This window comes from Dermacentor silvarum, chromosome 6 (genome assembly GCF_013339745.2).
Source record: "Dermacentor silvarum isolate Dsil-2018 chromosome 6, BIME_Dsil_1.4, whole genome shotgun sequence".
NCBI classification, from domain to species: Eukaryota; Metazoa; Arthropoda; class Arachnida; order Ixodida; family Ixodidae; genus Dermacentor; species Dermacentor silvarum.
In genome coordinates, this window is record NC_051159.1 from 134,573,860 (window position 1) to 134,645,948 (window position 72,089).

The following is a 72,089-nucleotide window of genomic DNA, read 5'->3' on the forward strand; positions in this document are numbered from 1 at the left end:
GATGCGCTGAGGGCATCGTCATCTGACAGTTCTCTAGGGAACCAGATTACCGAGCTTTGCGTCACCGTGACCGAACGGTCCTCTCTCACTTGTGGAACCGGTCGCGTCACAACGTGCGCTTGAACCAATTGAAGCGCCTTCTGGCGGGCTACCGGGGCCTGGCGTTGCGCCTGCAAACGGCGCCAATGGCGGGAAACTGAGCAACGCGGCGTCGCGCTTCTCAGCGCAGTGAAGCACATTGTACGCACTTGAACATTTCTCTGAAGAAACATGCACATTAAACGTGTACTAGCGTACTAGGTTTATATACGATTATTTGTACTTACGTGCACAATTGTGGTCTAATGTGTGTGTTATGCTCTTCTTTGCGCGCCTTGTGTGATGAAGCTCAGTTTTGATTGATGTGTCACGGCGCGTGTATAATGTCATCTGTGTATATTCCTCATTGTACGTCTGTTGATCTTGGATCGCATCGCAGCCTTGTGTGTGTTCGGAACTCAATATACGCGTGCGTGTCTGGACTCCGCGTAGTGTTTGATGCATCCTGTCCCAACCTTTTCTCTCTGTATGAAGGCTAAGTGCTGGGAGAGTTGGTACATGGTCAACTAAGCTGAAGACCAGTGAAATAAATGCATCGATAAGAAACAAGGAGTGTTCACCCTCGGCCTGCGTGCTCCTTGTTGTATCAGTTTCATTCGCTGGTTATCATTTAAGTTGTCTGTGTATGTTGCGGCGTGTCTAGGACTCTATGTGGACTTCATTAACTGTCTTATGTAACTCCACTCTAGATTTTTTCGGACCTTCGAAGATAATTATTTTGCAATATTTGCGTCCTATTTTAATTAATACGTGAAAAGAAATAGATGTCACCATTATTGTTCACAAAATCTCTTTCTTTTACTTTCATATGAATAGAAAAAAAAAGAAGAATCGCTATATATATATCAAAGCGGTCAAGGTTAAGTTGATGCACACTTCAAGCTGAAGTTAGCAGTTCTTAAAAAGCACAAATAAATGAAGAGAAAAGAACACCAATTATAGAAAAGAAAATCTTAATATGGTGAAGTAAAATTTCAATTGCTATCAGTAATATTTTTATTTGGTCGCAAAATGCTTTTGGACATGATACTACGCCTTGCCTGTGAATTTATTCAATTTGTGTTGCATTCATACCAAGCAAGCCATCAACCCATATCCGAGACTAGCGTTTCAGGACTACCTCAGGACAAAGCCGTGTTTGATGTTAACACATGAAACTTTTCAGAATATCCAAGAGAGATTAAGTACATGCAAAAAAAAACTACTTTGCTTTGATTATTTTTTAATGATTCACTTCAGTCTGCTTAGTAACTGTTGTTTCCCACCGAAACGGCAAAAACATGTCACAAACGCGTCTACAATTGGTCTTTTTTGATAGTCAATCATCCACTGTGGCTAAGTCAAAAAGTTTTAATTTTTTATGTTTTTTTACTTTCACTTAGGCGCTACTATTATGCGTGACGCTTTCTCTCGAAACTGCGAGTTTGAGTACACGAATAAAAGCTGGTTACTATAAATCTCTGAAGATGTGACAACCAAAATTACTGGATGCAAAAGGACAAACTGCAGGTAAATACAAGATTTAAATGGGAACACAACACAACATTAGCCAGTGCACAAGTAAACATACGCCACCATACAGGTGAACTTGGGAATTATTCCCAAGGTGAATTCCCACGGTGAATTATTCCCAAGGTGAATTATTCCCAAGGTGAATTCCCAAGGTGAATTATTCCCAAGGTGAATTCCCAAGGTGAACTTGGGAATTATTCTGCCAGTACAGCGCTAAACAGGAGACTTCGGATTAGTTGGATTATTCTAAACAACCTTACTTCTTAAACATCATTACATACGCAGATTCAAATTCACGCATTATCATCATACTTGTGGCGCTGGTGTTTCTTTACCTCATCCCTCGTTTTATGTAATAGTTGTCTCCAAATCTCTAATCACGTTCGCGGATGTATATTTGCCCTTCCCTGAAAAGTCTGCAAAGTCGGCCATAAGTCTGCAAGAATGCTGCAATAAAAGAATGCAACCTTGAAACTGTCGAGTTGTGTTCCAGCGGTGCATTAGCTATGGCCATTCTGACGCAGTTTGAGCAATTAAAATTTACGCTTAGCAGTGAAGTCTCCATCTTTTCGCATCACAAACGACTTTAGGCACCCTGATTCAGCCGAGCCATGGTCGGATACAAATAGAAATACTAGAAAAGAAATAATAAGAGATAAAAGAAAATAGGTGCCTGCGATTATTGGCCGAATATGGATTAGCGACGTTTAACAGCTCAGAGAAAGGGAGAGAGAGAGAGAGAGAGAAGGGACGCTTATTTTAATCACCTCGTTCACATCATTCAATGTCAAGGTCAACAAAAAGTACCACCGGGTTAAAAAATTGTTGTTACTGTTCGAGCAGGGCCACGAAGCTACTTATAACCATTTTTTTGATCAGAAAAAAAAGGAAGCTGAACTCGCAAAAAAAGAGAAAGGAAAGAAAGAAATACAAATAAGCGGCTGCCACTGAAAGAAGCGTCAACTACCGTATAGATAGTGTTCGTGGCAGCAATCTGGTTTGTACGAAAAAAAAATCGCCTTGGGCGTTGAAAAATCTTTTAGAGTATTTCTGCCGCGCGCGTACATTATCAGGAGGTATGTTGCAAGAAAACAGAATTGCACTGAAAGTGGGAGGATAAAAACGAATGAGAAACACAGAGAGAGCAAAAAAAAAAAAGAAAAAAACGAGGACGCTCATATTCTATCATCATTTCTTTCCTTCTGTCTGTCTCTCTCTCTCTCTCTCCTTCCACCGGCTGCTGTACTTGAACATTTGCTGGTGACAATTCCGCAATGCAACGTGATTGCAAAATCAATATTCGCGCAATTTTCCTTAATAGCGCGCATGCAGTGGGAAGTCAAGACGGAAGAGAAAGAATAACGAAACACTGGCAACGCAAAAGAACTGAGTGCGGAAGGGAAAGAGGCTGGTCTCGGACGAAATCGTGGAAAATCGAGGACGAGATTCCAGAACAAAGGCCAGCCTCGCAGTCGACGTCGAGATAATACTTGGTTCTGACTGCAGATGTGACCACCGATGCGCCGAGTATTAATGCAGCGGTAATAGCCATGAGTGTAACCCGAAAAGGTCACGTGTCTTACACCGCTGTGCTAAATGTGCACGAGATTGCATCGGGATCGCACACAAATAGCGGTGGGAATTCCTGTTTAGGAAAGCCGACATAGCTTTCTTCAGTTATTTTCTCTACTCGATGCGTTCTTTTATCGCGACTCGTGCGAGAAACCCGTGATGGCACTGCTCGTCATGACTTTTCTCGGCAGGTTGGCGTTGAGAATAGGGTCATTCGAAGTAAGTCGGTGTGCTTCGAGCACTTCTATACAGGTGGAACGTGCTCTGCTGGGTCGTCATTTCACCAAGTCCGATATTTTCGTGCAGCAGAGGAAAAAAAATGAAGAAGAAACTCGCCCTTGAGGTGGTCCTTTGTGACGTCGTTGTCGATATCTGAGATATCTGAATCAATGAAGCATCAAAAGTTTTGGGTGAGACGGACGATCTCAGCTGACAGCTGACATATATAGTTTGGTCAAACTCGTGCACTGTACGCAGTTCGGCGTTGTCGTAACTGGCTCATCGTAAATGACGAATTAAATTTCAGCTGACCCCCACTCTCCGCTTGCTCTTTTTTTTTTTTTTTTTGGGGGGGGGGGGGTCCGTATGTTGGAGCGACAGGTTTACTATATAGTCGCTAGACATTCGGAGCCCTAACTCTCTTTCTTCGGCGTTTTGCTGCTTTACGTGCCTGGAGGTTTCTAAATTTTGCTACGGGATCATCTTCTGCAAAGGAGAATTCGGAGGCTTCTACAAAGATAAACTTTGGAGCAGTTAAGACGTGACTAAGCCTTCATAATTACAGCTGGTTAGTCAACTCTCATTAACCTATAAGCTTGTATGGATGTTGTGAGTGTAGGTACTTTGTTCGCGCCTATGTTTGACAGCGAAAGCTCCAAAGAGCACTGAGAGTAGAAACAATGGAAGCACCGGCTGAAAGTTGATGGGTCGTTCGTGATGATGTGGGGAAAAGACGAAATACACTTTTTTTTTGCTAAGGGTGTCTTAGCAGAAGCGGAGAGGACCCGGAAAATGGAAACACCGCCCAGTCATGACGTTCTCCCCAAACGGCCAAAAATCAATCTTTTCCTTTGATCCCAAAGGTCCTTTATATGCCCCTGGCTACTTGCCTTTCACATGTTCCTCACAAAAGGCAGTATTACGGCGTCAGTGGGAACGTTATGTCCACACTTATTGTAATTTTATGTTTGTAATTTACAATCTATCCTTGTTGCCCCTTTCCCCCCTTGTCTTGGGTGAAGATAGGAGGTCGTTCTGTTACATCCCTGTAGGCGCTGGCAAATATTTGCCGGCGCCAACGAATTGTGATAGATGGTCGAACGCCACATTAAAGGGAGACTTCTTCGCTTATGGAAAATGCATGGCTAGTAAGCGCGAAGATCAAATACGAACACCGAGCATTCTTTGTGACCACTACAATAAGGACGTTTCCCGAGGAAGCCGTGCATTACAAAAGACCACGACATTTGTGTACATTTCTAAACGTCATGACGGTTTCCTGTAAACATTAGTTCTGTCACATGCAACAGTCATGGTCTAAAGTTATATGGCTGCCGTTTCCAAATCTACAGAGGCATGTCGAGAACGTGTCACTGCGGCGTATAAGGGCTTTGTTTCATCTACGCGTTGTTCTTCCATTGTAAGATGCTTGATATTTTATTAAAAAATGTAATCATCCTGTCGCTGGGGTACATACTGTGCAGTTGAAACCTCACAGGGCAATTGGGTACAGAAGGCGCCTGACATCATTCTTTATTGACATGCAACGTTTCATGTATATGCTAACATTACTATTTACCAGCTCCTTCTTCTACTCATTTTTGGGGTTTTACGTGCCAAAACCAGTTCTGATTATGACGCACGCCGTAGTGGAGGGCTCCGGATTAATTTTGACCACCTGGGTTTTCTTAAACTGCACTACAACGCAAGAACACGGGCGTTTTTTTCATTTTGCCTCCATTGAAATGCAGCCGCCGCGGCCGGGACTCGATCCCGCGACCTCGTGCTCAGCAGCGCAACGCCTTATAGCTAACTGAGCCACCACGGCGGGTCTATTTACTAGCTCCAAATTTATTTGGCATCAGAATGGTGCTAACTATAAACAATCCACTGAAACAATCTCCTTAAATTGTAGCGCTCTTTTATAAATTTGAAATGGAAGTATCTGAGAGCAATGCGAGGGTGTTACTGTGAGCACTTTTCTTCCTGTCCATAGTTTACTTTCCCGGCTACAATAATTCTCTGTATTTGTTCAGTCAATGCATGAAACATCTTAGCAGGTACCTACAAAGCGTAGAACTATGGGCTTATTTTTTCACAGCACTTCGAGGCTGCTGTATTTGATAGAAATATCGAAGTAAAATGCCAAACACTCGTTTTTTTATTTGATTAGCGTCCACAATTGCCTCAAAATTTACGATTTCTTAGTTTTTCATAGCACTGTTTGCTCTTAACAACGGTGGAGTATGATTAAGCAACTGCTCCAACAGACAAAGAGTGCGCGTCTCGCTTCCCTTGCCGAATCCCGCACTTTCAACTGATGTCCTTTCAAAGAAATACTTTCGACATTTCTTGCTAGTTACGACTATTAACTTCACAATATCTTTCTGATTTGAATTCAAAGTGTAAAAGAAATGAGCTGATGCTCCTGTCGAAATCTCAGTAAGCATGGCCCGCGTGTTAGCTAACCATATGAATGCCCCGCTGAAAGGCTCCCGCAGGGTAATTTTTTAAGTTAAGTATTCTCAAAAGGAAGCAATAAAAATTATTTATTACTTGACCTATGAGGTGGTGCCCTCTATTCGTTACAGTAATGCATTAATAAGATCACTCATTGTACAACTGAGATTGAGCACCAGTGTCGTGACCGGACAGCAAAGAAATTTAACCTACGCTAATATGTATATCTCTACACGAGGTGAGTGACATCAGTGCAGTGAAAAAAAAAAGAAAACTCTGTGCATCTCAATTAAAGAAATTGTGCTCGAAAAATTAACGGAAGAATCAAGTATTTCTTGACCGTTATTATTGTGAGAATCAGCCTACCTTTACGCTACTCGTTGTTAAAACGAAAATGTTGCAAGATAACTAGCTGCAAGAGAAGCTAATGAATCACCCGCCTATGGCCTAAATAGTTGTGCCAACGAGAAAAAACAAGTACCAAAAAATATCTACTTGCTTCGCTGCCAATGACGTCGAAAGGCGATAGTCTTCTGCCACCCCTGAAACATAACACCCTCTCTTCTCCTCTCTCCCACCCCTCACGCTCTTCCCCTCCCCTATTACTCCTCCCATGATGGATGCAATGGAGGTTTTGCTGAATTCAATTCAAATTTTCCGCGTTCGCCCTGCTCTCGCGCCATCTTTTGGGACTTTTCATTACTGTTGGCTTAAAGCCAGCTAGAGAATCCGCGGCTTCAGTCGGCTTGTTTTTAACGCGTAGTGTCTCTTCGATACCATTTGTAACGCGTTAATTTTTTCATTTGCAGCGTTTCATTGTTCATTTCCTTCTGTCTCTCTCTTTCTGTCTATCTGTGTCTCTCTTTCTTTCTCTCTCTCTTTAAATGTCTCTCTCTCTCGCTCTCATTTTCTTTCTCTCTCGCCCATATCAAGTTCTTGTACAATCGTTGGTACAACGCAATCATATGGTTCCCATAAATGCATGCTCTACAAGCGTGGGTGTATAGCATGGTTATGACGCTCGCCTTCGGACCGTGGGTACCCGGGTTTGAATCGCGGCTCGCGAAGAAAGTTTATTTATTATTCTCGCTCTGTCTGTCTATGTTTTTTTCTCTCTCTGCACCTCCTCTCCTCATGCTTGGTTTTGGCAGGGCGGTTGAATCGAGTGCAATAAGTTACAAGTTTCGGAGTCGGTTACTGAATCCACAAATCCTTAAATACCGGAGTAAAGCGTTCAAAGCTGTATGTACCGAATCCGGTCCAAACTAATGTCTTATGATTGTTCCCTCCGTCAAGGCGCGACCATGCAGCTTGTCAAACACGGTCGAGAGTGCTTTTCTTACAACACTGCAACAGGGAAAGTCACAGAGGAGGTACTTGAGGGTCTCATCGCAGCCGTAGTTGACGAAAGCAGTGCTGTCGGCCATTCCAATGCAGCCGAAAAAAGGCATCCGTGAATACCATGCCGTGCAGCAGGTGGTACAGAAGTATTAGGTCAGTTTGTGGTATCCCTGGTGGAAGATGGAGTTGCAGACGTGAATCTAAGCTGTGGAGACGTGCGTTGGAAAATTAATTTGTTTTCGGTCTCCCCTCTTCCCGTTCATTGCATCGCGACTCCGGCAGGTTTGATGCCTTCAAGTGGCATAGGACGGTTCATTGTTCAGCTGCGTGCTTTTAAAGGCGAAGGTATTCACTATACTTATGATACTTCGCTCGCTCTTTCATTTTACACTTCCCATACTGTTTTGCACGTTAAAGTCATGCGCGTAAATTTCTATGGGCCTCTTTTTTCGTGAACCCAAGCACTGCCGCGATCTAGCCGACGCACGAAAATGTAAAGCTGACAGCCCAACCGGAGAAAAACAAGAGTGTTGCATGAATACAAAGCAGGCGTCGGTTCCATGAGGTAATGCTCGCTACGCCTTGTCCTCTAAATGTCGCGCAACGCGACCAATACTAGGAACCATTCAAGTAAATTCTCCCGTGCTTTTGCTCGAAGTGAGAGCCTGTGAAGAAAAGACCTCAGAAAAACGCAAGTAGGGTAATGATGGAGGGTACTACAGGGGCCATAGACCTCGCGCGTCTAATCAAAAGCGTTGCGCTCGATTAGTTATTACTATCTTCTTCAGTATTCTTTCAGCGATGCCTCTCTGCGGATCGCGAATAAATTCAAGCCGTGTTCGTTATTGCAGACAATAGGATGAACCCCTCTTTCGCGGTTCAAATGATACAGGGCGTCAGCGGCACAGGCGCTTCCTTTTCTGTGAGGCCGGCCTGAATTAGCACGAGAAACTCTCTAATTACAAAGGGTGCGCCACATCCATGACAGTGAAGAAGCCGCAGTCGTAATAAATTCAACAGGAGCGCACGCCGCATCAGAGACTAATTAAGACAGCCTGCGTATCGCGCGTTTTTCCGTCCGTTATATTCGCGAGTGCCGGCCCGTGAATGACAGTGGTCACCCGTTTACTTGCGCATGTTTACATGCGGGTGCGTCTTTGTTAGCGTTTGTGAGCATCCTCGGATCATATTCGAACAGTACTATTCCACGACAAACTGAATACGAATGTTGTAGAAGCACATGTATACTGCAGCTGTATAAATTCAGGCATTGAAATATAGTTATACACTGCCTGTGGAATGCCACATCATGTCTAGGGGCCGCACCAGTTTCAAACAAATACTTTTTAGCAGCCACTGATAAAATAAATAAAGAAGAGTAACCAGTGCTTGCGACTGCTTTGATGTCGTGGATTATTTCCAGGTTTAAACCAATGTACTGCATCAACGTAATCGAGATTAGCCGCAAACTGAAAAACGACACAGGGGGAGACGAAAGAAAGGAGAAATGCAGGCAGTTTAACCATTGGAAAATCTATTTTGCAACCCTGCACTTCTAAAGGGGAAGAGACAGGTAGAAAGATAAGAATAAAATACAGAGAGAAATTACACACACACACACACACACACACGACCAGAGCCGGTCATGATCGCAACACACCATCACAGAACAGGATCATGTGTTGCACAATGAACGCCAATGAAGGCTGAAGTTGTTCTTGCGGGTTTGTTTTTGCCCTTAAGAATTTTAGCACTGCCTCATCGCCCTCCGCTGCGATAGTTTAAGCGATCAACATTCCAAAATGCCTTGTTCTGACAATGTTCTGTGAAATAAGCGAGCTAGCGTGGTCACGAGCCATGGTCTCGGTACATTTAGCAAGGACAGTCAGACAGAACATGTTGAAGAGTCTTCTTGCAACCAGTCATCACACGTGGCGTTGTCAGTCATTTATGAGAACGACGAAAGACTTCGTAAGAACCATTTATAACAATAGCCGGCAAAGCAGGGTACTGGGTAAGCAGAGTCTGGGTGGGACGCGAAGGCGGAGCGAAAAGGACAGGTGGTGCAGTCGGCTGTTTTGAGTAACTTAGATGTTCTACGCGAAGAACGTGATGCCTTGTGAAAGCACGCGAACTTTTGTAGCGGCATCTGATCTTGAAAAACCATATAAATTCCTATGTGTTGTCTTCAAGAGCTGACAGAGCAGCGTTATCGGAGAACGTGTTACCTACGGCGCCGCAGACTCAGAAGGCACTGAAATGAAACGTGGTCCCATTTTAGGTCAAGGTTAAATGAGCACTCTGATCTCGAACACCAGCTGTTCATGTGGTCCGTGCGCCTAGGGCTGATAGCAAAGAGTTCAGCGCCGCCCTGTAGTCGTTGATTATCGATTATCTACGAGTTTGTTCTTGGCTCACGAGACGTAGTACAGCGCAAAGATCTGCAAGTTCCGCAGCTGTCGATGTCGCTATGTGACACTTCTTGAAACTGACGGAGGATGGGTTTCGCTGAGAAAACGATGGCTCCGGCCGAATCCTAGAGAGTCGCTGAGCCATCACTACATAAACGAACATAGGCGGTGTACTTCCCGCATAAAAGGTGCAGATATAGATGTTTAGGAGCAGGATACGAAAGCTCAGATTTGTTTATTATTCCTGGTATGGTGTGGTGCACAACAGGTCGAACACAGTACCAAATACGAATCGATGGTTCAGTCACGGGAGTGAAACCTGGGGGAAGGTTGGTGCCATAATCAGTGATCGTAGCAGTAGGTGATGTCTGCGGCCTTTCTAAAGGTAGCGAGACGACATGGTGGGAATGGGCTTGGGCAAAGAGAAAGAACCAGAAGAAAGGGGCAAGGTAGGGGGCTTAAGTAGAAGGGAAAATCCGGCTTGCTGCCTTACACTGGGGAGAGGTGGCAGGAGGATTTGAAGAGATAAGAAAGTAGAGAGAGAGAGAGAGAAAGAGAGAGAGACGGGGAGCACAAGGACGGGAGACAAGCAATCACAGCTGGTGACTGTCGCCGCAGACAATCACAGCACCGTAGCAGCTGTAGCACTACGAACACCAATGCAGGCTACAGCCGCTTGTACAGGTCGGTCGTCCTTAAGAATTGTAACTTTGCCTTTGTCTCCTTCAACTGTGGTGGCTTATATGGCCGGCATTCCAAAATGATTTACTCTGATAACGGTCTTTAATCAAAGTGCGAGCGCGATTGCGAGCGATCGCATCTGCAACGTGAAGCTGGTAAGTCACACAGTAGTGTTGAAGAGTCTCCTCACGACCAGTGATCACTCGAGGAGTTGTCGGCTCATCCGACGCGAAAGACAAGACTTTGTAAAATGCACTCATACACATAGCCGACGAAGAAGGGTAACTCGCCTAATGTGCCCTCTCAGCACTTCCATGGCAATGTGTGCTTCTATTGAATGGTCCTGAGTGATGCCAATAGTGGCCGCTGTTGATGCTAATCATGGCACACTAAGACAAACTATGAGAGCGCGAGCTTGAATAGCTTGTATATATTGCCGGAAGATTTGTCCTGAATGCGCTGCTTAGTACGGGAAAGCTGCATCTCAGAAAGCGAAGAACGAGTACAATTTCAGTGTTGCCACGTGCTGATACCCTCCAAGGTTTCCGCCCAGAAACTTGAATGGCTGAGAAATTGCTGTAGGTCGCGTGAGCACTCCATGAGAGGTAGCTATCATGTTGAATGATGTACTTTGGATTGGGAATGATCTGTCCGCTGATAGCTTATGTTTCGAACCTCAATGTTGGCTGCTGGCTGCGCTTCAGCGCAAACCGAGCGTATAACCATCAAGTTACGCCAGCACTTGCGATATAGGTGGGCACAATCACGTAGATAATCAGATTTTCTGCATGGCGTGTTATCCCTATTACTCTGAATGCTAAACACACATACCAAGAAAGAAACGGGAAGAAATTGTTGGCACACATCTGTTACATCTAGTATTTCACTTTCAATGCATGAAAACTACACGCGTCTGTCCCCTACCGACCATGTAACCACGTGCGCCTGACACCTTAAAAAGACCAAGCTGTTTCCCTACAGAAGGCCAGGAAACAGAAAAAAAATTAAAGCTACGGAACAACAACGCGCAGTAGATTTCAAGTTCTGCGTTACAATACGATACCTTTCGAAGTATCGACGCATGTTGTAATCATGCTCCTGAACGGCGATAATTGCAGGAACAAAATATCTGTTGCACTAACTGTGACCATCTGATTAAGACACGTCGTGCGCGCCAGCAGCTGACAGAGCAGAAATAGGTTATTATGCTTCCTGTAATTCTCAATATCGACAACTCGCACGAGAGTTACCGCTTGTCTGTAGTGCTTTGACTTTATATTTTCTATTTTTATCGATGCAATACCAATGACACCCGCAATTTTTGTTTTAAGTAGTGAGAAACCTTATGAATATACGACAGTGTCACTTCCTGCAAAACGCAGAGATAGCCCGTACAGTGTGCATCAGTCGTACGAACTAATAAAAAAAAAAAACTACATAGTGACCACTCTCCTCCCTTAAATATTTTATCTCCTCCTAAGTAGGTCTCTTCTCGAAACCATGCATCAGAACCAGCCACGTTAGCTCAGTGGCTGGGGCGTTGCGTTACTGAGCACGAGGTCGCGGGATCGAATCCCGGCCACGGCGGCCACATTCCGATGGCGGCGGAATGCAAGAACGTTTGTGGGCCGTGCATTGGGTGCACGTTAAAGAACCTCAGGTGGTCAAAACTAATCCGGCGACTACGGTGTGCCTCGTAATTGGGACTGCGGTTTTGGCACGCGATACCCTTGATTAAAAAAAGTGTTAAGAAAATATCTCCAGCATACCTCATATTTTCGTGGTGGTCCAAATGAATTGCCACGCGTACGCGCCTGTACGAGAGCGCATCGGTTAACGAGTTTCAAATGTCCCTTACGTTGAATTGTTCGTTGCATGACGCATTCCACCCCTTATGTAAACACCCCGGATCAAGGGGCCTTTCAGGAAATAAACTGACCTGACCTGACTATGTCAGTGCTTCAGTTTGTCTGGTTTTTCGTTTTGATTTGCAAACGAGTGGACGAAGAAGGACACGATCTGTACGTAACCAGAGTGGGTGTGTCTGAAGCGGTACGCTTATCAGCGGTCAAATGATCTCACACTATTTATTCTGTCCTTGCATGCCTAGAACCATGCCCTCGCCTCCATAATTTCTAATATATTCTTTTATAGTGGCATGTTTACCACTCTAAGAGTTTGAGAATTTGGACTAGATTTTACCGGATGGCAGGAGCCTGGATGAGAACAATCTCTTTTGAAGCAAATAACAAAGAATGAAATAAATAAAACTCTTTTTTCTGCTGTCATGCCGTCAATTGGGCACCGCAAATGTGGGAGGGGAGAAGCGAAGTCCTGTTGGTTCAAACCGGAAAACCCACATCGAAGCACTCGCTATGCATAAATCTGCCGGAGAGGCTATTCATCGCCCGTAATGAGGGACTCAAGAGCATCTTCAGTACCAGCAACGCGTGGAACCGTTCGGTTGCTGCGTAACGGTGATACTGGCTTTCGGCAACTTCGAGGACGTTATAACAAGAAAGGTTTATCTTAAATAAAAAAATTGAGCAATACGCGTTTTTATTTGCAAGGGCATGATGTAAGTACCCAGGCCACCCCGGCACGCCCTTTCAGACCCACTGAAACATGCCGGCTGAAATGGAAACTTGAGATGGCTAGCTGCACGCATGACATGCTTTGGTGCGCCCTATGAAAGACACGAGATGAGGAGACACTCATCCGCTGACGACACGTGCACGAAATACCAAAAATAAGCTCACGTGCTAAACGCTCTTATACGTGCCGCGTTGTGGATGCTAAATGGACAGAATTCGCTTTGATCACGTCCTATGGCAAATTTTCTTTTAAAGCGAAGCCTTCTTTCTCTCTTCCGTCGACTTTTCCACTGCTGTTGTTTCTGCTGTCACTGTCTTGCATTCCGCATCGGGAGGTGGTTGAGAGCATGTGTATACACGGCATGAGCGATGCAGAGAGGAAAGACGATTCGAGAAACTCGTTTGCACCTTTCCATCGCGTCAACACAATGCCCTCTGGAGCTCCCTGGGCACCGAAACATATCTATTCACAGTTGATGGTTTGTTTATCGCGTTTATTTTGTTTCCAAGTTGAAATTAATTTATCGTTTATTGCTCGCTTTGTAAAATTTATTGATTATGCTTACATATTTTAGTTTAGACCCCCTACTACCCTTTGGCTATTGGTCTAACCAGTGGAACAATATAATTGGCGAGTTGGTTCATAACTGAGAAGGAAAACAGAAGCGCGTAAGAAACAAGGATGAGACGAGTACAAAGGACTGGCGCCAGTTTTGTGTACTCGTCTCGTTCTTGCGTCTTTCCGATTCTGTTTTCCTTCCAGGGGCGGTATTCTGTAAGAGTCTACATAGTGGACTGTTCATTTCGGCTGTCGCTGATTGGCTGCTGCTTGACGTGCAGGAAGGAGACTGGCTGGCACTTCCTGCACGTCAAGCAGCAGCCAATCAGCGACAGCCGAAATGGACAGTCCACTAGGTAGTCTCTTACAGAATACCGCCCCAGGTCTAACCAGTTTTGCCTTTTTATGTATTGTATTCAAGAACGTGTAATAATAAAAAGGAAGAAATTAAGAAAGGAAGAAATGAATGAAAGAAAGAAAGAAACCCTCTTGCCAGCAACAATTAACCATGACCCCCCTCCCTGCAAGAACATTGTAGGAACGGCTGCACTTTTGTACAAACATGCAACAGCCCGGAGGGCAGGTTGATATTGCCGCGACCTTGACACGACTGAAAGCCACTCGGTGCGATTCCACGCTAGGCATGTTGGGTTGCTCCCCGAACAACACAATGACGATGGTGCCAGGACAGCTCCATAAAAGATCTATAGCGTCGACCGAAGTTTTTTTGTGATTTTGTCTGTGAAAAACTGGTGGAGGTGCTGGGTACGCGTCTATGTACTCTGACCCCCAGGAACTGGAAGCGGACAACCTATGCGAAGCCGTCATAAAGTAAAAGGGAAAAAAGCAATCATAATAAAATCTTTAAAATGTTTACTTTAGCACGCGTGAGAGGAAAAGACGAAACCGATACAGGAGGACAAAAAAGAGGAAACATCTAAGCTGAACGGGAATCATTGCATAAAATTCTTCCTAGTATATTGAGCGCACCTTCGTACTTCTTTTGCTAACCTAGGATATGAGGCCGTTTATGGAGCGTGTGATTTGATGCGAAAGAAAATTTGAAAGACGCTTGTTGGAGCGCTGCAACGCGTTTCTTGTTGTTCTCGCCTTCGTTAAAAATTCAGCTTGAAGGGTACAAACAGCGAGGTTTCGCAGAGATTGTTTACCATGTACACCTTTAGCATACAAGAAAAAAAAAGAAGGCAGTGAGCGCGGATTTCAATTCAGCACGTGATCAAATGAGGAGGTCGTGAAAACAGCCTAAGGGGAAACGATTGAGAAAGTCCCGAAAGTTATTGCCCCAGCTCTGAGCGAGGACCACTGACAGCAGTAGTCTTGAAAGAAGAGTTAGTGGGACGAAAGGTCAGCGTAGGAAGATGAAATGCTGAGTGTACTGAAATGAGGAGAAGAAGGGAAGGGGAAACGTCATGAAACGAAATGCACGAAAGACACGTGGAATGCAGATCAGTGCTTGCACGAACCACATTTGCATGTTATTCACTGAGCAGCCACGTGTGCTGTGTGCGGCGGAGGCGATGGTCTCCAGCAATGGCTTCTATCGAGACCGCCTCACCACCTCCTTATGCTCAAGAAATAGAGCAGGAACGCCGCACCAGTACCTTTTACGAAGGTTTGCAAATATCATACGCGATGGTACGCTACTAAAATCGAGAGAAAAAAAAAAGACATAAGAAAGCGTTGCTTTTTCTTCGTTCTAACTAGAACTGACTCTCGCACCGAAGTTTATCTTTTTATTTGCATTATTATGTTTCTGCGCTTCAAAAAGAGCGTGGACGAAGTGTACACGTTATTTTTACTCCTAGACTGATAGAAACTATAGCCAGATACAGCAAACTACCGAATGAGATCTCGTTTAGGAGAAAGTGCGAGGCCTGTTCATTCCGTGAATTTCTATAGTGCTATGGTTGGTCAGACGGCTTTTCATACAGGGCAAAGCCCAGGTTAAGAAAAAAAGAAAATCGGGAGCAGTGTGATGCACAAAGCAGCCAAACAAACGCATGAAAAAGATCTAGCATAGACGGTAATCTGAACCTTAAGCTGTATTTGCTTCGGAATTGCCGCCAAACTAGTCGAAGAACCCCAGCCAAGAATCACCGGATGTCTGTAGACCACTTCCGTCTTTCGTCACAGCGGGAGGCCGTGTCAGGAAAAGTGTACATTCTGTCACAAGCAAGGAAGCGAAGAGAAAGTGCGCAATACTATGAGTCTATGAAAAACAAGAAAAGGAAACTTTGGCGCTCCATTCAAAGGTGCGCATGTGTTCAAAATGGCAACAGCTTTTGCCTTCATTATGCTGCGCAAAAGCGAACGCAAACGCGCAGAGGTGGAGGAAAAACTCAAATTTTTTCTCTTTTAACATTACCTTTTTACGTATTCGCATTGATATTCGAAGGCACAAAAAATCAGAGTTCGAGCTTGAATTTTATTTCATACTAAATTGAGATTCTGTGTCGCTCTGTGCGCGTATTTTCTAGGAAAAAGCGACTGCCGCATTTCGTTCAGGCAGTGGAGAAGCGGACGTGAAAAACAAACACAAACTGCACAAAGTCTTTTCAAGGTAGGCACGTGTTGGAAACTTCGGGCAAAACTCTGCCCTTTCATCATCCAATGCGCACGGGTTCATTTGGTTACCTTTATATCAAGTGGGTTCTAAAAGAAAGTGCACTTTTTATACAGCCAGCTCTTGATATTCTTTTTTATTGTACCGAGGAAGGTTTCTTTCTCACTCTGACACATTAAGTTTTTCCAAAGCTATGCCATAAAGACCTCGTTTTACATCGAAGTTTGAACCAAGACATCAGAGTTTTCGTTTTGCGTGATACAGGACAACTTCCCGTGATACGCGACACGTTAGGCCCTCTGCGCATGCGCCGCCTCTCCTCGGCAACGTGGTAGACATGCCGAGAGGTCAACGTTTCAGCATACCGCCATCGTTAACCGTACTGGAGCGTAGAATCAAATTAATGATGCAGTGATGAATTAAGATTCTATAGCATTCCGCATCGCCAACGCACCACGACAGCTAATGCTGTGGAGCCCCGAGCTGCTAGGCAAAACTTAAAATACTTTCCCTGCTTGACGCCATCTCTGTAGGTCTAGCAGCGTCAAAACAAATAGATGATCTCAATTATATCGATAAAACACTGCTAACACAGCGAGCTATGGGAATAAGTTGTGGCTAATTTTACCCTTTATCTGTTCCTGGCACGACAGAGAGCAAGTTGAAAGGGCGAATTCGGGGAGAAGCGGGCGGTATGGGCAGATATGGGCGGTGCCATGCTACGCAATGACAGTAACCTAAGCGGTAGTGCCTGACTGTATCGCTGTTTAGGATACCTTATCTTATTTTACGCAAGACCAAGGCTTTCTATCGTCGCTTCAAGGCAACGAAATTTCGGGTAGCACCGCATTACGAAAACATTGTGAAGGTTCTCATAATTTTATCAGGCAAATAAAATATGTTTCATGACAGAAGATTAACGAGTCTCTTTTGGTATCTTTGTCGACTTTATGGTCAAACTATCATCTTGTGAAAAAAATTATCCGATTCCTGTGTCGGTACAGTTGGAACATGTGACTATGGAGGGTTTAAATATGAATAAATTTCCGAGACCACTAATGCTGCGGAAAGGCTTCTCGAAGCATCACCAAGGGTATTTCCGTACTCGTGTCTAATAGAGCTAATAGAATAAGTATATTTGTTGCGCTGACCGGTATAGCATATTCTCGCTCATATTTTACGGATGCAAATCTACTATCAGCAATTTTGGTTGCCGAGTAGACTTCAATATAAATAATCTAATGAAAAAAAGCTCCAATTCGCTTTTCGATAAACACCAGCTGAAGTGATACCTTATTTCGTATTTGGATACAAAGAACGCTATAACACCCCTGCTGTTGAAACGCAGCCGTAATCGTCACGAAGGATATTTGTCTATTGTACTCTAGAACCATACACTCATGAAGTTACTTTTTTTTTGAGCTGTGAGCAGTGGACCTCGTCTCTCTATGCAATCCGGCAATTTGCCTCTTGATTCAGTATAAGGGAGCCACCGCTTACAGAAGTAGGCACTAATCATATCATTGCATAGCGAATTGTTCAAGGGATAAGCACCATTTGCATTCATTTGATTTGCAAGCAAACATTTCCAGCGAGGCCAGTGACATGGCAGTAACTTCTCAAGCATAGCGTGGAAGATGCGGTTTGCAAAAGAGACATCTGACAGTCACTCCGGACGCGAAAAAGCCGTAACACATTACTTCTATTGCAGTTCATATTTTCTTTCCAAATAGGTCATCACCTTTCTAGAAGGTTTGAGGAAAAACATGGTTGTGGAGGTGCGTCTTTTCGTCATCTAGAGGGGGCGCAGAGGGATGAAAACATGAATCACTGGAGCTTATGCCGAAAGATGCTCACAGTACCCAGTGGTCGGACAAGTCGAACGCATGTGACATGATCCTGCCGATGCCTTTCAATTTATACGCAGCATTCCGTGACCTCCAGTTGGGTCATCTATTATCCTTTGCTTCTCCTCCCAAGAACATCAAAGTACCAGCAGCGTCAGCGTTATTTTTTTTCTTCTTATTATTACTATTATTAATCATGTGAGCATATATACAAACATCAGAAACAGAAAGAAAAGCGGGCTAGCAATTGCTTCCTAAAAGAGGCACCACGCCCAAGGCACAGGCAGGACTTCTGTTAGCACTGCAGTACACCTACACCGCTTTGGATGTCACTGCGTCGACCTCCGCTAAAACACAACAGCCAACGTCTCGCCGATCTGTACCATCTCAATCAATACACGCGCAATGAAAGGAAACTATCAAAACGTGTGGTGAGGGACCATGTAAAATTACCCGCTCTAGATAGGGTACAGAGCTCCACATGCTCGAACTAAGAAATTATTTTCTTACTGCCCTAGCAGATGCGCAAAGCGTTCGTGCAAAGCTGAACAAAATAAACATAACGAAGATTTAAAAAAGGGGCCTAAATTAGGGTCAGAAGTCTCGTAAACAGGGATCTGCGTAGTGATAGGAGAAATTTAGAAAAATCAAAAGCCGGAAGCGACAGAAGTGCCGCTTTTTCAGCCCCCATACGCGTCCTGCTCTATGTTACAAATATGGCAAGCATATTTATGTGTGCATTGATAAGCATTAACTCTGAGCATGCTTAACGGAATCCTTAAATTAAGTGTGCACGCTTATTAGTTTCGTCCTGCTCCTGAAGTTTGCTGCTATCGTTAGAGGTGTACGAAATTAGTGCAGTATATTGATACTATTGTGCCTCTCACGTACCTGGCCATTCGGATAAACCTGCTCTTAATTACAAGTAGCCGTACGACTTTATCCGGAATACCACCTAATTAGATTAAGAATGTGTTCAAGTAATGTGTCCTTGTAAAGCAGGATTAAATCTATGGCCAGTCTAACTTCTGATAATCAAAGCGACAAAACACTTTTTTTTTACGCGTAAGCAAATATTAGAACGTTTCGCAGCCTTCGCTTTCTTTTGAATACACATAATACATGGTGATAATTTTAAAGTTCTATGGAATTTTTGAAAACCGCCTGTGGCAGATACCATAATTCTTCTCATCGAGCGGTATTATTCGAAGAGGCGGACATTACTAGCACGAGAAATTGAAACACATATAAACTAATTAACTAAGGTTACAAAATAACTTCTTAATCAATTAATTACTTAATCGTACATATTGCAATTTACTAATTGTAGCCGGTGAGCTTGCAAGACGTATCTACTTGAAATTATTTTCCAGGATGACACCAGTTTTGAGGTATTATTTCGCGAATGTGTGGGACTAAATAATGGGCATTCCAGTCACTTTTGTGCTTCAATGCATAAAAGAGCGTTTTGTTAAAAAGTAAGTGGAACAATAGTGCACTTTTATGTCAAGTTATATGGCGCTTATCTCCAAGCTGGCGTCATCCTGGAAATTCATTCCAAGTGAATCCACCTTGTAAACTCCCCGGATAAAATTCGCAAATTGCAATGTGCGGAAAAAATAATTCAAAAGATAATTCGTTAATTTTTGTTAATAAGTCACGTATGTGTTTCGCTTTATCGTGCAAGTAATGTCCAACGCTCCAAATAATCCAGCTCAAGGACTGGAACTAAGTTATCTGCGACAGGCTATTTTTTTAAATTCATGAAACATAACAGTGATCCTCCTGTATATCAGCAGGGAAAAGCGCTTGCCTACTACAGAATTTTATTTCACAACGAACGACAAGGCACCAGCAAGCGCTGTTAAATACCTGAGCAGCTCATCAACTGCAGATAGAGAGATACGCAAAAGAAGGTGGTGAGGTTAACCAGACGTACGTCTGGTTTGCTACCCTGCGCTGGGGAAAGGGCACGTGGGACCATAAAGAGGGAGAAGGAAGGGAAGAGGGAGAGCACTAGTCGAGCGCACATTTGAAGGATCACATCAAGTATAAAAACGGTCGCAGAGACTTTAAGACCGCAAGTAATTTAGCAACGCCCTTGTTTTCTGCATCAGCGACTGCAATATCTGATTATACATTATATAACTAGAGAGGAAGGTCGCGAGAAGAAAATGCAGGAAGGTTAACCATGGTCACGCTCGGTCAGTTACCCTACACACGGGGAAAGGGAAATGGGAAAGAAAGACAAGATGAGATGAGCTGCCTCCAATAAACGCAATGGCGCTTAAATAGCCCTTTGTATGCAAGATGTTTGCGACCAAGATTCCAGGATTTGTTTCTTCCAAAAGTGGCCTGTGATCTAAATGGCAGTGACTAATGGCTGAGACCAACACGTAGAGCATACGTTTAACGTGCATGGAGGTACAGTGACACAGAAGGTTCTCAGCTGTTTCCTCACATCAGCAAAAATTGCATGCTGCCCTCTCGGCGCTTCCGATAAGGAATTAATAAACGTCTGTAGATCCGACGCCCAGCCCCGTGCGACAAAAAAAAAAAAGAAAAAATTCATTCGCGATGGTCGAGCCCGGGTGGAAGGCGAAGTCAGAAGTCGGGGTCCAGTGAACAGCAATGGAAGCTATATGATGGGTTTCAACATGAAGCATATAAATATAATGATCTGGTATAATGAATGTTCTGTCAAAAGTGGGAGTTACGGAGCTTGTGGGTGTATTCACTAGAAGAAGAAATAAACTTTACTGCAAGAGCCGGCAGTTTGGTTTTGGTGGCCTCAGGTGGCGGCTGGAAGTCCTTGGACTCGGGCGGCATCTTCGGCTTGCCGGACGGCCCAGAGCTGGTCTCCCAGCTCCGAACTTTTCAGGGCCACCTCCAAGCGGCAGCGACGCCGACGTAGAAGGTCCCCGGCGGCCCCCGCAGCCGGGGCGACGGCTGGAATGAGCGAGCTCGAGGCTTCCTGTAATCTGGTAACGCCTGCCGTTATGGGCGCGCCGCGAACGGCGGCGGTTTCGGTACCGTTGTTGCCGGCACATTCCCAGAGCATGTGTCGCAGCGTTGCTCTGTGTCCGCACGCTTTACACGCATCAGTCGGGTATAAGCTCGGGTTACAGTGGCGTAAGATGGCCGGGCTAGGGTAAATGTGTGTTTGCAGTAAGCGTAACTTTACGGCCTCTTTCCTGTTTAATTTAACCTGCGGTGGCGGGAATTTGCGTCTTTCGAGTCTGTAGTGTTGGGTGAGGTCTCTGAACGTCTTCAGGTGATCGCCCCACAGCCATTGTGATTGTTGTTGCTGCTGCATGTCTGTCGTAGTATTTGCCGGATCGAGATCCGGCAAATCCGACGCCCCGAACTCGGGGGTGGAGGCGGCGGCCACGTAATCTGCCATGGCTCGGCCAGTGATACCTCGAGCCGCGGTGTGGGCCGCCTCGTTGCCCGCGAGCGGGACGTCGGTGTGTGCCGGGGTCCAGAGAAGGAAGACCGATGAATTCACTAGAGCAATTTTTTTAGAATGTTCTAAATACAGAGTGTTTCATTTTAGCTGCACCAAATTTTTAAAAACTGTCTGTGGCAGATAGCATAATTAAAATTCTTCTTCTGAAAGACTAGATGAGGTGGCCATTACTTCCACGAGAAATCAAAACGCCTAATTGAATAAATAATACAATTACGTTAATGAACTATTTAATCAATTATTTTACGGCGCATCTCTCAATCTACGAATTATAGCCGCTGAGTTCGCAAGGCGTATCCACTTGGAACGAATTCTCAGGGCTGAACCAGTTTCGAGATATTACTTTTCAAAGTGTCCGACGAAATGCATGGGCGTTCTAGTTAACTTGGTGCTTCAATGAATAAAACAGCGTTTTCCTCAAAAAGTTAACTGGAACGCCCTTGCATTTCCTATGGTTAGTTTTCTACGTGTTTCCGAAATCAAATGTGTCTGTTTATGCAGCCTCTCTTCCCTTTTATCACTTCCTTCACAATTTGGCTGTAGCCTTCTAGTGAAATTTTGACAAACTCAGGCGACACAGAAGAGGAATGCGCAGCAGTGCAAGTGAAGATATAAGAATGAAAAACGGGAGACAAAGAGAACACATGAGCATTATGCAACGAGTCATAAGAAACCTGACTGAGCATTGAAAACAACCACTGCACATCCAGAAAGCTAAAGGCAAGGACATTAAGGCTCATTCATGGCACTATTCTTCGTGATGTTATTGCTACAACACTAATGGGGCATCTTGCAGTTCATTTAATACACGGGAAAATCGATAGGAAAGATGAACATAAATGAAAGCTATTGACGTTGCCCCACGAGAGCTGGCATTCATCTGCTAGAATAATATGTTGTCATGTGCTTACGAGAAAGTCGTATATATACGTAAACAAATGTGCAGATAACATACAACCCGATTACGCCATTAACTATCGCACTACGTCCGTGCCGTTGTACGCACCGGCACGAGATTAAGCTTGTGTACGTCACGCGGCACACAAGAGGAAAGAAAAATGCGTTGCCGCTGGCGACTCCCAGATGCGTTTACTCATCTATCGCCAGAACCGTTCGCGTTACTCAACATAACGTTAGCCATCTCGCCTGTTCGGACAACAGACGGCCGCGAGTTTTGCACTCCATTCTTTGTTTTCGTTCTTTGCTCATCGGAGTTTTGCACGTCAGCCATCAGTGCAGTTCAGCCTGAAAGCGAAGCGATATAAATAGGAAGAGAAGGCAGTGGAATTTTTGCTCCGTTCTTAAGACAGCTGACAGTGGTGACTGATGCGCCTTTCTTATCGGGTCATTGCAGCCGTTTCCAGTGACATGATTAATAAAGGCCGGTGAAGAGCCAACCGACTACGCCTCCGACAAACCCTATCAATTACTATCGCAGAAAGCGAGAAGTAAATCCCAAACCTTGAAAAAAATTTGGTAAACATCAAAAGTTTGAAGAATAAAGAAATTTAAGTCGCCTTGTGATTAAGAAAATTATTGACGTTGTCGCTTTTCATAGTTTAGGGCGGCGTTTCCAGTCTGCAAAATTGTTAGCACTTAGCCGGGACGGTCAGCTTCCAGAAAAATCTGGAAGACACAGGCGTAAATAAAGACGCGTTGGTGCCTTTACAGAAATACAGAAACATAATTAACCCTGTATACCGATAGATCGTTTTGTATTCTGTGATGTTTCTCAATTGTTTATGTAAGCTTGATAAACAGAATATGAAAATACGATATGGCTGTAGCTTTCGTCTATTGAATAAAGCCCCCCCCCCCCCCCCCAAAAAAAAAAAAAAAAAATAAGACGCTGACGACGAGCAGACATATTATTAGTAGATGTTTTATCATCTGCACTCGCTAAATTGCAACAACGATGGACGTGATTTTGTTCAATCAAGCCGGCTGCAAGGACGACAATGTCTTTCGCATTCAAGACAAAGAAAAAAAAGAAGTTATTTTCGGTGACTTTTTAATAGAGCAAGAAAGGAAAAAAAAGACGTTATAAGCACCGCATGTGTCCCAAGTTTGGGCAGCAGTTGTAATAAAAAGGCTAGCATGCATGTTTTCCGGCAAAAGTTGATGCCAACTTCCATTTGCTAATTTTATGTCTGAGACTACATGCACGCATAGGCTGGACAATGTGGGATAGGTGCAGAGCACAGCGCCCGTGTTAAACGCATGACGCAGATTTATGAGGTAGATGTCAGAGCAGAAAACATGCGCAGACTTCGGCAAGGAGTCCTGCCTGCATTTTATATTGTCGTCAGGTTTTGCTAATTTCATTGTTTTCTCTATATTTTGTTTGACGTCGGGAAAGACAAATGATCCTCACAGGGCCCTGCTAGGTGACGCAGAAACCACCGACTCTGTGCCTTCTGCGCCAACGGACTTTCTGCAGTTGCATTCTGCGATTTCGAGCAATCAAGCCAGCCTACACGGTCACGCTGTCCCACAATAACTAGGGCGTGTGCTGATTGTGCCCTCCAACTAGCTTTTAGCGTACTGACTCGGCGCTACCAGAAAAAAAAAAATAGCATTGTGACGCTCAAACCTGTTTCATTGTTTTATGCATATACTGGTAATGAACTTGGCTTCATTACTTCAAGTGATATGTTTCGTGTTGAACTAGTCAGTGTGGAGGTTCCATTACATGCCAGCGCAAAAAAAAAAGCCTTATGAACCTTCCAGTCTCAGTTGTTATCATGAAATTATACAGGAAATAATCGCTTGCCCTTGGGCAACGAATATTCTCCATAGATATTTTTTAATTTCTGTATTTTTTCTGCAGGGGCGTACGCTGTTGTAACTAGTGTTGTTGTTGTTTTGTTTCTTTTTTTTTCTTTCTAGTGAGGCCTGCAAAAGAAACTTGTTACTAATGCGCCAGAATCAAGGCAACAGTGATAATGACGGTAATGGGTGCGTAGGGGTAGGAGAAAAAAAGAGAAAGAGGAAACGTAAAAAAGGTCAACCAGACGCGCGTCCGGTTTGCTACCCTACACAGGGGCAAGGGGGTTCAGGTATGGGACAAATAAAGGAGAGAGAAGGAAGGAAGCGAAGTCTGCCCCACGCTTTTCCGTTCTCGATATGCTTTCAATTGCTTTATTTACATGGGTGGCGCCTTCGTTAGTTAGCTTTATTTACATAAGTGGCACTGTCAGGGCTGTTCATTTTTACCCGTTTTAATGGGGACGTACGTACGTACGTGTGTGTGTGTGTGTGTGTGTGTGTGTGTGTGTGTGTGTGTGTGTGTGTGTGTGTGTGTGTGTGTGTGTGTGTGTGTGTGTGTGTGTGTGTGTGTGTGTGTGTGTGTGTGTGTGTGTGTGTGTGTGTGTGTGTGTGTGTGTGTGTGTGTGTGTGTGTGTGTGTGTGTGTGTGTGTGTGTGTGTGTGTGTGTGTGTGTGTGTGTGTGTGTGTGTGTGTGTGTGTGTGTGTGTGTGTGTGTGTGTGTGTGTGTGTGTGTGTGTGTGTGTGTGTGTGTGTGTGTGTGTGTGTGTGTGTGTGTGTGTGTGTGTGGTGTGTGTGTGTGTGTGTGTGTGTGTGTGTGTGTGTGTGTGTGTGTGTGTGTGTGTGTGTGTGTGTGTGTGTGTGTGTGTGTGTGTGTGTGTGTGTGTGTGTGTGTGTGTGTGTGTGTGTGTGTGTGTGTGTGTGTGTGTGTGTGTGTGTGTACGCGCCACTTAGCGTGCACTGGGTTTTAGGCGCCTGAACCCAAACATTCAGTGTGTTTGTTTCGGCCGCTATGGGTTAATGTCCTGCACGTGGGATGGCAGAACGACCCGTCTCCACCAGACCAGTGAAAAAAAAAAATACGGAGAAAGTTACGGCAGAGTTCCTAGGCGCACGAGACGGCAAATCGGGTGTTACTTGCTTTGGACCGTTATCTTTTCTTTTCACGCCAGTTCATCTTTTCTTCTTTTCTTCTTTTTTTTCCGTATTTCGGCAGCATTTCCCGCTCCATGTTTGATCCTTGAAGTCTGCGTCTCTATTGCCCCGAGACGAAGATTGATAATGCTGTTTCCTTCATTGCACTTCCGGTGTGAAAGCGGATGAGTACCGGGAAGGAAAAGCAAACAGTGTCTCTGATGCCAAGGTGAGACACGGAGCTTGAGGGAGGGCCGGGGCGAAGTAGGGATCTTTTACTGGTGTTCTTGCTCTCTTTTGCTTTCAGACAAACTTAGTGTCAGTGTTTTTAGCGTTTCGGGGTAACTTGCTATAGCAATCAATGTTATACCTTCCTTTATTTAAGCTTCCAAGGATAAAAGGTGCTGGCGCAAATTACCCTTCATTGCGATGATTCTGGTGAACCCAAGCTCAAGCTGCATCACACGAATGACAAAATAAGCAGGTGATTGTGAATAGAGAGAAGAATATATATATATATATATATATATATATATATATATATATAGTGAGACGACGCCCGGGACGAAGGCAGAGCTCTTGCATTGTCACACAGCGCGAGACAGTCCACGAACACCAACCCGACAAAATGATGATGATTATGAGGATGGGTATACACACATGAAGACTATGATGAACTGCACAGTTAGCGCTCACAATATATATATATATATATATATATATATATATATATATAGTTGATGGACACAAAATTGAAGTTAGACTTCACGCAGTCGAGTTTGTATTATATCCTACTGTTAATTCACCATATGATCAGTTACAGCTGAGCAAAAAACTTCATGAAAAGTATCAGTGGTCCAGCCCATGAAAAGCGTCTGCAAATTACGAGGAACGCTTAATAATGGCTGTAAAACATGGAAAGAAAGTACTTTTGTTCGAGTACACATCGAATATATACATATCTCGCGGCACGAAATATATATTCGGAAGTACCTCCATCTCCTTATTTGCAATAACTTGTGCTGGTTTGTTAACACGCCCCAAATCACTAGCCACGCAATATCCTAGCCATATTACTAGAAACGTTTCATTTGCAGTTCATCATGAGAACCAGAGCTTATAGTATGTAAGACTGTTATTTCGCCCACTCATGAGTTTGTTATTACGTCTGAAATTAATTTACTATTGTTAATATGATAGCTGATAAGATTCAAAATAAAGGCGCGAGGTTTACTTGCCATCGCTATTGTGAGATATAAGTTTACGATTGTGTAGCAAAAGTGAGCTTAAGGTACACTTCAGAAATAAATTCAGTTTCATGGTTGCGCTTAATATTAAAAATGCTGACAGCGCTAATAATTTAAACAGTGGCGCATGTGCATATGCATATGGTACGACTGGCGGCCGACATAGCGTTTCATTAGTTCCTCTTCAGCCGAAAAGCAGTGTACTTAAAGAATTATTTCGCGAATGATAACGTGTGGAATAATCTGCATCTGCATGCTGTCGCAACAGACCACATAGATAAATTTCAGATCTTGATCGCTAGTTGATCGCTCTTTTGTACGCATTTTAAAGCAAAGCATTGTTTTCCTAGCCCACCGCGATTTCTGGTCCGTCGGTCAGTGGCTCACTTGGGGACCACGTAAAAGTGACGAGGTGTATGGTGGTGTACCTGTTGACTGGCGGCTATAAGGAAGCAGCCACGTGACACTGTATGCTAGAGCAGTGTGCACCGGATTCGGGCAGTGACAAGGAGTACTGTACTAAAGCTAACCAAAAGCTAACCCCCCCCCCCCCAAAAAAAAAAAAAAAAAAAACGGAAAAGAAACATGTTTATTTAATTTCTGCCGTTATATCGCCGCGTTGTCACTTTCACACGGCCATCAAGTCAGCCATCGATCAGTGTTAGTTCTTTGAAACTCCATTAGAGAGCGCTGCTCTCACTTAAACTATTGGCTCCAGGGGCACACGCATCACTTCGCAGCTTTGCTCGAGTTTTGCCGCCAAACCTTGAAACGTGGGGAACTTACGTGGGAAACGTTCATTACTTTATGTGGTAAATTTCGATTAAGTAACTTATCAATGATGACGGGTAAACATTCTCCAGTTTGCGCAAGGCAACTGCTCGGAAAATACCGTTGATCCCATCCTCGTATCTTGTAGCCTCTTTTTCTTGATGGCTTGGTTCCCGTTAACCTGGACACGCCCTGCATATTATCATCGCTCCATATCAACACAACATAGTGACCGACACAGTAGTGTGGCTGAACGTCGCTGTACTCTGCGTAATCGAACGATATATCAGGACATAAAATCTGTAGACATAATGGCACCTCACTCGTATTTATAAAGCATAGAGACCTCTTGCATTGAATGGCTTCTTTGGATTTCCTTGTATTCCGAATACTCGGCAAACCCCATTCTTGGGCCACGGGATATGTGCCGCTTGGTATTTGCCACTCGGTAAGTAATCATTCATGGCCAATGCATCGTAACGAATATGTGCCACTGTGACTGAAGGCGCGTAGAAACCTTAAATCTATTTGCATATGTGTCTCACTTTTGTCTGCGCACACCTTAACATTACTTTTTCGACAGACATCAAACATCGCCTTCATCGACGTCTCAAAGTGTGAATCTGAACATTGCTATGCACTTCTGCATAGCTTGGGAACGGTGTAGTGGATAAACTAAAAAAAAAAAAAAACAATGTATCAAATTACACGTTGAATGAGATAGAACTAAAGATAATTGCACGCATCGCACTCAATTGTACGGCATTTCGTTTAGCGATTCAGAGAGAACTTCTGTTCTACAGGTTCTGACATGTGCGTTGGACGTGAATATTTTTGGCTTTATACCGCTGCTTTCTCGGTGACATTTGTTACCCACCCTGCAGTCTATCAAGAGACTTCCGTGGTCTGTATTGGTACCGCGGCGTAATGGGTGACCACCCTATATAGTAACTGTACTGTGATTTTCAGTTAACAACAGTTGGCAGAGGAATGTCGTACACGTGCCAGATTCAGCAATGTTATGTAGTGCCACTACAAAAGCTTTATTATATGCAGTGAAATCAATTCTCCCCGGCCGCTTTGAGTAGCCAGTACCGGAACGATTGGTGGGCCGCCAACTTTTCTTCATTTCGCAACGAGGCAGTCTGCGGCTATTCCGAAAAAAAAACAACAGGATTTGTTTTGTTCGGCATATTAATGCGTCCTTAGTGCGTACACGTCACTTTGACTTGTTGAGTCTTCGTGGTTTTGTGACGTCGCGTGACAAACAGGCGAAATGAGCGCAGCCCGAAAAATTTTGACCTGTAGCGTAGGGCTCATGGCGATAAAGGCGCAGAATTGTAGTTCCAACTTTTTTTTAAATCTTTTGTTCGGCCTAATCATGCATAATCAGTGCGTACACGTCGTATCAGGTTGGGAGTTCTCGTGGTTTTCATGACGTCGCGTGACAGACAGGCGAAGTGGAGATTGTCTGAAATATTTTTGACCAATAGTGGTAGAAAGCGGCTCAGTGCAGTTTAAAGACGTGCTTTTATGTTGAAGAGGTAAATATAGCCCGTTTATTTGCCAAATAAACAGAGTATGTGATTTTACATAAAAAATAAAGAAACGCGATAAATCAATCAATTTTACGCGATGAAGCAGCCTTACAGATTTCGAGAATGTTTCTGCAATTTTTTTTCGCTTGACGAAAAAAGCGCCTCACCTTTTTTTAGGTGACTTTGTACAAAGTCTTTACAAAGAAATCACGCTGAAATGAATCACGCCACACTTCGTCAAGTCACAGCATGCTTAATGGTTGCTGATAACGAGAAATAATTAATTCCTGTACCACACCGAAACATCGCTTGAATGGTACACATTAGTCCTTCTAACCGCGAGCACGAGCCCCGATTATTAGCCCCCATTAAGCTCCAGATCAATGAAAACCGTGAATACGCTACACAATCCAGGTGGGCGTCATCCATATGCAAAGAAGTTGTCCCCCGTTTGATCTTCGTGGAGCATTACATTTAGGCTTAATTGCCACGTGGATATACAGTGAGGACCGCCGAAAGCAAGCCCTAAAAGAACAAGGGAAGTTTAGTAAGTTGGGCTCGTTGGTTATTCATGACTGGATACAGAGCGAAGTAAACAGGACAGACAGAATTAGACACACGTGTGTCGGTCTAACTTTGTCCGTTCTGTCTACTTCGCGCTGTACCCACAGTCGGGAAGTGCAGCATGTGGCATCGGCCCATTGGATAAACATGCGCTTACACAGGCCGCGGGATATAATGTACAAATTTGGGCACGCGCCTCGGAAACTAAACTTTCAACAGAATCTTGTGTCCGAAGAGTTGAAATAGCTCTGGTTTTAGTTATCATCTGTATACAGAGTGTCTCAGCGAACACTTTAAAAAATAATTGCCGGTGGCAGATAGCACAATTCTAGTCCATCAGCTTGTCAATAAATTTACAAATTTTAGCGGGTGAGACTGCAAGGCATATCCACTTGAAAAGAATTGTGTAGATGACACCAAATAACGAGATATGCACCGTGAAACTTGCAGTAAAGATGCACCGTCGTTCCACTTACTTTCTTAACAAAACATTGTTTTATGCATTGAAGCACACAAGTAACTGCAACGCCAATGCCATTCTCCGCAAAGTTCGGGAATTAGTATCTCGAAACTGGTGTCATCCTGATGATTCGTTCCAAGTGTATCTGCCTTCCGAACTCCCCTGCTAGAATTTGTAAACTGCCATATGTGCCGTAAGGTAGTTAGTTAAAAGCTTAATTAGTGAATTTTCGTTAATTAGCGGATTACACTTTTCAATTATTTTGCAAGTAATGTCCGCTTCTTCGAGTGGACCAGCTCATGGACTAGAATTTTGCTATCTGCAACAGGCGGTTTCTAAAAAAAAAGTTTTTAAAGTGTTCGATGAAACACCCAGTATCATTCCTCCTGCACTATTTCTGTATTTTTTCCAACATCATTATTGCACCCCAAGCTCCCCTGTTAGGTAAACACAGAATGAACCTCGCGTGCTGTGCCACTTTCATAATCGCTTCTATGTCGATCGCGTTGACGGGTGCCTTAGCGCTTTATGTCAGGGTAAACGGAAGACAATCAAGCACGGGGATCTCTTAACGACCATTAGAGTAATGGGAGTAATTAGAGTACATGGGTTTACAGTGCGTTCCGGCGTGGCTGAATAAACGCTACGGTGGCTCTCAGCCTGACAGGAAATGAATACAGAAAGAACGCGAACGCGGGCGTGTGGCGTTGTGCTTGCATTTGTCGCTGCGATTACAAACGAATCGCTGCGCAAACTATTACCTCCACATGTGTGCATCCTTCCTAAATTTGTGTCTATAATTTCTTTCAACAGCCTTCCCCCTCCTCCTCCTCCTCCGCTATTTCTTTCTTGCAAGTTATTATTGATCACGTACCTGTGAGAACTGTGGGCTCAACAAGATCGTCTAATCCTCCGCCGTGGTTGAGATCGCCCTCGATTCCGACCTTTATTGAGGCGAAAGCATCGAATGGCCCATTCAGAGAAAAAGCCGGCGTCTGTCGTCTGGACAAGCGAAAAACAGCACCTATATTCCCATTGGTTGCGACGCCACGTCGCGCCTCGACGGAGCAGAGCGGGCGAAAGGGTACACTCGCTGCCGAGAGGGAGAGATTGTGGTTGGGAAGAGGAAGAGGCGCTATTTTCTGCAGCCCTTTAGGGAGCACGACTCAGCGCCTTTATAGCGCACCAGGTGTTGGGTGAGGGGAGAGGGCATCGCCACGACGCCACGTCGCCCTCGCTCTCAGAAGCCTGTGTTATCCGCGTGTTCCTTGTCCGCGCAAGCTCTCGCCTGCGTTCTAACTCCGCCTCGCTGCGGCCAAATCAAACGCACTAAGCCAGCCAAGAGTCTCAACGCTCTCGATTGGACCGCCAGGAGTTCATAACTCGAAGGACCGCTCAGCTGTAATGCTTTCGCACTCACAATTCATAGGAAGTGCTTATAGGTGCGCTCGGTTTTTTTGTTCGGTGACTAATTTGAGGATTCGTTCGCACCTTCTTCCGCTGGTAGGTCGTACACGCACAATTCCGTCCCGTTTCGTGCGCCGTGTAAACCGGAAAACCGACGTAGAAAAAAATGCAAATAAAGGCAGGGATGAGGCTTGAATGCCAGACAAGTGCACGCACAGTCATTCCACATTGGTTGTTTTTGCAAGCCATAAAATAATGGGTTTCTGGGGATTTGCATTCACCGCGTGGCTGCGCTATTTTTTCGCTCGGCGACGTGACATTCCGCTCCCAAATTTACCCCACCCACTTTTCATCCCGTTCCTTCACTACCACGAGCTCCAACTGCAAATGGACCGGGTGCTGATTTTGATCAGCAGTTGAAACAGTGCGCTCTTTGATTCCGAAAGCGGGGAAACAGGACGGGCAATGGCAACTACAGGAAGAGGTCGACCTTATATGTGAGTGCAGACTGCGAACAACACTATCGCACAACCGCACAGAAGAGGACCTTTCATCACTGAATTTAACTTTATAGAAACTGACTTAGAAAAAGTAAGGGCAATTCGTTGGTGTCTCACAACTTTTTTTTTTTCGCCGCTTAGGAGATGGATAGATAGATAGATAGATAGATAGATAGATAGATAGATAGATAGATAGATAGATAGATAGATAGATAGATAGATAGATAGATAGATAGATAGATAGATAGATAGATAGATAGATAGATAGAAGTCATAAGAGAAATGCAGGGAGGCAAACCAGGCTGACCCTGGTAGGCTACCCCGCACTCGCCGCTTAGGCTTTATTTTTGGAGAATTAGCTATATTGTCCTTACCCTGAGTTTGTTTGAAGTGATTCGTCGTGTTCAACACACGCATAACACTACTTTCTCTTGCTTTAGATTGTCGTATATTTCTGTTTTGTCCACTTTTTATTTACCTAATGGCTGATATAGCTTCTCTGCGTAGTGGGCACCTAAATGTACGGAAGTGGCAAAGGTGCAGGTTTGATTCGTCGAAGTGAATTTTACTCTAAGGTGAACCGCACTGCTACACAACAACATTTTGAATTCGAATGGATAGCCACAAGTTATCCATTTTACCTCTATCTGACTATACACCTCCGCGAAGTTTCCTTTTTTTTGTTTTATAAAGTCTGTCAATCTTACTCTTTATTCACAGTAACGCTTTTTTTGGCATTCTGTTAGCATAGGTGTGCAGTATATATCAAAAACGTACGGACCGCTGAATCTGAGAAAACGTTGAATTTCCGAGCAGTTTGTAACCGTAGCCCGTATCACCGTACGACACTGCTGTTGTTTGCATGTGCCCCTTGTGCAGGCTGGAAATCCGAATACAAAGCTGCGTGTCGGTGCTGCAGGAACTATTCAGCATTTTCTGAGATCCCGCGGTCCATGAATATTTGACACCGACTGTACTAGTAGCTAGAATTTGTGACATATATTTCAATCTACAGCAGTTTCTCTAGAGGCAATCACAGAGGACTGCTTTCAATAAAGAGGAAGAAATTGTGCAAAATTATTTTAGGGAGAAATTAGTGTTCAGCCACGGAATGAGCCTTAGCTGTGTGTCGTTCTAGTGAAGTTGTGTTAGGGGGCGGAAAGCTGAAATTTTGCTGTCGCGGATAAGCAAAAACGTCTACATACTTGCTTGAAAACGTCTAACTCTTGAAAATTTCCAACCCGTCTAATTCTCAAATTCTGTGAAGGAAAATTGTAGAATCCGAGCAGAAAACAGTGCTCTCTTTCCTTCTCTTCATTCTGTCGTTTAGCGCTGCTTTCTGCTCGTAATCATGAACCAACCAGCCCAAATGCGCACCCTTCTGCAGACGTAGAATCGTCACTGTCCAGGATGGCGGATCACTGCAGAAATGCTACCGTTGTGTGCGTGGTAGTTAACTTCTCCGACGATTCGGAAATATGCTCAGAGCCGATCAGAAACCCAGCGTCTTACCGAAGCAAAGCTTCATAGAGCTTTCCATCATCCTTCATCGCGCTAGTATATACCCCGATTTCCACCGTCATAATTGAACATGAAGGAACCTAAGTAGCCGCCTGTGTGTGTGTGCAGATATTGTTGCCTGTAGGTTTAGGCCTACCCTATTCCATCCTGTTTCGTTCCTCCATTCTTCCCGGCAGTTGCAGCGCGGACTACTGGACAGATGCCTCGAGGATCACACAGCTCTTCACTACTGCTCTGTTTCCGTGTACTCGTATCTCTATTGCTTGTTCTCTCTCAAGCACTAACTGAGCTCGTGCTTCTGAAGTGTACTGTGCACAGCTCGTAAATCTGAATGACCTGCGTCCACTTTTTTTAGGCTGCGTGGGATATCATCGCTTTTCAATAAGGCCTTTCTGAGGGTTAAGTCGAACTGTCCTTCCTAATTCGCGTGGTTGACTGAGTGTTGAGAATCCGAGACAGCGCAATGGGAAGAGTAGCTGTTTACAACTTAAAAAGAAAAAAATAAAAAAAAATTAAGCTACTCAACAGGGCTATAATTTAGTGGTTGCGCCGAGGACCAGATCATTAAGCGTAATTCCATAATGAGAGGACTGAGTGCCCTCCAAGGTGCAGGGACACGCGCGTGCACTGAAGTATCCTTTCCATTCCCGCTCCCAGCGATATTAACGTATGGCTGTAGATGGCTTGAACTTCACGAGATGCAGTTCGCTTTCTTTTATTTTCGCTACTAAAGAAAATATTACCAGTGCTGAAAGGTTTTTTGAATAGTGGGTCACTACCTTACTTGAGGCAAACGAAGCAATTATCATCCTATATATGGTACATCTATTTCTACGTTTTACCGTAAGAAGCCTACCTTGTACACGCTTTCACTATACAACCCTCTTGAGCGTCGGAAGAATACATAGCCAGTATGACCCTGTCAGAATGGGAAGAAAACGATCAGTTTGGCAGCACCGTAATAGCAATGCATTCTCCCACTCAAAGGTGCTATAACCTCTAGGAGGTGGCTCCCTTCGAGCATTTTAACGGTCACATCCCGTTCGTTTTAGCGTATACATTCTCACCTAAATTTATCTACTGGCTGTCCTCATCTTCACTAATCCTGATCTTTTCGTCTTGCCATTTCCCCCTATACATAGTAATAGGATAGAGCACACTAGTTCAGGCCTACCGCTGTACGTGTGCTTCAATAAAATTTCTCGCTCTCTCTAGGCTAACTTTTCACAAGAAACATTCCTTCGCTGATGTACTAGGTTTTTTTTTTCGCTGGCTGTTGTTCGTGATGATTCAGCACTGATTCAGCACTTGCTGACCACGCCGTAAGTTTGCACCGCCTTAGCCGTGCAAACTTATAGCTGAGCTCGAACATGTAACCGGTAAAACGTGATGCGATAAAAAAAGGAAAATATAGATTACAGAAAAGAAAACCACAGAGAAATTGTCTATTCGTGTAAAGTATACACAAGGCAACATTTATTTTATAATTATTGATATTACTTTTCAAAGCAAAAATTTGGGACTTAGGCGCATGTTGCGTTGCTGGCTGATACCGATAGCACCACCGCACGGCGGCTTTTGTCACCCAAGAACGGCTGCCAAAGTACACTTAAATGCTTCTCGGTAATATTCCCGATGGCTGCTGCACCCAAAAACATTATAAACAAACGGTATAAGTTCCTGCCTCCATAAAATTGGACAAACTTTCTACTGGTCGTATTGCTCCTTCTGCAAGCGCCTTGTGCAACCTAAGCGTTTTCAGTTCTTATTTCTTTTTTTTTTCACCGGCTTCTCAATTACGGATAACTAATGTTAATAAATGCCCCATATCATACGAAGGAAAGTACACTAAAGAAATAAGGAGCAATCGATCCTAATTAGCTGGTCGGGAGCTCGAAGGACTCTATACTCATAACTCAGCACTCCTGCTCTCGGCGATCATGTGCGCATTTTTCACTGTCAGACGCCACGAAAAGTAATAGGCGCGCCACTACCTTGGCATACAAAGTTCATCACTAGCTTTTCTTCTCTTTACAACAATTCATTATTTTCATCACTAAACGGAGGAAGACAGTAAGATGGCTGATGGCGAAGAAAAAAAAATGTTGGATGTAGAAAGAAGAGTGGGTGAACTGGAGTAATCTGCCGCTTGCCAATCTGTTTCACTGCACAGACCAAACATGAACGCAGACTATCTTCTTTCTTCTCAGAGATCATCACCAGAGGTGTTTCACAATGACGGATAATTGTGCTAGGTGAACGAAAGAAGTGCGCGCGATAGAGATAAGAAAATATAGAAAAGTTGGCCGGGAAACGAATTACCCCACTCTTTTCTCAGCCGCGTGCAATGTGTTAACGTTCTCAAGTGGCGATTCCGCAATGCAACATGATTGCAAAATCAATATTAACGTAATTTTCAGTGAATCGCTCACTGTTACGGGAATTGGCGGAATACCGGGTAAAGATCGGGAATAATAAAAACTGCAGCGAAACACGAGATTGCTAAGGGAAATAGGAAAGGTTTTGGATAAGGTGCCAGCTCCGCATATAACTGCTGGCAAGGATGAAGCAGATAATTGACAAAAGCACGTTTCACAGTCGGCCCATGGAACTTGCCGGAGCGTTCTCCGGGCGGCCCACCTGCGCTACACTTTGTCGCAGGCGGGAAATTCCCGTCTCCTATTGTGTTTTAGCCCGAGACAGTTTACGGCGTTTGCTTCAATTCAAATCCACGCTAGTGTACGGTAGAGACGCTCCCTTAATCGTGTACACACCTTGCTTGCCTGCCTTATATGTTAGTCCAATATATATATATATATATATATATATATATGCAACCGCCATCAAGTCTGTGAGTGTTGGTGCTGGCTATGACTCTCAGGTTTGGTTCTACAGCAGATAAACATAAATACCTGAGAAAGTGCATGGGAAGACGGCGCCGTGGTAGCTCTATTGGTAAGAACCTAGCACGCGTAATGCGAAGACGTGGGTTCGTGCCCTACCTGCGGCCAGTTGTTTTTTCAGCCACTTTCATTTCCATAACATTATCATTTCTTTAGTTCAATTATTAAGTACAAGTTATTTCCCCTATGCTGTGTTTGGTGTCTTTGTTGGCGTCTTATGATAAAACGAATGAAAATCGGGCCCTCAGTTTCCTTTCTTCATTGGCGAACATATATATATATATATATTCACCACTGCCATTGCTGTCATCCTTGTTGCGCCGCGTTAAGGAGTTTCCATGTCATTTCAGCAGCTGTAGTAAGTTTAGAGGTGGAGGAATCGCTAAGGTTTTCTTTTGCACACCGACTCATTAGAGCGTGCACGATGATGCGATTTCCATTTTTTTATGGGGTATACACTGCTTATATTCTTGACAAACCAAGCATTCAATAATGTTTTCTAGCTTTATATACCTCAGCACAAGTATTTAGCAAGACTGGAGAGACGTACTATATAAAATTTTACGTCCCATGACCCTAATAGCTTGCCAAGGTACGACTCGAAAATGTTAGTAGACTTGTTTTATAAACCTGGGGAAAAATAGAACGCTGTGAACCGATTTTCTCCCAGCTCACATAGATAAAGGCAGCCTGGAAGAAGCGGCATAGTAACAATGATACTGGTGGCAAGCAATGGGAAAGACAGGTTGGTGTTTTTCAACTGTCCTCTCGAAATATGGTCGGCCGCCAATGTAGGCCACATATAGTAGTTCGCCTTTGCCAATACTGAGACGCCTCTGAGCTTGACCCCTCCTAGCAAGTGGCTTCCTTCAAAGAAATATCTTGGCGTTCAACAACGGCAAGAACATTGGTGTCTCGCAACATCGCTGATGGACCCGCCGTGTCCGCTCAGGGACTACGGCATTGAGCTGTTGAGCTCGAGGTTGAGGGTTCGTTCTCGGCCGCGCCGGCCGCATGCAGATGGGGAACGAATACAAAAACTATTGTGTACCGTGTGTTGGGTGCACGGTAAAGAACCCTAGATGGTGAGAATAATCAGAAGTCCCCCACTGGAAATGAATAATTTATTTGATTAGATAATTAATTTATTTATTGAATCATTCAATACCCACAGCACCTTTACAGACATTACAGCGGTGGGTAATACATTATTATTATTATTATTATTATTATTATTATTATTATTATTATTATTATTATTATTATTATTATTATTATTATTATTATTATTATTATTATTATTTGACTCGAACTCGTACATATACTTGACAGGGAAGGGAAAACGAGGAGCAGGCTGGCAACTGCCACCGGAAGGGGCACAACGCCTGCCTACTCTTCAGAAAGGAGCCAGAAACATAGAAATTGAAGATAGGAAGAAGGGGAAGAAAGGGGAAAGAAAGAGCACGCACACACATAAAATCAAGCAGATTCGTGCACCACGACAGGGAACCAAAGAATAAAGTAAAAAGAAATCAAAATGATCAAATCAGTAAGAACACGAAGAAGCAGAAGTAGAAGAGAAACGCAGAGCTCCATAACTTCATTTAAAAATTTAACATCGCTGATGCGTATAGGGTGTGACAAGCGCTGAACACGGAAGAAGGCACGTCACAGTTTTTGTATCGCTATGGCCTAGTTATTTTCACAGTGTTTCTCTTTTTAGGGCACGTCGGAGCAGAGGAATAGCCGGCACTTCTACAAGGCACCAACATATCCTTACCTACATTTACCATAAAACAAGAGAGCCATGTAAGAGAAAGCGTCCAACTTGGGCACTCGGTACAGATGTGGCTGCATTTACAATGAGCCGCCATATTAGACCCTTTGGAGAAAAACTTCGCCCTCCCAGTTGCGCGTAAATGGCATCAAAGTTCACCGGCGGTGAAAACCCACACCAAAGTTCACAGAACTCTCTTGCACATGCCATACCACTTTCTTAACGATGGCAGAATGCAATCGTCAAGGCTACGCGGCTAGCTAAAGGATTACGCAATTGTGAGCGAAGCACCTCGGGTACACACTTATTAATACCGCTATGTACAGTGTAAATACTGGCCACATTTCGGACGTATACTGATGGATAGCGCCAGCATATGTGGGCTGAGCCCGCAACAAGCGGTCCTCGGTCGAAAAAAGAATGAGTACTTGCGAATGTACGCAAAAGAAGACTCGTGGATAGACCACCCGTATCAATATACCCTTCTAACAAGTTCCTGTGGGTCTTATAGTTTTTTTTTTCTGATCTTTTCCCCAATGAATACTTAAGGATTCGTGGGCGGGGCGTCAGAAAAAGGTCAAATAAGTAATCAGACACATCCATTGGGGCAAAGAAAAGAACTTCGTCTAAAAAAAGAAAAAAAAAAAGAATGACAAGGGCAATTGATTCAACACGCCACGGCCGTTGCTTCGCTGTGGCGCCTCCTTCTTTCGCTGCTGCACCTCTTCGCAATATCGAATCACTCGCAGTGTGAACCTGGCAGCTGGGTTGTCTTGATGTCTCTTGGATGAAGCATGTGGAAGCTTTCATCACCTGTCTAGACAACGTTGACGCCGTGTCTATTTCTGAAGGAAACAAACGAGAAAACCAGCACTGCAGAAAAAAGAAAAAGAAAAGAAAGACCAATGTTCTACAGCACGTGCGTTATAAACAACAGAGTCTAGCGGAAAGCTCGAGTGAGAAGAGATGTTATGTGATTCATAGGCGACACGAACCTTTCGTATTCAGGCCAAACCATTTTCATATGAATTACTGCAAATGGAAAGGGGGGAAATGAGCTGTACCCGTCGCAAAACGAGCTCGGGATGGCAGCATGCAAACAGCCGCCTCGCCCAGTTGAATCAATTTCAGGTTACCACAAGCAGCAGAAAATAAAGCGCTTGCGTCAGTCTGGAAAGTATTGACAATGTCATAACGAACCGCACATAAAACTCACTAATCAAGCTGAACATCGCAGTAAGCTGCTCACTCATCCTCAAGGCAACACAGCTCACAAGCGAGCGTGAACAAAGAAGGATAAAATGAACCCAAGCGCTGCACAAACGAACATTTGTTCGTTGTCCTCCGCTTGTACACCGTAGTCTACCTACATGTCAAAGATAACGAGATAGTCCAATCTTGTACGTTATTTAGCCGTCAATATCACTGGCAGCTCGGAAAATTTGTAGCACACCGTATAGCGCAACGCTCTAAAACTACTAAACGAAAAATTGCAGGTTCGTTTTTAGAACCCCACGACGACCTTTTTTTTTTATACAGGGTGGTGTGCAAGAACATTAGTGCGCAAGGATTCATCAATGATCCCTAGGCAGCAAAAATTAAACCGAACAACTAACAACGTCTCTCGTGGTACCTAACTTTGTTTTGTTTGCGTCGTCAAACCTTGTCAATCGATGGAATAGATCAAATCTGGCACATAGAGTGCTATGGCACGGAGCGGCCGTGGCTATGGTGTCGCTGAGAGAATCGATGAGGGGAGCAGGAGGGTCGTGCGCTGTGTTAGTTGTTGTGTCATTTTGAAACGATATTGAGCGTAAGCGCTCTGGGAGGCGCCCAATGTAAACGGTGCAATCTACAAGTCCTGTGCCTTTCTGGGTACAAGGCGTACTCAATTGACCTTATTTTCTGTGCGAAATTGCTTTCGTGAACGAGTAGTCCATGCACTGCTCGACGAACTACGCATGCTATAGGCTCGGCGCTTATAATTATTTCCTTGAAACTTCTTTGGGGTATAGTCCGCATTTAGTTTCTTCCCACGAAAATTGCCCTCGAAAAGCGGGCTCACTCATACTCTATCACATCGTTAGCCACGTGGCGTACCACCGACGCCTTCTTTGTTCGCGCTTTGTCTCGTCGTAGCTACGAATTGCTGATATGTCCCTTCTCGCACGGGGTCAGCTTAGTCAAGTACCGGTGTTAACTCAGAAAGAAGCCCCACATTACTTGACAAATAAACCAAAAATGAATACTATGGGATACGTCTGCAGTAATGGTTAGGGCGTACAAGGCTAGTGAGCGCGGAAGCCAGAAAAGAAAGCTTAGAAGACAGCGACGAAAGCCAGTAAGTTTGCTGCGTAGAAGTTCGTTCACAAAATTATCGAATGCTTGACGGCGCGTGTGCTTTTGAAAAGAGTTTTGTCCCCTTTTCCCGTACCTCTCCTTGCTCCTCTTTTGGGGCGTCTTGCTCCATGATTACTTTGTTCCTTTTGTTCTTTACTATACCATTTGCTTTGACCTTCAGCCTCGATTACAGTTTTCTCGATGTGCTTTCGTACGGGCTCCCCCTCTCATCTCGAAGTAGCGCCAACATCTTTGCGCCAAACCAGTATAATGAGGGCCAACTATACGAAGTTCTAAGGTCAAAGAAAGCTTTAGTCTGACTTATGGAAATAGGCCGACAGCCAATGTGATGAGACCCGTCCGCGATGTCGCTGCCTATGCGAACCAATTCCTTTAGTCGACACCACCGTTTAATGGTATGCGCTTCGTGTCGTGCGTTGCCACCCGACTACTCCCTCTACCACAATTTCGCACAGCCCTACTTTCCCTGTTTCAGCTCATTTGAAGTACAGGATAACGAGACGCTTGCTAGAAAAGCACGACCTCAACCCTCCACCGCTGCCTTGTTCTTGCCCCAAATATTAGCGCATTAAATTGAGCAGCCAGTACCGGGCCCGTTGTCATAAGCTTAATGAGAGGGGAAGGGAAATAGCCCAACTTGCTTTTCCTTACGATGCTCAAGAAAATAATGACGACGCGTTGTTGCTCCTTCAGTCTTAAGGCACTGTAGCGCGTGGTATACAAGTGCAGAAGAATTGGGAACGCACGTGCGTAGCAAAAATGTCCTGATAATTTCTTTTTAGTGCGACAGCAACTATATGGCCGATCAAGACGCACTTCTGTCGTCACCAGTCATCGTGAGGTTCCGTATAAAGTCCAAGGGCGATAACATCGTCCCGGAGCGCTGTATGCTGTAAGTGTGAGTAAAAGCGTGCGAGGGTGAGCCGACGATGGTGGCTCAATCGCGCGCGCGTAAGGGAGGAAAGCGGGGCGAAGTCTTCCGTCGCGCGCAAGGCACCAGGGAGGGAAGGGGGGGGGGGGGGGGAGTTCTACTCCGGCGGGAGCTGCGTATGACGCGGCCGCGTGGGTCTTATTAACTTGAAAGCGATCTGCGATGGGGACAGAGTGTGCGGAGTGCTGATATTTCGTGTGTGCTGTGTTTTCTCCACTCAGTTCGCGTTGAAGCGAGAGGCAGCACGAAGGTCAATTCGCTCGCTGGTGCTGCGCGCTTCCTCACTCCAGCTTTTTGACAGTCAGTTTTTGCGGTTATCGAGTGAGAGGCGTTCATGTTTGCTTGTGCACGCGTGACACGGAGCTTGTTAATTTAGTTAGTAATTAAGGGAATGTTTACAAGTTTATACGACCGATAAAACTACTATCCTTACTTTGTATAGCTTTTTACAGCGAAAGCTGTATATGGCTAGGCAAAACGAAAAACCGTTCGTACCTCGCTTCGCTAAACGTCTCCACTGGCTGTGCCGTCAGTTACGTCGTTCTCTACGTCGCACCCAAGCGCGCGCGCCATTGGCAGCGCCGTTAGTGACGTCGTTCTCTGCGTCGTACTTGCTCTGCCCGCAACGCCTGCTCCTCGATTCGCCGTTGTCGCATGCGTTCGATATTTCGAGTTAGCTCGGCGTCGTGGTTAGCAGCATACGCCCGCCATTGGCACTTACGTTCCACTAGAAAAACAAACATGTAACCAATATTTGAGAAATGCTTCAATACAGCGTCGTGATTAACCCACTGCTAAACACCGGGCCGCACGTTTCAGTTTCGCTGGTTAACCATCTCTACGGAGAGCTTGGGCGCTGCTTTTTTTTTTTTGCTATCGCAATTGATGATTCGCCTTTCGGGCGAAAGTGGGCCATTTCTTTATTGAAATAAAAATAAGATAAATAGCTATAGTCGTCATATAATGATGTCTATAACAAAATAGACAGCGGTACCGATGCGAGCATGCACTGTGGTCACAAAAGCGTGGCCTCTTTTTCTGACAGCCAAAAGGAAAGCTATTTGCTAAACGGCAAATTTTTACCGCATAGCGTTGTGTCCAACGATGATTGGCTCGTAAAAAATGAGAAGCCAACTTCCCTTGCGTGCTCAAAGGTACGCTGAGCTTAGCCAAAAATGAGCAGGCAGAGGTAAGCGGTAAATGATTAAACCAAAAAACAAAAAAAAACAGACAGAGTAAGAAATTATGCGGATCACACACACCATGGAAATCGAGGTAAGCGAAGCTTGCTGTGTTCTTTGCGCTCATTGATGATATTCTGCGGTGATGTTCACGGCACACGACAGTCGCTGGGTGATGTTAAATGTTACCGTTCGCGCACAACTTGTGTTTGTCTACGTAGTACACTAAACACCCAGCGAGATGTGTTTGCTCGAAGCGCTTTTGTGCGCTCTTCTCCGTACACTACGAGAAGATTGGCACTATCATTGGCTCACATGGCGCATCGCATCATGGCAGAAGTGTTGATTTCCTGGTCGTCCATTTGCGTGTTATCGTCTTGACGCTGTGATGCTGCAATATGGCTTTTTGTCCTCACGCCCTGCGTCACTTGTCCGCATGGACAAACTTGCACCATATTTATTTTTTTAAAACAGAAGAAACGTGCCGTACCGCATCTTGGATTTACACATATACGTACAGTTGCCCGCCACTCTTACCATGTCTAGTAGCAGGGTTTCCTTTACACCAAGCGAAGCAGGCTTTCTGACGGCGCCTTTCACTTCTACAGCGATTCTCCCATGTATGCAAGCTTCCACGAGCGAAGGCTGTTAATCACCTGCATCGTCACGTCGTTGGCTTTACCCATTCTCTGTCTCCTCTTTCTACCTGCTCTCTACCATTACATATGCTCTCTGGACTGTTGCAGGTGAGTGCAAATCAAAGTGCTGCAGCTTCTGCAATGTTTTTGTGGAGGGTTCACGCGTAGTTAGAGCCGTCCCGAGGGCAATGTGTCGATGGCCAGGAAGTTCCAGAGGGCGTTGTGGCAACCGCCAAGGAGCACCGGCCGCTTCTGGTAGATAGCCACAACGCAAACGATGATGACCTACAAATTCAACCCGTCATGCACGGGCAAGATACTATTGCCCCAGATTTAATACATGTGATCAACCTAATATAATCTTTCCTTTTTGTCAATTTCCAGAGACAACTGCAAGCTGCTAAAGTTTTCGTTATTTTCAAAGGCAGCGACACAAATAGTGTATCGAGCTACAGGCCAAATTCCGTACTGCCCATTTTTTTCTAAGGGCATTAAAAAGCTGATAAACTTAAGAATTAATAGCTTTTTAAGCCGCCATAGCATCATAACACCATTTCAACTTGGTTTTAGCAAACACGTTCCACGGAGTCCACGTTACTTCAAGAATAAATTATATAAGACTGTTTCGAACATCGACTTCACGCACTTTTAATATTTATCGACGAATCAAAAGCCTTTGATAGGATTAATCATACCGCAACTTTAAAGAAGCTAGAGCACTACGGATTCCATGGAGCGTTTCTTAAACTTATGCAACGTTACTTGAGTCTTCCACAGCCAGCAGGTGCAAATAAATGACTACAAATCAAACTTTCGATCCCTCAACGGCGGAGTACCACGGGTAAGCATCCTAGGGCCACTAATTTTTAATGTATATATTATTGACGTACTAAAAATAGGTGAAAATACCCAATTTACAGCTTATGCTGAAGATACGATCTTTTTAGGATAGGTTTTATTGGAAATTCAAATCAGCGAAAATAACGTGCTCGCGAAACTGAATCCCTGGAGTTTGAATAAATCGCACACTATGAACACCTCTAAAACAAAAATGATTTTATTTCAAGTTAAAGAAGGAGTGAAAGTTGATTTGGCGCTTTTTCTTGCAACATAAAACGTTGAGACGGTTCTTGCTGTAAAAGCTCTGACTATACCTTTTAATAAAAGCATGTCGTGGGATTCATAATCTCCATCTGTTTATTCCAGCCTTTCTCGCACAATTGGTATGCTATCGCGCACACGTTTTCTTTTGCCTGAGAATGTAAAACTGTTATATAATTTGCTTTTCCTCTCAAAATTGTGCTATTGCTTCCCTGTCTGGGGATCCACTACAAGTTCGAACATTGTGATTTTTTTCTAGATTACAAAATGTCGCTGTCTGTTTGTTTCTCCATGATCCCGACAACGCACGCACAAGGCGTATCTGAAAAAACATAGACGTAATACCTGTTGTCGACCTGTACGATTCTTTACTAATGACAGGTTATACAAACAAGTACAAACAACCACTGCTTGAATAAACATTCCAATTTGGCTAGTTTTTCGTTTCACCACGGACTCGTATTTACAATAGCCGACAAATGATCGCATTTAGATTGCCTACTCTTGTACACCATCAGCATTGTTTTTGGTAGTGCTGTTATTGCTTCTTCTTTCTCTTCAAGTTTTGATGTTGTGAAGTATTTCTAATTAGTGTTAGTTTACAAACCGTTAGTATTGTATTTTACATGTATAGTTGTGTCATTGCATATTTGTCGTACACGAACATTTCATTTTGTCTCTGTGAAAGTACGATTATCTGGTACAGACCCCGTCAAGCTTTTTGTGGCTTTTAGTCTGTGCCACCAGTGTTTTAGGCTACACGTGTACCAGAATGCCGAAAAATGAATGAATGAATGAATGAATGAATGAATGAATGAATGAATGAATGAATTCTGTTGTCATCTCCGCAGCCCTTTCTTTTCCATTGTGCGTTATCCCTGTAAAAAAAAAAGAACAATGAAAAAAGAAACACCTGTGCAGACAACACGCACTATGGAAATCGCTGCCCTGGGAATCATTTTGTAGGTAGCTGGCTATCCAGTATCGTTTGATGTTCTACAAACCGTTACCAGATGGGCCACCACGTTTTCTAAGGCGGAAAATTCTGTGTGCATGTGATGCAAGCGTTTGCGGGACGACAAAAGCAAAGATATGCCGACGGCGACGATGCTAACATGATGGTCGAGAAAAGCTACAACCACCTCCCTTAAGACCTTGGCAGATCCCAATAGTGGCACCATGCAACACAGCATCTCACGGCACTAGCTGCCCCGAGGAAAAGACTGGAGAAAGTGCGCCGATCGCGAAAGGGGCGCAGTGTCACCTCTTTCGTCTGAAAAGGGTGACACAGCGCCGCCTGAAAGCTTCTGAAAGCGCTAGCTTCCACCATACAAGGAAAGGGGGAGCTGGCGCATTTATATGAGCAATCTGTTGCTATGCGACGTGAAGCGCACGCGTAACAAAAAGCCAGGGTTCACAATTACTTGTGCGTTTTAGCATCTGTGGCCAAACATAAACTGGCACGCGCGCACGGGCTCTACCTTTGTTAAACCAAACTATCGATGTGCAGCATTACGCACGCGACATTCGTTTTTGGCATGACAGAAGTATGTCGGCGTCTGTGGCTTAATGGGCAGATCCTAGGGCTATTGCCGTGGACGATTTTGGTTAAAATCTCAGCATTGTACACGTGATGTCTTATTGTAGAGGCCAGAAACGAAGCGCTACGGAATCCTAACTATATACCACAAGGAACGCTTCGAAATAGACGCGCACGCACACACTACCAAGCGTGATTGCTAGATAGAGAAATGAAGGGTGAAAAAAAAAATACGAAACCCATGCAGGAGAGATGAGAAATCGTGGAGGCTATGAAAATGAAAGATTGGCGCTCTATCCAAGGGAACCAGCGTGAATAAAAGAAATAAGCACTGTATGTGATGTTCGTTATTGAACTGCAGGAGGCGCCTAGTTTCCCGCCGACAGAAAGCTTTATGAACTGCCGAGGCTGTCTCGTTCGGCAAACACGGCATCGTCGGCGCCACTTCGAGGGTGTCTCCCATGTGTCCTCGCTGTCCGCGTAGTCAGGGGGGGATAAGAGGAGGCTGGCTCCGTCGTGCCGTCATCGCCAACGTTCTCTCTTCCAAAGTGTGGTTCCCCAAGAGGTGGAAATAAGGAACTGAAATCATGTGGCTACGGGGAGACCTGAAGGAGAGCGCCCTCAGAAGAAACGAATCGAATGTCCCAACTCATCGCGCAAGCACGATCGACCGGCCTGGAAGACGACAGTCTTATTCATGAAGCCGACGGAAGGGTGTTTGACTGCAGAGCGCACATCGCTGATACAGGACGCTGAAAGGCCTACGGGCATCGCCAACCCGCTCTCCTGCGAACTACATTTGTTTTCTGTGCTGGCCAACTACGTAAGAAAAATGACCAATCCCTGCTCTCCTTGTCCTGATACCCTTGCCTCTCCGCAAACGTTAATGTGCTGCTTCTGAAATAACACAACCGCCAATAAATCTGTGCTGTCGCTTTTTTTTTTTTACCGCGGCCAGAGACCTCGCATTTCCTGTCTCTCTTTTTTTTCTGTCAAAGTCTCGTTGGATGGAACATGTTTCTGCTTGTATTTTGCGCGTGTGTGCTTACGTAAGAAAATTTGTCGACGCACGCGCCTTTTCGCTCATCGCTATAGCGGATGGTGATTGTTCCCTGCGTGCCACTTTTCGTGGATCACTATAAATTTCCAAATAAATTGCATTGCATCACAGTTCGTTGCAGTTGTTCCCGTATAAGTTTATCGTGCACCCTGATGATATTTGTTTTCTTTTTCGTTTTCTTTATATGCCTTTTGCACCACTCTCGATTTCCTCTTGCCTTGTGAGTCTTGCACGGTCTGATGATATGGTGCTATATTATTTCACGTGCACAATGATTTCTTGCGCTACAAAATTAATTCTTGAGTTGCACAAAATGAAACCTCTTCAGTTTCATTTTTATGACAGGGACATAATTTATTATTATAATAGCGGCATAATCCCGGCTGGTTCCTGTAAATGAGATGGTCAACTTCTTTCAGTGCAAGCGATTCAATACGTGCATTGGAAGTGTGTACTTGCGCACGTTTCAAAAATAAAAAAAGAACTTAAGAAAAAAAGCGACATTTGAGCCTACATTTCAAACTATCTTGAGGCGGTGTGTCTTCATCTGTATTCAAGTTACCGCAAATTAGTTATATAAATATATATTTTTCTCAGTAAAACACGTTGTGGGGCCAGTTGGTGCATAGCTTTCTAAAGATGAAGCGCCAACAGTGACAGCACACTAAGAAGGAACAAAGACAGGATAAGGCACTTCCTGTCTTTGTTCCTTCTTAGTGTGCTGTCACTGTTAGCGCTTCATCTTTAGAAATATATTTTTCTCCGTCACCTATTCGCCCCGGGCTGCTAGAAATTCTTGTTGAAACGTTCCCACTAATAGAAGTAGCAAGCTGGTCGAATGTTATTTTGTAAGCTATCGTCGTCCAGCGTTTTCATCTTGTGCTATTGTTATGGTGGCATATCGGTTGTCGCACTCTTCACGAACAGGGAATCCAACCATCTTTTACGTGAGATGTGTTTACTCTCTGTCGCGGAAATCCAGCGTGCCCTGAGTTCACAAGACGTTTACGAAAAATATTGTTTCCAGGAGGCCGTGTTAGCGTTTTTGGGCCTGCATAGATGCGCATTTATTGCGCCATCCTCTGTTGAGAAAGAAAAGAAGAGACAGCGAGAAAAGCAATAGATTTTGCAGGAGTTCAGTTTGAATTATCTCTGAATGGAGCAACCTTGCAATCAGCCGCAGGTTCATTTGACTTCCCACCAGAATTCTTTCGATTTGTCCACGTGAGCGCAAACGTTTGCCAATCGTGACTTTAGGGTGGGATTCAACAGAAGATCTTACGCTTCCGAGGTCCACGAGAAATAAAATTGGAGTTTCTTGCAACACGGCATTGCTGCCACTGGCGGATGCCTCATATGGTTGCGCAGGCTGCCGATTGTCACAAAGGGTGGCTGATATTACACAACATTGGTAAAGTAGTGCTCCGTAGCACTGGAAGCTCAAATATTCTGATCTTGTAACGGTAGCTGCAGAATATTTCTTTGTGATTTGTAATTGCAGCTGAATTTGGCAACAATTCTCAGAAAGGCACAGACATTTCTTTTGGGTGGAAAGGTAAGTACTATGAAGTATTGCAGTGTAGTCGGCATTCAGAAGTGAAAAGACGTAAGCACTCGAGAAATATAGAAACTGGTATTTGAAATATCTTTGATACCATTATTCATATTTGGTATTTTCTGGTAAGCTGACTTGTCATTCGAATGTGTTTTATTGGACCTCTTTCGTGAGCTATCCTTTCTACATTTGACTTTTTAGTTTTTGTTACCTGTTTTGTTCAATGCTGGTACACTTCATATTTAGTATGCATCCGTTCTATGGAAAAATGAGTAGCCGGCGCCGCTTTTTAAGGTGCCAACGTCTCGCCATGCGGTTGCAACAAACATCTAAATATCAAATAATACAAATTGGACATTGGTCTCTCCGTACATTTAGAAACAGGCACTTTTTAACGATACATATCGACTCTGTGTTTCGCCAAGCCCTCGAATATTGAATTGACAGTAGCCGTGTTTTTTTTTTTTTTTTTTCAAGTAGGCAGCTTCTATTGCGTTTTCGTGCCGGAAGTATTTCTGAGAGGTAAGCCGTAGAGCATACATGCTTCAGCACTGCGTCTTAATTCTCCAAATGCGCCATGTATGGAAACACGATATTGCGGAATCTGTAGACTAAATTCCATGAAAAACTCAAATTCTTACTCCGTTCTGTTGCTATGTGTTTCAAGTAATGTTGAAGATGCAAGAACTGCATTAGAACGAAATTTCAAGGAACATGTTTTTTAGCGCATGTAAGGTATGTACGTCTGTTTACTACAGCTGGCTTCGGCTGTAGACACGTGGGCGAACGCGAATGCATAATAAAACATAGCTTTCGATTTTAATTAGGTTTCAGCACCATTCATGGAATCGCACTGCGGCTGCTGGGAACACTATGGAATTCAATTTCTCTCTTGTCAGCTACGTTCTCGAACAGAGGCGTACGAAAAAAAAAAAACTTGAAGTGGGACACTACATCACGCTGTGCTTGTAGATAGCACATCGAAGAGAGACAAACTGCTAAATTGGGGACAAAATGTGTGGTCCAATAGATGCGCGAATATAATTTTTCTTTCCGATTATCAGACGCGCCTTTATCATCGCCGGATATTTGTTTTTCTAGGGGGCATGTCATTTCTGAAAGACCACATTTCCTTCATACAGAGTGGTACAAAGTTTGAGTAGGATATTTTAGGCAGTTTTATGCTTGCTCCATTCAAAGGAAGATAGAAAGTCGTAAGAACAGGAAAATGCAATCATTCTTTTTTCAACGCGGTTCACCCGCATGAAACAAGATCACCTTGTGTGGCCGACATGAAGCTAAATATTTTTATCGCCAGAGGCTCCGAGAAGGTAAATATTTTCGTAGTAAAACGAATGCTCTTGGCAGGGTGAAAATATGACGGCGGGTTGAACAGCCTAGTCTTCCTGCGAAATAGGTTCGGATATGCCCCACGTGTCTCCTGAAAAAAAAAATATAGCGGTACTTGTGCTCATTGAAATTTTTGTGACCACTTGATTAAGAACCGCCAACTCCTTCATATTTCGATGGCAGACTTTGGAAATGCTGCCATGAAGACTGTGGTTATTCTACCGTTTTAAGGACTGTTGGAGGGCGAGTGTACCCCGCAAGGGCCCACACATCACTGAGCTGGTACACACGCACTACTGGTCCAACTTTCAGGCACTTCGGTTGCTTAAGCTGTTTCGGAATAAACTGTCGTTCGCACATGTAAAAATGGCCTACCTTGACATGTGAAGCAACAACAAGAGTTGCAACAACAACAACAACAACAACAACAACAACAACAACAACAACAACAACAACAACAACAACAACAACAACAACAACAACAACAACAACAACAACAACAACAACAACAACAACAACAACAACAACAACAACAACAACAACAACAACAACAACAACAACGACAACAACAACAACGACAACGACAACGACAACGACGACAACAACAATGCAAGAAGCTGCGAAAAAAATATTAAGTAGCACTCAAGAGCTTCAGCATAAATTCACAGCTCCGCATTCGAGTAAATAAGAATGCACAGAAATGAGTGCAAGAGGGCGCACAGGAAATGTGGGGCCAGATTCACAAAGCTTTGCTTTCGTAAGTTCGCTTTGCCATTGGCGGGCCACCATAGCTAATGATATGTCTGACATCCCGATTGGCTGAAATCCTTTCTTGCGAAAAATTCCAGAGCAAGAAGTTTTTGGTAATTCGGACCCTGGCTCAGCTCTGCAATTACTTAAGTGTTCTTTGAAAAATGCTGATCCAAAACCCATACTGGAATAAATGCGATGTCACTCGTTCGTACAACATATTCTGCGACGCGTCTTGCAGCATAGCGATAACTTTCCTCTCCGGAAAATGAGCTAGAGGCAGACCTCCCCCCCCCCCCCCCCCCCTCCCCATGCGATTCCCGTGATCAATGCGACCCACGTGATTGACCGTCTCCAAAGGCTCTATAGCGTCAACCTAATCCAATCTGCGTTTTCTTCCAATCGGCTGGCGTCAGATTTATGCAACCGCAACGCAAGCATCGGGTGGTGACTTACAGCATTGTTTGAACAGCAAAATCAAACGCTCTCCTAGTTTATGGGAGGTTACTTTTGCTTGCTTTCAACACTGATAGCGTTGGATACCCGACAGGTCTTAAATATGAACCACTTCTTTAGCGGGGGCGGGGGGGGGGGGGGGGGGGGGGAGAGGCCCTAGTCGCGGATCGCGGATGCGCGGATCGGAGGACTGGCGCTTGCCGGACGCAGACTCGTAAATTTTAAAAGCACTTCGTGGAAGACGAATTTGATGCGGCGTGTAGCGTCTGCGACCACCTGTGGTACGGACCGCACGTCGTCAGGCTGTCGCAGCCCGCGCACATGGCGGTCATCGAGCGAGCGTTTCCCCGGGAGGAAGCGACTGCGTTCGAGCCTTGTTCCGCGTGCAGGAGAGAAGTGGCTCGCATTGAGTTAGATAACCATGAGGATGGTTTCTGCCAATGTTTTCTTATCTACTTGACTGACAAGAGGGAAGGGGGACGCAGATGTGAAGAGGGGCTGAGCTAGCTTCTCTAATCGGTTGATCAGGGTGGTGCCAGCATCTGCCACTGATCCACTTTCGCTGGCCCCTAGATTGCGCTGGTTGGTCAAATATCGAAATGGCGTGGAACTGGAAGGTTAAAATTGCCGCTAAGACAGATCCTTGGGGAAGAAGAACTGGCGGAGCAGTGTCTTACACGAGCCAAAAGGGCTCGACAACATTGTACGCAAGGCAAAAATTTTTAATGTACCCAAACAAATCCATTCTGCCGAGCAACTTTGATTAGACAGTGCCTTAGCGGTCGGCGGGCTGTAATCTTCCTATTCTTTTCGCAACGGGACAGTTTCCAGCTATTCCTTCAAAAAATAAACACACAGGAAAGATTTGTTTGGCATATTAACGCACCTTTCTGCGCATGCATTACTTGGACGGGGTGAGCTTTCGCGATTTTGTGATGTCGCTCGACAGGCGCGCGAAGTGGGCGTAGCCCGAAAACTTTTGGCCAATACCAGAGGGTCTATCGCGAAAAATGCATAGAATCGGAAATAATTAGGTGTATTTTCTTTTGTTCGGTCTAATCATTCATAACCAGTGCGCATACGTCATATTAGTTGGGGAGTTTTAGCGGTTATCGTGACAGGCAGGCGTAGTGGGACCCCCTCTTCTAAGTTCAACTCTAAGTTCAACTCGACTCAACTGGAGCAGTATGTTCAGGCTCAACGCTTTCCCAGGTTGGACGATTCTGCATGCTCCAGACTGCAGCGCTCTTCTAAACAGGTACCAGAGTTTGTTTCAGGACGAACTGGGGACAATTACAGAAGAAAAAGTGGAACTGTCCCTGAAAGAAGGTAGCGTGCCAAAATTTACGAAGGCAAGAAGTGTGCGCTTTGCCCTGCAACCGGCAGTAGAGGCTGAGCTTAGGAAGTTGGAAGACATGGGAGTCATATTCACCAGTCGTGAAAAGTGACTACGACACGCCGGTTGTGCCAGTAGTAAAGAAGGACGGTGGCATAAGACTATGCGGCGATTATAAAACCACCCTAAATCCTTGTCTGTAAACTGACCGGTATCCACTTCCGAGAGTCGACGAGTTGTTCACAGCGCTCGCAGGGGGCCAAGAATTTTCTAAGATTGACCTCAATCGAGCCTGTCAGCAGGTAGTAATGTCGGAGTCGTCAAGAAAGTACTTGACACTAAATACTCACAGAGGACTTTTTTCCGTAAACAGGCTGCCGTTCGGGGTTTCTTCGGCACCTTCCATTTTCCAAAGAATTATGGACACAATGTTGAAAGACCTGGAAGGCGTCAGCTGCTATTTGGATGATGTTCTCATCCCCGGCAAGACGTCGGACGTGCATTTTGCAAACCTCCAAGCGGTTCTGAAGCGGTTGACTGAGCGCGGGATTCGAGTAAAGAAAGAAAAGTGTTAGTTTTTTTTTTTCAAACTGGAATTACAGTATCTGGGTCATGTTATCAGTGCAGCAGCTGTGTCAGAACAACGCCAGACAAGATAGAAGCACTGATAAAAGCTTCCGCACCCTCAGGCAAGCCGCAACTACAATTGTTTCTGGGCATCGTAAACTACTACGGGAAGTTTGTTCCTCGATTGTCTACTCTGGCGATTCCACTTTACAAACTGCTGCGGCGCGACCAGCCATGGCTCTGGGATGAATTGTGTCAAGTGGCGTTCGAGGAAATCAAGAATGCGTTGGCGTCATCCTCGATCCTGGCGCATTACGACTCAGATAAACCTTTGCAAGTGGCATGTGATGCTTCCCAGTATGGTGTGGGCGCAGTACTTTTTCATGTAACTGAAGATGGAAACTCTCGGGCCTGTCGGTTTATGCGTCGCGCACATTAACTGACGCCGAACAAAAGTACAGTCAGCTAGCAAAAAAAAAAAAAAAGCGCTGGCCATTATCTTTGCCGTCAAAAAGTTTCATTTCTGTTTCTCCCGAAGAAAACACGACAGGGATGCCCCCAACATGCTTTGAGCAATTGTGGAGTGCTCATTGCAGAAATGGCAGAGAAACACTTTGGAACAGCTTTACGTTATAATGCCCCAGGATCGGGGCACTTTTCAGCACGCCATCTCCGGGATGAGCCAAGTTTGCGATAGCATTATCTCCAGGACTGGCCCATTTTACTCGGCAATATATATCAATATATAGCATAACACATATAGAATCTCGAGGAAGAAAGTTGGTGTAATGGGCAACGTAAATAAATTTCAGTCTGCCAAACATCATTACAAAAACTACCCAACGCATATGCGAAGATTTTCTACTGAACACTATGTGGCTAATGCGCTTACGCCTCAGACAATTTTATAGCAACGAGTGTTCCGTTAGCGTTATTACTTTAGTGGTACGTAGGAAGGGTCTAAAACATGGATGCAGCACTACGCGTTGCTTGGATTTCAGCCGTCTCTTTCGTAGTCGTGCCATTGCCATTCCTACAGGTGCCTGCCAGTTTTTGCAAGCGCAGAGTGAGTTATAATGCAATATTGTCATAGGACTACCACTCACTCTCTTGAACAACAGGTTTTGAACAAAATGCTAATGGCATATAAAGCATTGAATGTGCGATTGGGGGAAAAATATGCATATTCAACCCACACGCTGCATTCTCCGAAGCGATCGCTTTCGTGAAACAGTTCAATAAATGGCATGCCACTGATGATATTCTGCACAACGTGTTGCGCCATTGCGATTACTTGCCTGGCAGCGAAGACGGCAAGGCGCGTAGATGCCCACTATATGACCCACGTGACCTTGCATTATACGAGTAATGTCTCCGGGATTGGCTCGCTTTTGTAAAGTGAGCATAGAGAAGTTTACTGTTGCAAAAAATTGTGCTATTGATGACGTATGTTGGTTGCAATAAAAATATTTTGGTATCATTTGTTTTATTACGCATAATTCTGTAAAAAACAGGGAGAGTAGCCAGGACACATATAAGGGTAGTAACGGTCGCAGTGCTGTCCTTCGTGTGAGCTATTCAAGACAGCAGCACCCAGCAACGATCAGTGAAGTCCCGGAGGTTGCGAAAAGAGAGCTTCCTTTTAATATCATCACGAACTCTGTACATGTAGTGCTTTAACACCGAAAAAGGTACATACGACACCTGAAACAGGCGTGTCCTTAAACAAGACAAACACAGACATAAGGGGGAGAAATTTATTCCTAGTCTTTGATTCGTTATTTGTCTTCTTGTCGCAGTGTGGAAGCTTCCTTTCAATTTCGGTCCCGGAAGTGTGCTTTCGTGTGCTGACTTCTACAAATGTTTGTCTACAGCAGCAGGAACCTTAGGCAAGGCACACCTTTTTTTCATCAATAGAAGAAGGAACGTTAACAAAAGAAAGCTGCGCACAATTGATGAAAGCGTCACATGCACTCTGACACCTGTTTGAGGAGCGAAACACGATAAAGTCAACCGGAAAGAAAACACGAAAGGGCTGTGAGGACCAAAAACAAAAATACCAAGAATAATTATTGCGCCCATCCAGGCACTCACTGAACAGAGGTCATCATGCTTCTTTCTGTACCCCCCCCCCCCCCCCCCCAACCCCTGTTTCCCCTCTCCTTTTTTTCTGAGCTCCGTCGATAGTAGTAACATGGGTGAATCAATAGCACTTTTTCTGCAGCTTCTTCGCAGTTCGAGCATACTCTGCAGTTCGGGCCCAGACTTGAGGTGCTGTTCCTTGTGGTGCACTATAAACTAAGCAAACTTTCTACGCAATAACCGCTGCCCTTAAAAAGGCCTGTGATCAAACTAACCCGTTAATCAGCTGTAATTAGGAAAGGTCGTCTCGCTCAGCTGATTCAAGCTTATAGTCCACAGTTACACCCGGTACTCGCGGATAAAAGAGAAGCCAGGACCAGGCGGCCTATATCGATTACTCGAGCAGGCGACGCGTGAAAATGCTTCCTGTATGCTCAGCGTGCTTTGTCACAGCTTCTTCTTTGCTACAGCTTTCGAAGTAACCCGGCTTGGTTTGCTGCTTTTACATCGCGCACCTAGCGTTGGCCTCCGCTATGGGTAAAAGAAAATGCAAAATGGCACAAACCGAAGTGATGGCTCTCTTTTTTACGCTACTTTGATCGCTCTGCTTAACCAGTTCGAGACAGAAGGACTAGAAGGACTGAAACTGAAGCTAGAAAGAACTTCGAGTATGAAACTGACATCTCTTGCAACAAATAATTCGTTTTGGCAGGAGAAGGAAGTTCCATAAACCATTCCCCTTCGTTCATAAAACAGTCAAGTGCTCCCTCTCAATTGACAGCATGAGCGAGCTGCCGAACTGGGAGGGAGCGTAATATATACAGGCAGCCTAATGTACCAAACATTCGACGCAAAGCTGTTGTGAATAATACGGGAAAATGATTCCGGCTACACAGATGGGCATATGAAAGTTATTCCTACTTTTCTTAAACTCTACTTTTCTTGAATATTTTTGTTATCGCGTTGTCTTTCAGCCAATGTGTTTGTATACAAAATATTTCTTTTGAAGTTTGATTATACTCGAGCTAATAACATCTACACTAGTGTTCATTCGACGTCGCCATAAACAAGTATGTTGTCAAGCAATTTAGTGATGGTATCATTGTCATGGCCTCGCAGCGTCCTCCTCCTGTAAAACAAAGGCCTGCCAATTGCGCCAAAAATTTATGTAGACCAAGCACACTCGAGGGGATCCATGTGAAACGTAGGTTCATTCATACGGTGTATAATAACTCACATACAACTAACGGCGATGTGTTCAATTGTGCACCGTAAACCGATTAGCACACGTAAGGGTGTTTCTTGTCAATAACTCACACTCTCACACCCTGACATCTATAAGGATGTAAGGGTGTAACAAAAAAGTAAGGGTGCACTGAATGATGAGAAAAGCAGAAGCGAGCCCAGAAAATAGATTTGACATGCAGTGCCAGAGATCAGCTCTATATGTGCTCGAGCGGTTTGCATATCTCACAAAGAAAAGAATCGTGTGCCAAGAAAGGATCAAATCACAAGAAACCCGTAAATAAACTTCTAAATGCCATGTTACTCTATCAGGCTCACCGAAATAGCAAAAAGGGACAAACGTTATGTGCTCTGTTTCCGGAGTTACCTACGCAATATAGAAGTTGTATACTAGCGCACAAAATGGCAACGAAACTCTTCGTGTACAGATCGAGGTCGTTAGCAAAACAGTAAGTGGTTAGCGGAAAGAAGAGACAGCCCGCGAGCTAACGTTTCGACCGAAACGTGATGCCACGTCGGACACAAAATGAGCTTGTTACTTTTGGGCTAAGCTTCTAACAATGAATTACAATGCGATACAATATAAAGATGGCGGGAGAACACAGAGGAAGAAGAGGAGAACGTAATGGTACACCGTAGCCCATTTTGTGAGGACCTCAGCAATCAATAAAGGGGTCGGGGCATCTTGCTACGCTGGCCAGAGTCTGTCATTTCCCTTCCCCAGTCCAGGGTAGCAAACCAGATATCTTCCATTTAGCTTCACTGCCTTTCCCACCCAATTTCTCTCTCTCTCTGTGTGTGTGTTGGCCAGAGCTGCTGTGTTGCGTGCTCTAGCTAAGTCAGTACCGGTCGGTGAGAGATGTTTAGCAGCCAACGACAGAGTCCAATAGCAGCGAATGCTTCTATGAAATTCTGGTTTGTTGAGCTTCTGCTGTTTATCCATGAAGCATTGTCAGAGCGCTTGGCTTTCAAAAGATTACTATGGAGGCAAACCTGGCAGCTGGAATTGCTGAACCATCGTGAGAATTAGAGGTAAAGTACACAAATTGTAATACAGTCTCACATTACTTTGTTCAGAAAGCACATTGCGGCTTTTCTACTCCTCCTTGTTGTGGAATGGCGTTCGGTGCTACCCTCATAGTGCTTGTTAGGAAAATAGGCAGTTTTCTTGGGCTAAACACTAATTATTCTGATTTACTTATGTTGAACTAATAATTATACGCGGACACTAAATCCTGGCAATGTATCACATTTTCCGCAAACCCTGACCTTGCATCCTGGTCAGGATATTGTAAGCTATTTATCTTGCTCAAGAAATTTTCAAAAAACAACCGAAGAAAAATTAAGAAAGAAATTTGGGTTGACAGTTTTACTTTAAGGGAGTTAGCACAAGACATGCGTCTGATGGTCTATTTGTCTTTACCTAAGCCGACTCATCTTGCTTCAAAATTACCACGTGTGGTATATAAGTGTCCAGAAATATAGCAAGGCAGATCAAACTTCTTTGTCAAAGGTGTAATTATTTTTAATGGATTCTATATTTCTTGTTTATAAGGTAGTGTTTGTTATTTATAAGGTTCATTAAATGTTAACTAACATCGTTGAACATGCGTTGTGTCCATGACGTGCATCACTTGAACGTTAGCTGGTGCATTCACTCAAACTATTAGCGTGCGTATTTTGTTAGAATTATTTTAGTTTCATCCTGCGCATTCCTGAATATGTGTTGTGCTATGTGGCCCATTTTGGTAATAGCGCTGGTGCGTTTAGATTGCACATATGTGCAAGCTAAAAAAAGGTAAAAAATAAATTTAAGATTGTCATCGCCACCTACCGATCTAGGTGAGTTGTCAGTCGTGAGACATGCGCGATATCTGTTGAAAAAAATAAACATTACAAAAAAAAAAACGACTGAGCGGCCTGCCTGTAGGTTACCAAGAAGAGTTAGCGATCTATATCTAGCATGACAATTTCCATTTTAGTGCAACAAGATATATATTCTCAAATAAAAAAGAAATTCCTACACCGGTTGAATTCGTTTTCTCGTTTGGCAAATGACCGGTGATGTAAATAGCAGTACTAAAATGTTTATATTGGCATCATTTGCCTGCGCGCATCAAAGCGCAGGCAAATGATTCAACTGGTTCTAGACTGTATTACGCGGTAAGCGGGCAGGCCAATCACAGCAAATATAAAGGTGTAGCACTTCGAGTAGGCTTACGAAAGTGCTTTGAGGCCAGTTCCTAAATCCCATTTCTAGGAGTAGAAATCATAATGAAAGAAATGAAGGAGAGCATGAAATTAGCGACCTAAGAATAACAAAAATAAAACAAAAAAAAATCATGTTGAGCTAAGCGAAGAGTAGGAGGCATCCAACGCTGACGCACGTTTGAACCAGGCCTCAGTTCTTACGGCGCGAGAGGCGTTTTCAACAACCATTTCGATAACGGCAGGCAGCGGATCAATGACCTTGCATTCAAGCATCATCGAAGCCTTCTGCAATCGAATTTTGAGTGGGGCGAGAATTCCCGAGTCTTCACTGCGTTGTACTTCCGAATCCCTTGAATAAAGGCAGGAGTTAAGCTCCCAATACCTTTTCCTTCTTTGGAGTCTGTTCAGTAGACGAACAAATGGTCTAGGGGGATTTTGTCGAGCTGGCACCTTCCCTGTTATAGCCATCTCTCAGTCTTTTTCTTGTTCTTTTTTTTCGCACTGCAATCTTTCGAAACAGCAACAAGCGAGTAACTCTCTAGTTTGTATGCGCTTCGCCTATATAGTATGCAGAAGCAGAACCTGTTTTCATATTTTATCACCAGAGTGAAGTTGCTGCACCGTAGCATTGTAATCCACATGGGATCAGCTCTTCTATAGCTGCGAGGAGATGTGCAGCCGCATTATTATTTCGCCACGCAAACACGTACTCACACACACACGCTCATGCACGCACATGCACGCACATGCACGCACACGCACGCGTGCACGCAAGCACGCACACACTTCTGCAAGGAGAAATCAGTCAACCCAATATTTCATCTTCGGAAAAGTATACGTAGCAGGCAAGGTTTCGAAGGAGCAACGAAGAATGCAAGAGCACAAAGGGAAAAGAAAGGCAGCCACGATCATGTCGGCATACAATGTAGCGCAGGATTTGCCAAGAGCATAGGAGGGCGCGGATGCCGCGTCTGTAGTAGTGTGAAGCCCCGCCTCGAGCACCGGCATGTGGCAAATCTGCTTGGGTCTGATAGGGAACACAAAATTGACTCACACAGAATATATCCCGAGAGAAGCGCTCTGGGCACGCATTGTTCGACATCATCATGTCGCTCACCACGCTACGAGCCACGCACCGCCCTCCGCGCGCGATTCATCTATACAGTATTGACGCTTCTCCAAACGAGAACACTGTCGAACAGCTGTCGACGGGCCCTCGGTGCGAAGATCCCTCTTTCATTTTTCAATGCGCAGTAACTTGTTTCCTATTTTGTTGCCGCTTCCCAAAGTTACAATCCTACTTTAGCGACTCTGTTTTGTTGTCGCTATTCTACATTCCTTCCTGAAAAGATAAGTTAAAGGTTGACGTGCCATGTTGCCCGCACTAGCCTTCATTTCAATTCTTTTATTTCCACAACAAGCGCCGACTGGAACCACGTTCCTGCTTCCAATGCTTCTATCGGCAATGGTATCGAATTAAAAAAAAAACTTTGTTAACAACTTGTTGTAAACCGACTATGCTGATAAAATATGTTTTGTTTTTGTTTTCATACCGCTCACTCCTCTATCTATTGCCTCGGCCCTGAGAGAAAATAAATGAAATGAAACGAATAAAATATGGTGACAATAATAGAAGAAGTCTTACCACAGCTCGCGAGGGGGCTGCGAAGCGGGTAATTGAGTTTAACGCAACGCTCGCCTCGAAATTAATCCTCAATTTTTAGGAATCCCAATGCTAACTTCCTGTTAACCTAAACCATGTACATGGGCATGTAATGCAAGCCACGGCAATGCGCTCAGTCGTTAACTAGGTAACGCGTAGAAAACATCGAAACTATGACGTTATTCTATGAACTACTCTCGTGTAAGCTCATATAAAGTTCACTGCGCGTGTCTTCGCATCATCTGCTGGGTATGCTTCCTTTACTGCAAGCTTAATATTTAAAGTACACTTGCATATCCGCTGCTCTTGTGAAGCCTTTGAAGGAGCCAGGAATATGGCTACATATTGTTATCTTAGTATCAGTATCTTAATGCTTATTGTATATAAGTAAGTGACGAATTCTATCTTAAGCTTGCAACTCCACGACTTGTTTATAATACCTGAGGGGATATTGGAAGGGGAAGATTTAAGATAGTAAACTGGGAGACATAGAGACACCAAAAACAACTTTTGAGGAAGAAATTCGTAATCTTCCCGTGTTCATGCATCATGTATAGAAGGTTGGCCTTCCAAAGCATTGTCGATTCTCTAGGGTTCCAAACGGCTCTCAGATAAGAGAACCAAGGAACCCAACATTCTTGTATTTTTGCCTATCAGTAGTTTAGATAATGTATTTAAAAGGATACGTTTCTATCAATATTGTTCTCACGCGGTATGCTAATGAAGCTTGCAACTGTACTTCGCAACTCATAATGTGCACAAATATTCAACTAATTGGCGCTAGGTTCTAATAAGTATTTCGCGGTTCGGTTTATTTATGCTGTCGTGCATTCTCTGCCTTTGTACGGATAGTTGTGAAAAGCAGAATGACTGTTTTTGTGTCTTTAAACAACTTTTTGTTTTGAAACACTAACCGGGAAGATTACGCGACAACTAACGATTTTGGCTCGGTCCCTACAGCCACATCTCGCTCAATGGAGAAGCGGCCAGTCGTACTCACAAACACGCGAATGAGCATGGTATGTCAACGGTTGTTTTCAGACTTTTTTTTTTACTGACAGGGGAGTATCCCTAAACAGTGATAATCGACAAGCGGTGAGCTGAAGTGTGAAGAATATCGACGCCCACTAATTCTATGCCCGTATTTTTTAACGCCTATAAGGTAACGGCAAGCTTCTAGTCTTCACAGCCTAATTCTAAATCTGCAATTTGAGAGCCTATGTAGCAGAAAAGAAAGTCAACGCAATCCATAGATAATACATATGTGAAGCCCACAAACTCAGCAAATGCACTCTCGCGTGTCGTGCTGTTGGCAATTTGCAAAAGCTCGCTGCCTTTAATAACAACCATCGATTATATCGGCCGGATGGCGGGGCGATATCGCGTCTTCAGTGAGAAAGCAAGGAAACGAAAACTTGGGCGCGCTTTTCAGCCAAACGTAATAGCGAGCTTCTTGCTTCCGTTTCCTGAGAACGGGTTATGGTAACAGCTTCTTGTGCTTCCAGAAACTTGGCAGCGAAATTAAATCTTACCGTATTTTGCTGCTATATCACTTTCGCGCCTGGCTTGGGATGTGTAGCCATAAGGTTTCTCGTTAAGTAAGGAAGATGAGCCACACCCCAAGGTTTCGCTAAAAATATGAAATTCAACGCATCCACATTGTAAGTATGAAAACGTGACTATGCCGCGCTGTTGGGCTCCTATAATAATAGATTTTAGTGCCCACATTCCCTGTAAAACGATATCGTGATCGCGAACAACAAAGACACCTACGACGACCACGACGAAGATGATGATGACGACGACAACAGCAACAAGAACCGAATCAAAGGAGGAAGCCCCAGGCTTCTGCCATTCTTGTCAAATTTGACGAAAAAGAAACGAAGGTGTTCTGTTCAGATAATCAATCAAGGCGAAAAATACGGCAATGGTAATTTGCAGAAATAAATTCCCCTTGCCTTTCTGATTTGTGCACCTTTAATTGTTAGAACTTTGGTAGGTCTAAATAAATTCCACAATCACAGCTTCCCAAATTAAAGCGCTATCGCATGAAGGCAGGGGTTACTGTTTATTTACGTGCTCGCACCGAGGTTGTGATACATTGTTAGTTCACGATAACGTATGAAGAAAGTGTTAGGAGCCTCGTGCAAGTGTTATTCGAAGAATTCGGCATTTGAGGTGAGAACGGGAGGCCAGCGCTTGTTGTTGGGCCCATATATTCATTACGAGTACGTTGATAGCAGTAGCAAACCGCCGATCTTTTAGTTCAGCGCATTCTCGAGAGCACCGCCACGCAGTGAAAAGGTGTGCTGTCTCAGTTTTGTTTTGGTTACTATTAGGCGAAATTTAGTTCGGATAATTTAATTTCTCCTTGTTTATTTTTTTCTGAATGAAAGTAAGCTACAGCCGTAACTAATACTACACAAAGAGTGCAGAATTTGTTTTGAAACAACGATTACTCGTGTTACGCGGGCTCGGACATGGCAAGTCAATATGTAGCTGTACATTTCCCGTGGAACATCAAACTGTCGTAACATATCGGTGCTCTGCATACACACGTTTATGCAGACCAAATACAAGTGTATGCATAATATGCAGAAAAATGCAGAGCAAGAACAAGAGGCTGCAGAGGCTCACACTAATGAGACGCTGCGGCTTCTTGAATAAATATTTGGGTGTTGACTTTGATATAGCTCACAGAGGAGAAAATGCGTAGATTACATGGAACAGACGTTGTTCCGAGGAAAGGCTTAGCACGGAGCGGTCGTCTGTTCCAATTCGCAATGTGCTTATACGCGTACGTCAGACGAACTCAACACTATTTCTTCACAAAGGCCCCCGTCTGCACTGGTGCCACATGAGGAGGTTGGGCAGTAGACAGTAAAATAGTAAGAGAGCTGTAAAAAAAGGGTAACAAAAAAATCAAGCACGATAATTACAAGGAAGCCTGACGAATGACGAAACAAATAATCCTTACACAGCCAAAGGTAGTAGCAGAAGCAAAAGCACACGTATAGCGTCGATCTTTAATCCGCCCACACACGCTCAGTCGCGCATGTATTCTGTGTGTTGACGGGGCTGTGAGCCGGAATTCTATTAATGAGGTCCGGTATTCTTGCTTGTCTGGCCAGTTAGCCAAACATCAATCCCGATCTACGTCTTATCTTTTATCGCCGTCCTTCTCGTTTCTATCACGTAGCCGTGAAAATGTTTTGTTGATCAGAGCGAGGTAGTGGGAGAAACAAAAACAACAACTTTAACCAGCAAGTTGCGAGAAAACTAACAAGCCTTCTTCTATTTGTCTTCTCTGAAGCGTGAATAAGATCAGGTTGACTCTACTGAAGGAATTCATTCAACGAACGCAGTTCTGAGGCGGAAAAGCTGGAACAACAATGGCTGGACTAACGTAAATATTACTAGCGCTGTTGAAAGCTGACTGTAACATTTGAAAGGTAGCTTGTACGATGTGACCTAGAAACAGAGGAACAACAAAAAGGAGCTATTGGAGTTATTTCCGCAGAACGAGTCCTACATGAAAGCTCGGAACGTATTTACTCATGTCACGTACACAAACCTTACTTAAATGAGAGGCAGGCTCGCCCCGGCAGTGAAACTCTATGGGCTAAGGGAATGCAGAAAAAGAAAAATAAATGTTTGAAAGCACCTGTGTGGGCGGTATGCAGTTTTCGGAAATACTAATGGTTGGGGTGTTATGCATAGCGCCAACTCACACAACCAAGCAGTAGAATCCCGAAATTCCAACCACAACGCAACATCGTATGCAACATTTCTTACTTCGTGGAATGCGGCAAAGTAGTTACCCGCCTTCTCGGCTACATAAGCACTCTCCGCTGTGCATTGGCGTCGAATACGCACTAAGTAGCTGGTTTATATACGGACACTGCCTTAACCTATCTGCGTGTGCGTGCTGTGGAGGCATTCCTTACTTCAGCTGTATAATTATCTTGGTTGATGGACGCCACAAAGATGCTAACTAGAAGCATATCTAACTAGATGCGCTTCTTAAAAATCTGGCCATAATGGTTGTGGTAAAGGGATGCTGAGGCACAGGCACACCTAGCGTGCGAGGACGCCATTATTATGGCGTTATTATTATGCCTTGTGTTCTATTACAGCAACGGCTATAGCGTTTTCGCGGTGACTAGCTCGCAAAAATTCTTTCGTTTGAGGCATCTCGCAGCGCTTTATTACTACGAGCAACGGCTTTTGGAGAGAAAAGAAGTAGCCGGCATATGTATTTCTGACACTACAATGTTGAGCGCTGACTTCAGTCAAAGTGTCGGGGCAAGAACTTTATTCAAAAGTGTTCAACAGAGACACTGTTGCAACTAGAAATATCTATTTGATGTTGGAGTACGAAGCGACAGGCGTTAGCATTTATTGTGAGAAAGCTGCGAAGTAGTATATTGACTTCTGGAAAAACTCTTCCTTACAAGCTTTTCTTCATTTATCGCGGGACTTGCAGGCGCAAAAGTGCATGTATTTCTTTGTATTGCTCGCTAGGCTACCACAGATTCTTGCGTGCACTTTTGCCTGCGAGATGACAATCATTTGGTGGGTAATGTGGCACTGCTTCTTGTTTGTTAAACCACCGTACTCACGAGGTGAAGGTACCGGCTCACAACTTCTGTCAGCTTCTTGTTAAAGAAGCTAGATTTCTTAAGTGGAGTTGCAGTTGTTAGAACTATCGCCTTACCTTTTTCACCTTTTTCACCTGTAGAACGCTTGCACTGCCCTATTCAAGCACGAAAAAAATATGTGCTAAAATGATTTGCTTTGTTTTAGCAGCACGTTATCATTGGATAACATAACAGCTACCACACCCACCAGTCGGCGTCGACTCGATTACAGGCTACAGTTTCCATAATGTGTACTATTTAGTCCAAGCATAAAGAGAAGAAATCATGGAAGCACAACGGAAGCGTTTGCTCTCAACTAGCCTGTTTATTCATTTGTAATGCCAGAAATGGCGCTGTGGGTACTCTGATAAATAAATAAATAATGTAGCCAACATTTTGCTGGCTTCTTTAGAATTGCCCTTTCCGGAAGAATAAGCATTACAGGTTAAAAAGGCGATGAGAAAACAAAGGTGGGTCAAAACTACTAAGGGAACTCCGACACACAAAATGTGCCTGGAACTACTGTTAAAATAGAAGAAAGACAGGACAAGAATAGTAAGAACGAGGGAAAAAAGATTGTGTGACCATCAATAAAAGAAATTTCTATTTGGCGAAAATCGAACATTTTAAGAACATTCATGTCTAAGAAACCCGAATACTAGTAAGGGTATGTGGGTCCTTGGAAGGAAGGAGCGGAGCATAAAGAAGGAACGTCAGGCCCAAACGAATTTATTATGACAGCGTCAGGCAGGTGCCTGGAGCGCCGGCGAACCCAAGCACGAGCGCACGCAGCGCGAGCCTGCGCGTCTCTGCTGCTGCGAAGATGGCGCTGCCATGACCGAGGTGCAGCAACACCTCCTATATAGCAGGCCTGTGCACTCTGATTTATGACGTCATGCTACTTGGAGAGAAATTTTCATTGCCAAGCCCGGCGTGAAGAAATCGGTGACGTTAAAATCCCCGCGGCTTACCCGGGAGCGTCTCCATTAGATCCTATGGCAGTCGGGCAAGGTAAGCATGACGTCACGGATTTCAAGTGCACCGCCCTTGTACTATTTAGGAGGCGTTGGGTGCAGCCGCTACAGTTGGACACCGCAAGCAAAGAGGAGGTAATACCGACGAGTCCACGAGACACGCCGTGGTACAACAAGTGGATGTGCTATGGCGTGCGCCGCTTGTACAGGGTAGTCGATCGAGTTGACGGGGTCGTAGATGTGGTAAGGTCGTTGTAGCGACAGGTCTGGATATGGGCTGGCTTGAGGCGTTCAAGCGCAATGGTGTCCGGTCGTCCATCAATGGAAATTACAAAGTTGGTGCTACGGAGACCGAACGCTAGTGAAGGGCCCATGGGTAGAGCGGTTGAAGGGGCTTAAGATGGGCAGACTGTATGACAAAGTAGCTTACATGAATATGGAACTTCCTGTGCCGATTTGATACTTGAATTTGCAAATACGATATCCCGAGTCGAGTGGAGACATTAAACGTTTGAATGCAGTGTCAGATGACATACACAAATTGCTGTCACGGCTGCTTCGAGCGGGAACAATTTTATTAAGTCATAGCCACGTCGTCTGAGCCGTGTAGCGCGTATTGTCAAGCCTTTCAACATGGCGTTAACCCATGTGGCACTTGTGCACTGTGTGCCCGAAGTGGAAGACCGCAGTATTACCTCTAGACGGCAGACATTAGTGAAAGAAGTTCTCATTTGTTGTTTAATAACTGATGAGGAACGGGACGGTAGGCTATAGATAGGAGCCGGCTATCCCAAGACACAGTTAAGAAATTGAAGCTACCCCTTTCCCCTTATAACGCGCGCACGCATTCCACAAACACATTTCCATACTAAGCCTGCAAAAAAAAAAAAACAAAAAAAAAGAAAAAGCAAGTATAAAAAAGACAAGATAAAAAATCAGCCGAACCCATGTCAAAGTGACTGTCCACGGTTATGTGTTAGCATTGAATCAACCAAGGAATTGCCATCGTCAAAATGAGTTATTTATGAGGCGTGTTCCTCACTTGCTACCCTACACTATCCCAGTATTCTTTCCTTCTGTGAACGATCTGTAGTGCAGTCGGCTTAAAACGTCACGCAATGTCTTTCTTTCATTGTTAAAACAGGGGCACTATGTCAGGACATGTCTTATGGTTTCATCACAATCACGGACACTGCACGAGCCACGGTACATCATGCCTGCAGGGGAATAGTAGGCGTTCGTAAACGCCACACCTAAGCACAAGCGACACATTAAAGTTGCGTCGTATCGAGCGCACACATGAATGCCATAATGTCATATTGGTCTAGTACTCCCAAAAGCAAAAACAAAATATAAGTAGTCTTCGCAAACATAAACAAAACGAGACACGTTAATTAGGTGGCTGTCCATAAGAGAATCTCTTCTGAGAGATGTGCTATTGAAGCACATCTCTGTGTAAAGGGGGGGGGGGGGGGGGGAGGCATGAATATGGACGAAGTAATTTGGTTACAGCAAAAAATCACGTTTATTCAAAACCAACCCCTGAAGCTCACATTTCATGCATTTTAAGACGTGAGCAAGTGTATATAGCACGGTACCAACGTGAAAATAAAAATATTATCTACGCGACACCACTCCCCGTATCCCACAGCACACGATGCCTGTTCTGCGCTCAGAGTAGACATCCGTTTATTTTCGCTTTCCTTAAAAAGACAATACGGTGTGTAAGTCGACCGCGCTTTAACATTTATAATAGCGCGCCGTGAAATAGCCACAGCTTTAGCAGCGCTTTTTAACGCATAAACCGAGCGAGGACGTCAGCCTGGAAAGATCGCATTGGCCTAAAGAATGCAAAAAAAAAAAAAGTCGCCCTTCCACAAACCGAAATAGTATTTTTTTGGCGTCTATATAGAAACTTCTTCCCTACGCGAAAACAAAGAAAGTTTGGTGAGCTCTACGGGAGAGAGACTGTCCAGACCCGCTTCTTGCTTGACGCGTGAAAAAGTGGCGCTCTTCTCCGAATATAAGAAAATACTCGCAAATATGACGCCCTCACGGAGTAATGAGATGAATGCCCTGTCTACGAAATCAGCGAAGGGTCGTAGCATATCTCCTGCAGTTCAAGTTTTGCAAGAAATAAAAAAATAAACATAAGCCTTATAAAATAAATTATGACTTGGGGCTCTTAGAAACCAGAAGTCTTGGCGGGACCATATAATGGTGAGCTGGCTGCAGAGAATTGGTTTTCTGCTTGGGATGTGATGTGAAACTGGGACAGTAGGGAAGGATGCGGAGGGAATCACACGTCGCGAGACACTTCGCCAGGTGCATTCTGCCTGCTTCCTTTTCTAATATTGCACTCACCAGGTCTGCAGCACAGATTTCCTGGCTGCGCCTAATATTACCTTATTTTATTGTTCTAGATTTTTGTATATTTTTGGGTACAACACCCCCCCCCCCCCCGCCCAGAAAAAAAGATAGAAGAAATAAAAAATTACAAAAATTCAGTCTGGAACACTTTTTTCAAGCATCACCACAGAAGTTGAGCGGTGGGACGAACAAGAACACAGTTGAGGCAATGCAAAGATTTTCCGCTTTAGGGAGTAACAATATATACGAAAGTGACAGTCTTTCTCGCTTCGCGCCTACTTTTTCAATGTAACAAATATTCTTTTCCACAAAAATTACAGGGGAAAGAAAGCATCAAAAAACTAGTCGCTGAAAAAAATAAAAAGAAGACAAAATAAAGAACATTATGAGTGTTGAAAAAAGAATTGAAACAGCCGAAGCAAAACGTCTTTGGGTTTAGGATCGCGCATACATGACCTGTTTACGCAAATGTAGAAAAAAAATGAGAAAAATAAAAACATTTGTGTTCCCCAGACCTTTCTGCAGGTCGCTTAAGAAAGCATAGATTTTTTTTTTTTGCAAAAAGGAGAAGGTTACTGTCGCGCTTTTGCCACTACGCTTTTCTGTAAGAAACCTCGACGACCGTGGCACTCTGCTAAAAGGCGTTGAGTGCTATAGTTCACATGCCTGCCTAGCACCGTGAAAGCTTCTCAAGAAACGCGCTCATAGACCACGCGAAGGTACGTTTGTGTTTCTGCGTGCGGGAAGAAAGACGACGTAGTTTAGCAACTTTCCAAGCTTTTTTGTGAGGCTGCAAAGCTGGTGACCTTACCAAGCACTCCTCGAAACGTTGCGACATCGACGTCTGCGAGATGAGCTTTACCTTAGTGATCCGCACTTCACCGAAAAGGGCTGCTGCTATTATCCTGCCTGCAAGCTCAAGCATGTCAGCTGTGTCGCTTGGCTGACCTCGCTAGATATTTAACTTTCTCTCTCTCTTTCTTGAGAGAGAGAGAGAGTGAGAGAGAGAAATTCGCTGAATCTGCAGTAATAGTAGCAAGGCTGATTAATGTATATGCAGAAAGCTACTAGGCACAGCAACAAAAAGGGCAGTATGTCCAGATAGAAATTATACCTTTGTGAAGGCAATGCGTAAGTAAATTACCTGAAACATCAAATTCGCACTGGCTAAAAGCTTTCGATCAACCTTGCATAATGTGCTTCAGATGAAATTTAGCGATTCGTTAAGCAGTCGCTATGATGGATCATGCAACCGGGCGTTCCGGCCCATATGCCGATCAATATTGGCACGAAAGTGGATTAGTCAGAAAAGAAATGGTTAGGTTATCTTTCCGCCCTGTACTTCGCAACCGTGTAGTCTATTCTCCTTTGGCCCACCTTTATTCATCAGTAAAGTCCCTGAATCTTTTCTTATCGGGGAACAGAAAATTACGTTCTCGTGTTGCTGTTCCACTTTGTAACAAAGACCAATGCTTTTGAACAACGGACCCGTAAAACTTATTAGGCTTAAGGGCCTGTCTGATACTTCGATGCCATGGTATAGCCAGCATGGGAAAGACAAAAAAAAAAGAAATAAAAAAAAGCTTTGTTAGACCACCTGCTTTCTTCCTTCGCTAATATTTCATGATTCAGCTTTATATGCACGGCATCCCTGTTTTCATTCGAAACATTTACACAACTTTTGGGTTATAGCCGATACGACGCCTCAGACATGTCGATCGAAGGTTTTTTTGTCTGCATGTCGCCACTTTAAATTTTTAGCGCCCCTGAAAGCACAAATATAAATGAAGTGTTCCTGCAATTGCGACACATGAGCGTGTACAACCGGTGGCAAAAGTTTACAGATCGCGCAATCTAAGGAAAAGTAGAATTTTCGAACAGTTTGTGACAGTAGCCAGTAATAATAATACCGCGTAGTCCGGATATCCTGATAATAATAATACCATGTTGTGCGTGCTGGAAATACAAATACCAGGAGTCAGAAATACCGAGCTCGTTCTGTGATCCCGGGGTTCGCAAGCTTTCGAGGCCGACTGTGCGCGTTCTGGTACCGACTTATACGATAGGCGTATAGCTCGGCTGCCCGAGAGGGTGCGTTGAGATTGATACAGGGAACAAGAAAGCTGGCTGCGTCAGCGACTCGCCAGCGGTGACACAATGGAAAACTGGACGTCTGCGTCCCGCTCCGGGCACAGCGCAAGAAAGATGACCGCCTCGCGAGTGTTGTCGAAATGATGTGTCCAGCTGGCGCATCTAGCGACATGAAACCATCGTACAATTTCGCCCCTCTAGCTCCCTTCTTTCGCGAGGGATGGCTTTCGCCCACTACAAATAATTCCTCCTCCTTCACTTTGGGGGGCGAGGCGTAATCCAATACTTCTACTGTTATATCTTCGTCATAATTTTTTTTGTTTAAAAGCTTTGCGATTGTTATCTTGAATGATCTCTTTTTGCAGCCGTGTACAATTTGGTCGTTATCTCTTGCGTCGGTGTCGAAGTGGACAACGAGAGCGATCTCAAGATTTCTTCAGATGCGAAGTGGTCTTACTTTTTTTTGTTTGGCGCTAAGCGACATTGATGTGGAAATATATTTTCTCCTCGCTTTTGCGGCTGTTGCGGTGTCGAATAGAGGGGCGATCCCGGAAACAATTAGGGGGCTGTTGGTGTGACGCAGCAATGTCTTGTGGCACAGCACAGCTGCCGCCTTTCTGCGGATTTTCTCTGTTTTCAATATCTGAAAATCGTAAAGATAACAGATGGCTTGAACAATATAACGCCCAAACGGAACGTTTTACTGCGACGCAGACTTCGCCGAACAATACTGGAAATTTATTCCACATAAATGCGTAAAGTATATATATATATAGAGAGAGAGATAAGTCATAAGGGAAAGGCAGGGAGGTTAACCAGGCTGAGCCCGGTAGGCTACCTTGCATCGAGGAAGGGGGAAAGAGGATTGAAAGAGGAGAAGGAAGAGAGAATTTCACACCTTGCACATTTACACAGTCAAGCGTTCATCGCTGAGTTTCGTCACAGGCGGTCATACAGGCCAGTGCACTTCAAGAAACGCAGCAGCACCTTTGTAGCCCTGCACATACCAGACGCACGAGGCCACGGGCCCAAGATCTTCTCCTCCGTAAAAGACCTGTCGTCTAAGTGCGCCAAAGCCGTCCGAAGAGCAATCCTCTCATCGTCGTATATGAGGCGGTCACATAAGAGACATCTGTCTGGTGCTTTCCTCAACACCACATGTGCTACAGTTGGCATTCTCCGCCATTCCACGGTATTGTGCAACCCCTAAGCCTGGGGTTGCACAATACCGTGGAAGAACTTCTAGAATCACACCGCATGGCGCACATTCACCGACTACAGGGAAGCAAGACAGGCCGTTGGATCCTGGACCGCATCGGGCACAGAGTGTCTCCAACGCACAACGATCCTGCCACCGTTCCCCCCAACATCAGAAAGAGGTTCATCATCAAGCCACTGCCAAAGAACATGCTGGCAGGTCATCACGGCAGCAGACGAAAAGCGAGAGCTCAAGCCCTGCACAAAACCCACGGGTCCAACTCCGAAGCAGCATACGTTGACGCTGCTCAATATTCCTTGCCACATAACACGTACGCAACTAGCGTAATTAGCCTCCCCAAGATAATCAAGAAGAATAACAACAACCAATTTACTCCCAGAGCAACACCAATACGGACGGCCTGTTCTGTGCGTGCCCTCAACTCGGCGGAGGCAGAAGAGGCGGCCATTGCCCTCGCTGCAGCAGCCGGATTTACAACTATAATCAGCGACTCAAAGACCGCCATATCCAACTTTGCACGTGGAATCGTGGCCCCAGCCACACTACGACTACTGCATCCCCTACTCTCCCCTAAACAACAAGATAGTGAAGAAGAACCCACCCCAATTGAATTGATATGGGTCCCGGCTCACGCAGGGAACCCGGGGAACGAGGCGGCCCACCAGTGTGCTCGAGGATTCGTCAGCCGAGCGGTGGGTCCCGTCTCTGACCAAGGGGACCTGGTCAGCGAGCCACTGACCACATACCACGAAATTGCCCAATACTACCGCCTCGCAAGATGGACAAAACCCCCACCTCATCAAAAGCTCACCAAGGGACAAGAAGTCACATG